Source organism: Dicentrarchus labrax, unplaced genomic scaffold (assembly GCF_905237075.1).
Source record: "Dicentrarchus labrax unplaced genomic scaffold, dlabrax2021, whole genome shotgun sequence".
NCBI classification, from domain to species: Eukaryota; Metazoa; Chordata; class Actinopteri; family Moronidae; genus Dicentrarchus; species Dicentrarchus labrax.
The window spans coordinates 22,249,385-22,315,194 of record NW_026136719.1 but is presented as its reverse complement, the minus strand read 5'-3'; the positions used below and the strand labels follow the sequence as shown (position 1 = coordinate 22,315,194).

Genomic DNA, 65,810 nt, shown 5'->3' with positions numbered 1-65,810 from the left:
GTTGTTTAGCCCATCACTAAAACACACACAGGCCATTTGAAGGGAAATTGTTATTCATTTTGACAGCCTGACAAAAAGGCAAAGACCTCAAACCCACAACATCATTAAATAATGTCATGTGTCTTAACCCACTGAGCTGTCTGAAAGAATACCAATCCTATCTAATCTCGTGGTACAAGTCAGTGTGGTTGTAGGTGTGAATTGGTGGCACTGTTGTGACTTTTCAACCCCAATTTAACAAACGATCTCAGCTCTCACCAAGGTCTCTCCCTCCCTCTTTCGTCTTTCACTTTCTTCACTTTCTCTCTGTAACCCCTTTTACTCCATCTTCCGTCTGTCTCTACACTGTTCCCAAATCTCTTTAGATTTGTCTGGAGCTACAGGATATGAAATTGACTTGTAAAGAGGAGACAAGTATTCACAGAGGGTTTTGCCATTCAAGGTTGATTTCATTTTATTCGCTATCAGGGCTGTCTGTCTGTTTGCATGTTAAAGATATGAGCTCGCTGTGCACGTGTGTGTGGATGTGTGTGTTGCTCTGCGCTTTGTGTCTCTGCCATTCAGCCAGCTGTACATATGTCACACAATCTCACTTTCTATACATGGTTATATTTGACATATGCTTAACGGGGGCCAGGGGGATCGCTTGCAGCGCTGTGTTCTTATGTTGGTGTGTCTGTGTGTGTGTGTGTGTGTGGGTCCCTGAGCAGCAGTCTGTGCTCCTGTACCAATCCAATGAAGTTGTCTGAGAATGACAGCTTCATTATCTTGTATGAAAGTGGGACAAATGGAGGCTTGTCTCTCTATCACTCTGAGTGTAAGTATGGAGAGCTGAAAAACAAAACCTTAACACACACACGTACACACACACACACTGGGACAGACAGCCATTCTTCCTTTCTCTTTCCTTCCTAACTTGTCTCAGGCTTGTGCTTCAGTCTCTCTCTCACACTCCTTTTCCTGATTACCGTGTGTGTGTGTGTGTGTGTGTGTGTGTGTGTGTGTGGCGTGTGTATGTTGGCAGCTGGGACCAGTAAGTGATGACTGTGTCTAAATGTTGATCACTGAGAGATGCTCTGTTGTTCTGAAATGAGGTGGTAGGGGAGATGTGCGTGTGTGTGTGTGTGTGTGTGTGTGTCTGCCTGTTTTGGGGGGTCGCTGGCAGATGTCAAACAGTTGAAGCCTCACACAGACGTGCTGACAACTCTCTTAGTAACTGGGCACCTTAGGGGGGCAAGACAGGTGTGTGTGTGTGTGAGAGAGAGAAAGAGAAGGAAACAGACGTGACCTACCCCCCTCCATCCCATCCCATCTGCATCCTGACATCTGACAGGGGCATCACACCAGGCCAATCCACCAATCCGTGTGTGTGTGTGTGTGTGTGTGTGTGTGTGTAGGTGTGTGTGTGCAGTGCCTCATATCCAATAGAAAGGTAATAGTATGTAAATGACCCCACATATGTCATCCATGAGAAGATGGGAATGGACACACACACTCCCCCCCCCCTCTCTATTACACCCACACTCACTTTATGCCCCCAGGGTTGGGGGGGTCTCGGCCCCTGTCTGATTTCTTTGGGTCAGTTTCTCACACTTCTGACAGGGTCACACACCTCTCCTCTCATTATTAACCTGCAGTAAAACACCACAGAGCCAAACATTGAGTGCATATATTGGTGTGTGTGAGTGATTTAGAGAGCGAGGGAGAGTGTGTGTGAAGAGAAAATGACAAACTGTTGTGTACGTGGGAAGGAGATTGAGATGGAGAGGGATGGAGAAACTGCGGTGTGTGTAGGAGTGTAAAAAGCGACACATAGAGATTCACTCTGTTATGTATGTGTGTTGTGTGTGTGTGTGTGTGTGTGTGTGTGTGTGTGTGTGTGTGTGTGTGTGTGTGTGTGTCCTCAGGGCATTACCTATCACATTAGTGATATGACAGACTGCCCAGCCTCCTCTCTCATTTCCTGTCAATCAAGCATAGTACATCACATTCAGCCAACAATACCTCACTTTAAAGAGAAAACCCACCCAATTACAGTTTTAACATGCTGCCCCTTCGCTTCAGGACAGTTTAATGTATATCTAGGAACATTCAGCACCATTTAGTAGCCTTTACCCTCCCATCTGCAGCCATCTCCCCGCAGCCATTTCCAGTCCCACGTAGGCAGCTTTCGCTTTAATTTGGTTATAATATTATGCAAAATTGCCATAACGGAGAAGAAGAATCATAAATATTTTGTAAAAAAAAAAAATAATAATGGATGCGGTGACTACATAAATCTGTCACCTGTTATCGAGGCAGTACAGATTGCAAACTGATACTGCAACAGCGAAAGAACAGACGCAAGGGGATCAAAGTAACATGAAAACAGACCGCAGAAAGGCTAGAGAAGACAAGTCTGTATATTTGTGTGTGTATGTGTATGTACGCACGTCTAGCACGTTACTTTTTGCTCCCATGATTCAGTGTGCTTTTAGATTTATAAAAAAATTAAATCCCCTCCAAATTCCATCACACTTACTGACAGGATTATAGTGTGTGTGTGAGGTGACAGGTGATGGGAGAGTCCTGCACTGTGGTCACTGCAGATACACAATAGGATTATGACCAACAGCAGAGCAGTGACCAATGGGAGAGGCCCCTGAATGATAAACAGAGACTACATCTGTCTTTTTTCCCTCTTCTTTGCTTTATCTATCTCTCAAACCATCTGGACCCCCTGCCCCACCCCACCCCACCCCAACCTATCAGCCCACAGTGCTAACACTACAATATAAACATAGTGCTAATTTGTTTAACCAAACACCTTTTGAAGGAAATGTATTTGCTTAATGAAATATGTTTAGTGGCAATGTTTTTTCCCGTGCAGAAATTTGTCACTGGAGACCAGGGTTCACATTCTCAGTCTTGACCTTGTTATGTTGATAAAAAAAAAAAATCCAGCGGTTTTATGTTTCAACTGAAATTTATTTGCTGTGGCAAATTAGCAGTACATAAACTAAGGCTGTCCCTAACTAAAGATTTTCCTAGTCGACTAGTAGTTGTTAGTTAAAGCCAATAGTCTCCTGGTTGTCAAACATTTATGCTATTAATTGTTTAATTGCTGTGTAAATCATCTGGCTTGTGATGGTGTTGGAGGCTGTGTTTGGTCCCGGTGTCGTGGTCACTGGGAGGCTGCTGAGCCTGGCTCAGTTGCCCCTGGCCCCACTCCCCAGTAGTCCAAAGCTCCTGTGCTAGTGGTGTAAACACAACCCTCTTAGTACTTTGAGCTCGCAGTCCGGGTACAGTCAGCCGATAGGACTGCTAAGTAGCTAGTGACAGCAGCTTGTACAGTTGGCACATGCAGCAGTGCTGTGTTACAAGAGAAAGGATCTGTGTTGCAACAACTGTCCCAGTGATGAGGCACAGTGTTTTTTGTTTGATGCTGTATTCTTTATTCTGCAAATATCCGACCAATGAAAAGTGCATTGACTAACAGTTTAGTCGACTATCAGGGGGCAGCCCTAGTATAAACCTAATTTCTAGGAGACAGGGTTGTAAAATGGCAGACTGTTGACTGGGAACAAATTAAGAGCCAGCAAGTTGGACAATGTGCAGCTGTACGATGGTGCATATCTCTGTCTCCCTTCATTTCCCTAATGTTCTATATTACATACGATCTAATGAAGGAAAACATGCCAACAATGAAAAAAGCCCTGTGTTAATGTATATAACACCATGTTTAGCATGAGCATGCTTTGTCTCCTTATATTGTTATGAAGACAATGTCTGCATGTGTGTGAAAGTGCAGCAATGTGTGTGTATTTGTGCGTGGATGTGTGTCTGTGGCCCCCCAGGCTCACTCCATCAACCTCCCCTCACCACCAGCTGTCTCCCCTCATTTACATACTCTCTCCTCCCACTAATGGAATTAGCCACAAGTTTCCTGAGGTGAGGCAACACACACACACACACACACACACACACACACACACACAGAGATAGACCTATAGACACAAGTGTGTGTACTATATGTGTGTGTATGTGTACAAGATAGTTTGGTGATGATGTGTCTGTGTGTGTAGTTGGGGATGGGCTGCGAAGGTCAATCAGAAGACATGCAAAGATTGCGGCTTAGTCCAAAACTACCCTGCCAAAACAATGAGCAACTAAAAAATGTGATTATCAGAGGTTTTCTCCTCAACTGATCCATGATGCCTTTCAGTTTAGAGATTTTCGAGATGAGTTAGCCAAAAAAAGCAAGCTAATGACCTCTAGGTGAGCTAATGGTTAAGTAATAGTATGCGTTAGTTACTGTACCTGTTATGTCCTGATTTTGTACTCTGACTGGCTCTGAAAAAGTGTTATATGTGCACATTTAATATGTTTATACACAAATTTCACTAAAAAAGTTTCACTGGAATACACTGGCTCTCTGTTGCAGCTTGCATCCAGTTCAAATTCAATTTGAGTGTAGAGCTTTCATGCCTCCAAGTCATGGTCAAACCATGGTTCGTACTGGAGACAATACCAACACTGAGCTTCTCTGCCTCTGGACAATTTGCAGTCCTGTCACTCCCCTGTAGTTCTCTGTTCAGACCAAGGATGCATTATGGACCGGGCCAGTGGGACCAGCGCTGCAGGGCCTCCAAGACTCAGGTAGTACGCTGTGTGTGATCCAACACTACCACAGGAAGCTGAACGCCAGGGCCCTCAGTGGTTCCCTTGGTGTTTGAAATGTGTGCTCACCATTAGGGCCCCCAGACCCCTTGGTAGGGTTGAAGAAACAGGGCCATTATTATTATTATTATTTTTAGTAACAACTGTGCTTTTAAAAGTCCAAATGTCTGCTGTGAAAAAAAAATATTATGAATTTTTCATCATATTTTTCCTTTTTTACATTTACATTTCTCATAATTTATGTTAATGTCAGATTCAGTGGAAAAATAAACATTGTGTTTCAATAGTGCTGGTATAAATATATAGACGTAGACTGAACAGATTCAGTTTCTTAGAAATGTGAATCTAAATGGCAAATGGTTCTAGAGCGTCAACATGTTCACAAGGGTGTCCTTATATTAGGTAAGCAAATCCTTCAAAGATAAGACTGTTGGACTTCTAAAGAAAATGTACTGTCATTTAGGGGGCTGAATGTGAACTCGTCCAGACCCAGGTTAAAAACTCCTCTTCCCCTCTCTCCTTACCATGACCTTAAGAAAGTTTCATAGGTCCCAGTCAGCATACTCCCCCGGCCTTTTTTCTCCTTCTCTGTGATGTCTCCTCTGCCCCTCTCCGCCACCGGTGCTCTGTTTCCTTTTGTTTTGTCCTCCATCTCTCCGTCAGCAGGTCCCATCAATACAGAACTGTCAGTCACTGGAGTGACAATTGGCAGCTGTCGATACAGTGCAGAGGGCCACCAGTCTGTATATAGGCTTCAACTCTTAAAATGCTATTAGCTGCCAATACATAAACACACACACACAAGCATGCACACGGCTTGACATGCACAGAAGCACAAAAACACACACACATACACACACCATATTCTCTTTGCATCCTCATCACACTAGATCATCGCTGACACAGGACAATTTGGTTTGGTAGCAACGAGATCAGATCAGATGAGGAAACAAAGAACCACCTTCTGACTATTCAATCTTTGGCAGCACGCACACAAAGTACACACAGTACACACACACACTCACTATCATACTGATGAAGGTCTTTGACACAGACTGGAGTCACTGACACATGGCTCCCCCTACTGGAGACCTATAAGACCTTTGGCAATGACATTCCAGTCCCTGGTTGCACTGTTGCACATTAACATTTATTAATTGGTTCAATCAATCTATTCATTTAATCACTCCTCCCTCTCTCTGTCATTTTCCCCTCACTCTATTAAACGTCCTTTTTTCATTCTTGCAGTACGTATGCATGTTTCCTCCTTTTACCCCCATCTCCTTCATTTTTCGTCTTGTTTTTCTTACATGTTATTCATGTCTTCTTTAGACATATACGTACAACATCTTATAGATATCAAGTCACATGGAGAACCAACCCTTAAAATGGATCATCATCATCATTCTATCTATTATTCTATGAATACATATTGAAAACATTCAAAATCTCCATACATTTTCATACAGGAAGGGGCTGGGGAGGTGCTCTAGGGATGCTCAGCACTGTTGTATGCAGACTGAATGAGTGCCAAATATTTATATGGACCAACTGTGAGAGGGAGGACATGGACATACATGACGTGATGGTGCATGGAACATGTGACTGTAAACTTCAGTGTCTGCCTGAAGTGCAACAAAGCTCCATTTGTCTGTTTTCCTTCTAAACATGTCTAACCCGGGGTTTTTTTTTGTTTTTTTAAAGTTGTATTTAATTTTATTTTTTATAGTTGTGAACCCTAGTTTTCCTTTATGTTGCATTCACAGACTACTGATGCCAGTTTATTTATTCCTTTCCACACCAATACCTTAAAAATTACAACAGTTCTGTTACTGCCTATTCAACCTAACCCTGTGAGGCAGCTGGACTCACAGAATCATGTGAAAATCCATTTTGCCAGGCTCAATTCATGTGCTTGTGTCTGATGGCACAATGTTTAGACCAATCAGTGTCCTTTGAGGAAGCACTGTCAACTACAGGGGGATGCTACTTTCTTTCCCAGGATGGCAAAGCCATGACGCACCATACTCTGCCGGATTGGCTTACCCTGACATTCTTACCCTAACCCTAACCAATCTCTTGCCTAAACCTAACCAACCAAACCAATGAAGGCATTGAGTATTAGCCAATCAGAGCCAGAGTAGGATGGGTCAAGACTTCGCCAACCTGGAAAAAAACAGTTTGCAGATGGGGATTGGCACATAAAGGTTAGCGTAGATGCTGCTAGCAAAATTTATATCAGAACTGGAGAGTATTTCCTGAAAAGATTTATTTCGCTCTTTTCACGACTAAAGTCAGTGGGAGTGGGAAAGACAGATGGTTCATCCAACCACCAGCCGAGTATATTTTATATAAGTACCCTTTTCTAAACAGTTTCCAACGGCGATTTTCCAGATGGTTCTGTGTAACAAACCATCAGGTGCAGCCAGGTTATAGACGACCGTGAATTCATAGAACCGAGCGCAGCAGAACCAGACAGAAAAACTGAATAGAGTGAACGAAAAGAACACACTGACAGGAATTGGGTGGGACATGCCTGTCTGTCTGCTTTCTCTCTATTACGCACATGGCGTCCATCCGTATGAGAAATGTGATTACAAATGAGAGTGTGAGTGAGAGAGCGGAGTGCCACAGCTGGCATGGCATCTGGCTTGGCATATCGTTGCCCGGCCTCGCCCGCTGCCTGTGCGCTCTAATGTGGCTGTCGACAAGCCCATTAAGAAGCCATTACTAAATGCTCTGTCTCTGCTTCTTTTCCACGCCTTATAACACAGGCCCGGGGGAATGCCAGCAACATGGAGGAGAGGGAGAGGAGAAGAGTGAAGAGATAGACAGAAAGGAAAGAAAGGAAAAAAAGATGGAGGAAAGAATGAAGACAGAGGGAAGTTCATCTAAGAGATTTAACAAGTGGATTTAGTGATATAACTTTTGCGTTCTGTGACTGTGCCAGAGACAGGAAGTGATGGAGAGGAGAGACTCTGAACTCGCTTTATACTTCACCATCAAAACAGACAACTACATGAGGAAGTTCTGCCTCAGGGCCTCATAGGAGGAGGTGTCAGTTGAAGTCTTCACTTACAGACAAAGTTCAGTGCTGGTCTAAATAATTTAGACTTCATTTTCAATGAGCTACAAGTTTTTCAAAAGGTGTCAGAATAAAGAAAGATGATACATTTGTGGAAGATATTCATAAGGTACGGTTTTTACAGCTGAAACAATTGGTTGGTTAATTACCAACAACTTTGACAATCAACCAAACATGTCTTTACCAAACATAACAAAAATCCCTGATATCAGCTGATCAAATATTATAAGAAGAAGAATACTTTACGGTTTTCTTAATATTCTTTGATTTGGGTTTTGAACCGTTGATCAGACAAATGACATTTCAAAATGTCACAATGGGCTCTGCAAGACCAAACCACCATGAAGGTAGATTAATCAGTAATGAAAATTATGTTTCACCCCTCATTATTTATGTTTGCTTTATGTCAAGGCTCAAAATACAAGAACATGAAAAACAATAAGTAGAACAGGAGCCAGAGCCTTCAGCTACCAAGCTCCTCTCCTGTGGAACCAGCTTCCAGTTGTGGTTCGGGAGGCAGACACCCTCTCCACATTCAAGAGTAGGCTTAAGACGTTCCTCTTTGATAAAGCTTATAAATTTAGTTTGGGCTGGCTCAGGTGAGTCCTGAACCATCCCTTAGTTATGCTGCTATAGGCCTAGACTGCCGGGGGACTTCCCATGATGCACTTAGCTCCTGTCTTCCTCCCTTTCTCTATCTATACACATTCATGTTCCATTAATGGATGTTCCTAACTTCACTTCTTCCCCAGAGGTTTTGTGATTTTTTAGTCTTGTAAGTTCCCATCAAGGCACCCTCCCTCCTAGAGCCGGGGTCTGTCCAAGGTTTCTGCCTCTTAAAAGGAAGTTAAACCTTGCCCCTTTCGCCAAGTGCTTGGTCATGGGGAGAATTATTGGGTCTCTGTAAAAACATTTATAAGGACTACAGTCTAGACCTGCTCTACATAAAAAGTTTCCTGAAGTTTTGTATTCAAGTCAAAGTCAAAAATTGTGTAACTCAGTTCACCATTCACAGTGATGCTACTGTAGTAGCAATATGTTAAGATAAACAGTGGCTGAATTACCAGCACCAGCATAATCTAGCATGTTGCACCAATCCTACAGGACATCATAATTTTTAGCCATGGTATGATCTCAAATCCATGTGACCTCTATAATGACACAAAAGCTGGCATCATGTATCATCATTAAAATACTAGACTCCAGATCAGAGGGGAACAAATCATTGAATTTAAATATGTTTAGAAATTATTATTATTATTTTGTTTACTGTGCTGACAATCAATTAATGGTTTTGAAATCATCAAATCTATTAACTTTTTCAAAGTGTTGGTTGTTTTATTGCTGGAAAGGACATTGGACTTATTCTATTAAAAAATATACATGTGATATTGGTGTTCTTCTCCTGACACAAATTTGGTTTCTGGTACAGAACCAACACATAATTAGAATATACGTAATACACAAAAAGCCAACAACAAACTCTATTCCAAACAATGTCATGTGGTGGGATATGCATATGTTAATATACAGTATAAAGTAGCCCTAATAATCATTTTTTAACTGTGCAGAGTTGTTGGTGAATGCATGGGAGAACAATTTTCTTTTCCATTGCTGGGACTATTACTGCCTACAGGCACACACGCTGTCTCTTGGAATGGGTCACCAGATTAGACCTGCTTGAGTTGCACATTCCCACTCACTGACTCTGATTCACACGAATTCAGGACAACACAATCAACATAGTAGGACGGAAAAAGTCTTTGAGGAAAAAGACTTCATGAGGTAAACCCTACTTGGCTGACAGAACTGAACTTAAAGAAATAAATGACACATCAGGCACTGAAGTAAAAACAACATAACAAAAATATAGTAAGCAATCTTTCTTTATTCGTACGTTCTCTTCGTGTTCTCAGAACCGGAGGAGAACACACAATGATGCCTGCCTTGGAGAACAGACGAGGAAACTTATCACAGACGTTGTAGGTGGCGAACACTGGCTTGAATGACTGGAGGGGAGGAGAGGCAAGGCAAAGAGGACACGAAGAGGAGGTATGGAGGTCATTTTTTTAAAATGAGAGAAAAAAAGGAGGGACAAAAAAAGAAGGACATTTAATAAAATTTTTGTCTTGATTATGATAAAATATCAGAGTTCAAACATGAGGAAAAAAGACCAAAAAACCAGTGGTCACACACTTAAAATAAGTCCTCTTTGAGATGAATCCTCATCCAATCACAGGCCCAATATAATAAGGGGATGATGTGCAATAAGGTCTTTTATTTACAGTTATTTACTTTTATTTTTTTCTGTGGCTGTGCGTCTCACCTGCTGGATTTGCATCTGGATTCACTGAATCATTCGAGACATCTAATAGGTCAAATTGGATAAGAGTTGTCAGGATGTGGTGTGTTGATGTGGTGTGTTTGTGATATGATGGTACTGAATGACTTTCTTATCTTACTTTGGAGAAAAAATAGCATTATCCCATTAAGATGGCTGAAGAACACTGACGCTGTCATCACGCCCTGATGGGGATGAAGGTGTACATCCATCCATTGTGATTTACAAATATACTCACCAAGACCATGTGCAACTTCCTGCTGTGTGTGTGTCTGTATGAGAGTGTGTGTGTGGAGCGGTGAATTGCTCTTTTCATGAGTGACTGTGACAGGTTTCTCATCAGGCCCTGAAGCCTCCTTGCAGTTAGAGACCATGTACAGCACAGCCCCCAAACAACAAACACACACACTCACATGAACGCATGCTGAACTGGGTGATGGTGTAAAAGAGAGAGTTTTCTGTCAAACTACCAGAGACGTAGTTGGTACCACACGTGCTTGTGTGTTTGTGTGTGTTTGTGCGCCTGCACCGGCTGCTGGAACTAAGCGGGGCTCTTAATCACGGTTGTAACGGGCAACATTACCGGCAGCGGCAGCAGGCTAATGATGAATGCCCGAGTCTCCGTGCAAACCCTGACCTCCTTTTCTGCTGCAATGCACAAAAAGCTCTAGCTCTCTCACAAAAACACACACATACACGTGCATTTGTGTACACACACAAACAGATGAACACATACACCTTGATATTAAAAAAAAATAAAAAAACACTGCTGAGGATAAATATGCACACACAAACACACTCCGCTGTTCCATAGGTGAGCCCTCTTTTATAACCAGCCTAGTTGCTCGGGGTAGGCACTGTGCACGTGAATGTGTGTGTGTAGGTGTGAAATGATAGAACCTGTTCTCCAATTTACCTTCTTCACAGATGACTTAGATTACCCAGAAAACAGTGTGATATCCCAGAAAAAACTCTAAACATATCTTAAGCTTGGCACTGGAAGAAGACAGCGAGAGAAGTAAATGAGAGAAAGCGCGCTAGAGAGAGAGAGAGACGAGGAGAGAAAGAGAAGCGGAGACATAAGAGTATTAAATGAAATGTAAATTAGAGCCAGAGAAATAGAAATAAAAGAGAGAAAGAGAGATCAGGACATGAGAGAGACAGATGGTTAAAAAAAAGAAGTGAACGAGAGAGATTTTGCAACGGAGGGAGTGACTAGTTTTAAATGAGTGTAAAGTTTTGATGAAGGACAAACTAATGTCAGGGACTGGGGCGGTTCGGGCTTCCTGCTCCCCGGCTACCACATGTGATCCCGCCTGTCACTCACACTCCATCGCCATGACAATCATCGCAATGCTGATGCCTGGGGGCGGGGACAAGCCTGTCCTTGTAACAAACAGAACCCCTCCGCGATCTGACGCCAACAACTGCCGAGAAGATCTCTCTCACACACACACACACACACACACACACACACACACACACACATGCACACCCATCACACAGTGATGCCACCCAAATAGAAACTTAAATTCCAGTTTAAATTCAGCTACATTTTTCAGTAACAATGATGTGATGTGATGTGTTACTGTCACTGCGTCCAGAGCATGCTGCATGTTTTGTCAAACACATTCATTGTGTAATATGCAGCATGTGGTTGACAGTGCATCTGGATACATGTATATGTGTGTGTGTGTGTGTGTGTGTGTGTGTGTGTGTGTGTGTGTGTGTGTGTGTGCATATACATTTATTAATTGTATGCATTCATACAGTGCATGCCAGTTTGTGATCAGGGTGTTCACATATCATATGTGTGTATGAGAGACGAGTGAGAGAGAGACAGTGTGTGTGCGTGTGTGCATGCATGTGTGTGTGTGTTTGTGTTAGCCATGGGGTAGGGAGCAGGGACTTGTCAAGCTGAGGAAGAGATGGCAAACTGGATGGTGATGCCAGTCCTGTGTGACAGCTCCTTCACACACATATGCACACACTCGCACAGACACACATACACACATGCTGTAACCCCCAAAACCTACCCCAGCCTACGCTCTAGAGCTGTGAAAGCTGGGATGCAGAAAGAAAACGAGACTGGTGGAAACTCCTTTTAACTGGAGGCTGATTTTTGTGTGTGTGTGTGTGTGTGTGTGTGTGTGTGTGTGTGTGTGTGTGTGTGTGTGTGTGGGTGTTTGTGGGAGGTGGTGGGCTGGCGGAGAGGGGAGGGAGTGAGGGGGTTCAAAGTGTCACATCAATTTGTGGCTGTGCTGTTTCTGAAAGAGGCTAACCCCAATGCCACTTAAACTTAGCACAACAGTGAACAGCATACTGGCAGACAGGACACATACATATAGTACACAAACACACACACACACACACACACACACACACACACACACACACACACACACACACACACACACACATATGCATACATGCATATAATATATTTGCAGACCTACACAGAAATACAGGCACACATACACTTGAACAATTTCGACAGCAGTCAAATTCCAAATTCTTCACAAGGTGTAAGTGTACTTTTGTCATTATTAATTGTTACTGCCATAATAAAAGATAACAACAGACAATATTTGTGGTTATTTTACATACAGAATGACATCAGTGCAGCAGGGCTTGAGAAACACAACATCACACAAACAATCGCTAAACAGGCCTTGATGCATTTGAAGACCTCAACTCCACACACACACACACACACACACACACACACACACACACACACACACACACATAGTTTGAATGTCATTTTCTGCAAATCTATCAAAGCCTGAAATTGTATTTTGGTGGGATGCTCCATTGTGCCTCTGAGCCCAGAGCGCACACAAGCCGCCACCGGAGGGGAGGTTGCTGGTTAAAAACCCCCAAGGGTGACCTGGCCAGGGCCCCAGACCACTTTAACCACTCGTCTCCATTAACAGGCTCCCAGATATCATTATGCTCCCTGGGGACCAGGCGTGCTCTAACCAACCATTTACCCTCTCTCCTCTATTTCTCTCTCTCATCTCTCCCTCTCTCTGCCATGATGTTACTCAATGAAAAAAGACAGCGGGGAGAAAAAATATGAGATTGATTTATTTGCTTCAGTGTTCTTTGGGATGGAGTCCTCTCCCTCTCTTTCTTTCCCGTTTCTCTCGCTCTCTTTCTCTGCAAACTGAAACCAATTAGCGAGCAGAGCACTTGTAGCGGGGAATGTAGGGCAAGCGAGGAGTAATAAAAAAGTATTGACTTTTCTGTGACTGTACGCGGCGTGAAAGGGGTGCCGCGGCCTTGTCCGACATGAAAGGAGCTCCATTAATTTCACTTATTTCACCCAGGCCCCTGTCAGGAGGCCCTAATGCGTCCCAGGCGCACTTCTCACATGCAGGCACTCAGACAGCGCAACGTTGCTCCAGCCTGGTTACCAAATGAGTTTACATTATATATCAACGTGCGCGGGAGAGGGGAGCGTAAGAGAAAGGAGTAATTTCTAATTCACTGGCTGAGACACAAAGCGAGGCCTTTCATACATAGCTAATTTTGCCCCAGCGTCACCTCCTCATTCTCCTTGCTTTCTCTCTCTCATTCTGCATCATGTAAAGGCCACAGTTTCAGGAAAAAGACCTACAGTTCTAAAACAGGACCACAACAGCCTGAGAATAAGATGGAAAGACACTGGCTTTAATTTCCTAGTGATCACTCAGTCTATCACCAAAAGGCAAAGTAAAGCATAAGTAGACAACATACTTGTTGGGATATATTTCAGGTGTAAAAGGACTTTTGTAAAAACAATGGTCTTTTTTAGAATCAACCTCACAACCATACAATCAAATAAGCTAGAAGTGATTTTCACATAACTGCAAAAGGTAAGCAGTAGTCATTTGGAAGTCTTATCTTGTGCTGTTTTTTTACTGCAGTGTGGTGGCACATCAGACCTTGGTGTAACTTGTAGAAACAGCCTCTTAACCATGTCAGCAATCTGCTAATTTATGGTTTATCATATGCCCAGATTTGATGTCTTAAAGGAAAACAAATCTTAGCCAACAGTTCATCAGCTGTGACTTTGTTTTCTTGTCACACTGCTGTTTTTCTGCATGTTTCCTTCTAAAGACATAGTTGCCATTTGTGCTATTTAGAACAAATCCCCCTCTGATGTAGTTTTGGGAAGTGTTCAGTTCCATCCCCATGTTTTTACCACAGTTATCCGGAATATTATGTATGGATTAAAGGTCCAGAAATGGGATATAATATTCATAGATATGTTTTCATTAGTGTATAATCATCTGAAAATAAGAATAGTTGTGTTTTTGTTTCCTTAGAAAGAGACATTTTTATCTACAGAGGGAGCAGGTCCTCTTCTACAGTCTGCCATGTTTCTACAGTTGCCCAGAACGGAAAAACCAAACACTGGCACTCGATAGGGTCTTTAACGTTTTTCACGTCCACCATACCATAGTTTGGAAGGGGAGGGTGAGCAAGTTGTTTGCAATCATCAATTAGACTGTTAGATGCCACTAAATCCTACACACTGATTTTTAAGTAAAACCAGTTAGCAATGAAAAGCTCCATGAACTTTTCTCATCAGGCTGTTGGGTTTGGCCTACTGTCACAATCTACCTGGAATTTTAGCAGCATTGTGTGTGTGTGTGTGTGTGTGTGTGTGAGTCTGTGTTTGCAAGTGCACACATGTGTACGGCAGAGATAGGCGCACTCCATGAGTGTCTGTGTGTGTGTGTGTGTGTGTGTGTGTGTGTGTGTGTGTGTGAAAAAGAGCGAAGAGTGAGAGGCTATCTGCAGACAGAAACTAATCAGTGTGTGTGAGATAAGAAAGCAGCCTTTATGGTGTATGGTAATCAGCCCCCCCTCGGCCTGCCACCGCCATGCATAATCACCACGACTTATTCACATGATTGATGAAATATGCGTCTGTGAAATCCGAGCTGCTTTTGTTATCATCCTGTTTTTCCCCTCTCCCCCCTCTCTTTCCTTTTCTCTCAATCTTTTTTGTCTTGTTCAACCTCTCTAAATATCTCTCTCCTGCTCTGCAGGGCCAAAGATGTTTGGAACCATGTACAAACAAGAAATTACACACACAGCATGGGGCCCCTCTTGAAACTAACACACACACACACACACACACACACACACACACACACACACACACACACACTCATTATACACATACTTTTCTCTCATGAGGTAGCAATATGATGCATGAGAGATGCATGAGAAAAGCAACATCGTCTGAAAAGGAATGTGAAGACATGGAGAGAGGAAAAAAAGGAAAAGATAAGGGAGTGAGTAAACGAGGAGACACATTAATTGTTCTGTCCTGCAGAGAGAAGTGTTGGCTGGATTAGAGGGGGATGAGAGAGAGAGAGAGAGAGAGAGAGAGAGAGAGAGAGAGAGAGAGAGAAAGAGAGAGAGAGAGAGAGAGAGATGGTGTGATAGATGAAATTAGATGGATAGATGCTTCAGAGAGCCCTTGTCATTGACACCAAATCGCATTAATCAGGGAACGGATGCAGAATTCACAACTAATTCAACACGAGGAAAGACAGGAACCATTTAAACATAAAGCAGCAGCAAGTCCATACGAGGACACAACTACTGAAGGAAAGAGTACAGTTCACTGTGTGTCTGTACAAAGTTACAAAAAAGTAATTACATAATACTCATAAGACAGTGTCATACATGAATCACAAATTCAGAAATGTAGTCTTCACCAGAACTGATAAACATAACTCTAAAAACATGACAAACATCTTTACTGACCTCATTGTTGTAAGCCTTGAGGTATCTCATTGGTCAAACAATTACATTTTTGTTAGGTCTTATTTCTTAGATTTAGTCTGTTTTTGTTTGGGGTGTACTTTTACTCATCCTTGAATTTCCAGGTCAGCTTTACCTCCTAGAGGGTTCTGTCAGGGTAAAGTCAAACAGAGCGCTGAAACTCATGTAGATGTTTAAGACTGTGCTGAAGAAAGTTGAGCAAGACAGCAGTGTCTGTTCATATACATGCACACCCACATTGTTGGGAGATTATTGTAACATGGCATTTTAACTGTTTACTTGGCAATCATTGCGACAAAAGACAAAATCATTGCTGCTGTAATAACCTTCCTGAGTTGAGTCTCACCGACACCTGACAGAACACACCTCAACACGGACCCTTGCGTTTTAACGCTGCGCTGCTTTCTGGGTAAAAGGGTAAAATGGCTTTGGCCCAGGACTTACAGGGCTTAGGGTAACGCGCAATGAAGGAAAGGACTAGGAGAGACACAGCTTGGGGAAGAGGGCTGGGACTAGGACTGATTTGGGTTGAGAGTAAACGCTGGGGGAAGGTGGGGGCTGAGACTGAGGGTAAGATTAAGACTGGGGCTCGGGCTGGTGAATTAAGGCCCCCAGCCTCAGGGTGCTATTACACATCTATAATGAGAAACGGAGAAGAGGGGGGCTTGTCTTTGCACCTCGGCACACCTTAGATTAAATATGCACAATTCCCATGCAAAATGGGCCAGGAACAGCCGGGACCAGCGTTGCTGTCTAATCCCCTGTGCTGGAGTTGTTTCAGCCAGGGTTAACAGGCTCATCAGTCAACACAGGCTGCTTAGCACAGGACATCAAGGCCATTTGCAGGTTTAAGTGTTTGTGATTGCTTCCCTTTCTAGATCCCACTGCCACCCCAACCCCCCACACATACTCCCTGTGCTGGCTAGTGAGCATATGAGTTTGCAATAAGACACACACAGACACATATACATCACACACGCACATATATCAACCATCTAACAGCATAGGTAAAAGGTGTGGCTTTCACATAAACATTAGGCTGCTTCCAAGCGCACAAAACAAAAGTATACAAACATTGGAAAGATTCTTACACACAGTGACACACGCTTATACGCATACACACCTTGTATCACCAAAAGACATTTCATGTGTCTGTGAGATATCAGACAGACAGACATAGATAGATAGATAGATAGATAGATAGATAGATAGATAGATAGATAGATAGATAGATAGATAGATAGATAGATAGATAGACAGACAGCACATAAAGTATCAATTAGAAATGATCAATAATTATAAAAGTAGTTTAGAGTGAAACATTTGACTAGGATTCATCAGGAGTAACAGAACTTGTAAAATGTAAGAGGAAATGGGCAAAGTAAGAGAATCAAAACACATTTTCTACCTGCTATTAGAAAATTCTTTCACTTTTTTGACAGCAAAACACACGTAAGTCTACTGTCTGCTGCATCCCCTGTGTCCGTCTACACCGTAGCTTCATCACAGTCCATTTGCATTTCACAGCTAGGGTTGACTTCTATCACCAACACACTGCTGTATGAATGGGCTGTCATGTTCCTCAAGTATGTCTGTGTGTGTGTGTGTATTGTGTACTCAGCTATTTGATAGCACACACACATCCATAACATGTAGTTTGTGAGAAAAGCGGGGAGGGGGGGCAGACAAAAAGTTGCAGATGAAGAGGATAGAGAAAAGGAGAACAAGTGTGCAAATAAACAAGACAGCAAAGGAAAAAAAGAGTGATGGCAGGAGATAGAGATAGAAATAGGCAGTGATTATACCAGACTACATACAGTATGGTTCACTGGAGCATATCTGCACAGGGACAGGCGCTCCATTAAAAGCACACACATCCTTATCCTGCTTGTCTGCCTGCTTTCTCTTACATGCATGTATACACGGAGAGGACACTATCTAAATAAACCTGAAAGCAATCTCCCATCTTGACTTTGCCTCGGAATAACCATAATAATACATTTTATACAGGAGGTATATTTTATTTCCCCTTTTTATCTGGCTGAAACTAATACAAACTAATAGAGTTAAATAAGGGTTATTGATTGATTCGAATTGAGTGAACTGCTGTGTTTCCTGAAATAATGCCTTTCCTCTAATGACCATGTACTGTATATTTGCTTACTATACAATTCATTTATGTGTGGAAAGTTTGAGAATACATGTACCTGGCTAAATGTATTTAGACACCACCACTACCGTTGCAAATTAAATGCATCATTACTGAAGTGCCATCTTTATATTTTTTCTTTATCACTCTTTATTATGTACATTTAAACTGCATTATTTCCTGCTGAATTATAGTACTTCAGTCTTATTAACCACATGCTATAATTTAAGGCTTGAAACATTTCTTTGAATGAGAGACTTTACTTGTGTAGCACCACCACTTAGCTGTATTCTATTAATGTATCTATCTGTAATCTATTAACAGAAGCACTAACACCAATTAGAGGTTACTTGAAAATTACTTAAAATAAAAGACCTTTCATGTGTGCTTTTGTTTGCTTTTTTTCACAGACTTTCTTACAGACTAAAAATTTGTTTTAGACTCGGTGTGAAAAGGCCTTGATTTATACTAGGCCCGAAGGTTACATTCAGGCCTAAAGAAACAATTCTAAACCTACTACTGAATCGTACTCAAGGCAGAAGTGCCAACAGCATTTTTATTTGTTATTTTAAAGAGAAGCTTGACACAAATTCATACGATTAAGTAAAAAGATTGGCATGAAGTGACGCAAGTTAATCTGGTCAAATTGGGTCCAGCAGTTTTGAAAATAAATAATAAAAGTCTAATGTCATTCATTCTCTTAAGTCACACCAAAATATGATTGCTAATCATTTAATTGAGACTGTCGATTTAATATCATGCTGTGTGCACTCGGCCCTCATCGTTACTCTGTATGCAGGCCTCGCAGTACAAAATGCCACCGTAATGGAAGCAGAGTGTTGGGTTAATTGATAAATCTGAGGTCCTGAGTAGGAAGGAGTGTGGCAGAGGGAATGTTTTATGGCTGTGCAAATGAAGGGGCTGCAGAGTTTTACACACGCCGTAAAATGGTTATGGAGAATTAGCGTTCTTTCTTTCTCACCGCAGTACCCTGGACACTAATGCAGCAGAGCTAGAGAGATGGATGGACAAATAGCGTTGGAAATACATACACAGACAGACACACATAAAAGGTGGACACATTTGAGTTCACGCATTTGCTGGCCCTGCCCCACCTAATTCCATTGTCTCCGCTTGTGGCCTATTTCAGTTTTTGCTAATGAATGCTGTTTCCATTAAAAACTATCCTTCATATATTCACATATTCATCATAACATCAGTTGTGTGCATCATGGTGATACATTATGGCCGAGGCCATTAAGAGTGAGCTAGAGTATATGTGCATGACACTTTTCCTGTCGCCATTGCCTGAAGCTTTTCGCCCCCAGAATACAATAATGACAATAATAAAGCTATACCACAGTAGCTGGGAGGAGACTATGGTGTGTGTGTCTCTGTGGGGGCAAGAAGGGGTGTGTGTTTGAGCGTGTGTTGTGGCGAGAGGCGGTAATGAGGACGACACTGGGGCAAAAATAAAGTGTACATGTGGTTGGGCTATCGGCAATGGTGTATATGCATATATTCATACATGTGATTGTATATGTCTCTGTGCATGTGTTCAAGGAAGCAGGGGTGCCTGTGCAAATGTGTCTCCTGTTGTCTATCAGTGTGTGCTGGTTCTGATCAGATGCTAGCTTTGGAAAGTTGTGATGGGCGTCAGTCTAATGCGAGGGGAAGGAAGGGCTTGGAGCGTAGACAGACACAGACGTGACCACTCACTGTAGTGTACTTGATTAGCACGTAGCCTCCTAATTAGCTATCTGGTTACAGGCAGTACCGCTGGTGACATGGCTAATAACACAACCACAAAATTAGCATGGACAGAGAGGGCTTTCCCATATTTGCATTTGAAATGAGTTATTGCTGGTGCATTTAGCTGGTGCAGAAGCTAAAAAACCTTTGACTATCTTATAATCTTACAATCTTAACAATGAACATTATAGTGCTGGTTGTATTAAAAAAATAAAGTTTAAGGCACTGTTCACTCACAAAACATAGCCTTTTGTGAGAGGTCTGGGATGTGAATTGAAGGATGCAGCTGCAGAAGAGGATCTGCGGCCTATGAAGCTAATCTTTAGTGGGTAACCTGGGAAGTCAAGGCAAGGGCACAAAGGAGGTGGATAAAGGGCAACCATTACACAGCTCCCTTTGGCCTAAGCTGGGGCCATTGAGTTCCTGGAGAGGTAGCCACCAGCATCTATGTGTGTGTCCTGACAGGCAGTGCTACATCTGCATTGATAGATTTTCTTACTGTGACACAGATGGCATCGGTAAATAAAGGTCCAGGAGTCAGGGGCTATTTCTAGGGCTTACTTTGGACTGGGGATGCTGTGTGCTGTACTGCCAAGAGCTGTGATGGTCAAGCCAGAGAGCTGTGGTCTGGAACTAGAAAAAAATTGGGCTATGTTAATGATGAGGCTTCAGGCTGTGTAGGGGGATGAAGCAAGACTGAGGGTGATGATTACAAGCAGGGCTAGGTAGTGTGGCAGAGGCTGGGTGAGAGGGCTGTGGCTGGGGTTTGAAAATAATTAGGAGCATGGCTGGATAACATAGCTAGATAACGTGGCTGGGGGGAGGCTGGCTGGGCACGGTATGAAGATGATGAGTACCAGGGTTGAGCTGTCCACTCCATTGGCCCTTTGAGCTGTGACAAGAAGCTCTGCTGGCTGCTGTTGTAGCTGGGGGTGATGCCAACGATAGGACTAATGCACTAATTACCACAGAGCGAGAGAAGAGAGAGAGAGTAAACAGAGGTAGAGAGAGATACAAAAAGACGGAGCTTCAGACAGAGAGACGAAAGGGGGGAAATCTGAGGTTATGAGTTCTGAGTGACAGCACGACTGGGCTGAGAGCAGGCACTGCTTTCTTCATCGTCTTCTTTAACAACATCCTTTAACAGCATCCTATGCAGCAGCAGCAGGAACAATGTTATCACAGAGAAAAGGGAGGTCAAGTTTAGCCAACGTGTATGTCTGGATGGTATTTATGTTTGTGTGTGTGGGTGTCTCCAATTACTTACTTACTAAACTACTACCACTAAATCTAACATAACTTACTGATATTGTGTTGTGCTTTTTGACCACTAGCGTTGATGTAGAGGAGTGTTTTTTCGAGTAATATTGTTTATAACTCAGACACTACCAACAACCACGTGCACACCAGCAGCGTGGAGGGATGGCATGATGACATAGAACGGTATATCAAAATATCAACTGATACAGAAATGTATAACATCTCATATCATCATAATCTCTAGCCACAAACCACACAGCTTTTTTGTTTATTATTGCAAATATGGTTTCGTGATGGCTGATGCCTTTACTTGCGGCCTGCAATGTCTTTTGGCATTAGCAGATGTCTATGTGTAGGGTTCCTAATTTGAATGGTGAGCTAAATGAACCCTTAGGACTTCACCTTTGCCAGTGAAAACCCAAATTTACCACATATGCTCAAACACAAAGACCCTACAAGCTTTCCATCAATACAGTATTTTACAAATACGGCATAGATGAACGGAGCAAAACTGATCTTACTCCCCTGGCCCCTGTTGTCAGCTGCAGGAGACCCCATTCACCCGCCCACTCACTCCCCATACTTATTTATCTCCACTTCCTGGGGCCGTGTTAGTTCATTCCCCTGTCGCTGCTCTCTCCTTCTTCCCTTGCTCCTCTCTCTCTCTTGTTTCCAGGCAATTGGGTCTGGGTGCTGGTGGTGGGGGGTAAGAGGTTGGGGTGGAGCTGCTGGGAACTTTGTGTGTGTGTGTGTGTGTGTGTGTGTGTGTGTGTGTGTGTGTGTGTGTGTGTGTGTGTGTGCTGGGAAGTGAGCTAATAAAGGACGGTGATCCATGAAAGGCCTTGAGCAAAGACACAGTCAATTACCTAATGCCTGGACCAGACCGCAGGGCCCACTCACACACATTCTGTCTCTAACAGACTCACACACACACACACACACACACCCATGCATACACCTCATTTACGTATACATGGAGAGGGGGCAGTGGAGGGCATAACTGGGAATTGTGTGCACGTGTGTGGGTGGGTGTGCATATGTGTGTGATGGAGAGCGGCGATTTATTAAATTGCTGTCACTTTTGACAAATTTGTGCAACGCAAGTTGAAAGTGTTAGGCTGCACTCCTTCTCTGTTTTTCCTCTTTTCTTTTAGAGGAGAACAATACATTTCAGACTGAAACCCAGGCAACCCCATCTGCCATCAGTTTGTATGAGTTGAGGAGTGTCATCTGACCTGGCTTCATGTCCAACCTTCAGACTTGGGTTTAATGTGAGTGACATTGATTGACTTTGATGTGAAAGCATGAACACAGGTTTCTGTAATAACTGTATGATAACTATTAAAATAAACATAATAATACAATAATAAAATTATTATAGGATTACTATGAACCTATAGCAAAGCCTACACGTTATTAGCCTTTTAACCATACATTTTGCTCTTCTCAATCTTTTGACTCTTGATTGTACAGTTTAGGTTGCTGAAATAATATAAGGTGAGCCATAAAGAAAAACACAGTCACCCACAATTTCACACAGAGTCATGTGGAATCACTAGCAAAAATATAACATAAACTCTTAAAATTAAGTGAAACACAATAACTCAGGTGAGGCATAAGTGTATACATGGTCTTGGTGAACAACGTATGTGACAGGAGTCTGAAATAAACGGCGCACATGCAGGTTTACCACATCTTCATTATCCTATGTAACACACAGCATGTACGTGAAAGTCGTTTAAGTGTGTGTTTTCCACTTTGATGGATTCTGTGTGTGTGGGGAGCAGCCAGAAAAGGGAGCATTCATCAGCTATGCATCTCTGCGCAGCACAATGGCTAGGTGGGTGTGTGGTTTCAAACGATGACTTAATTTAGGTACACAGTAGGCATACCTGATAACTAAATATATAATGATGATAATACTAACAATAATAATAGTGTTTGTAGTTTTCAACCTACCTTCTCTTTGAGTCAGTGTGTTATCTACTATCTGAAGCTCCTGGCGTAGGCTGGCTGTGCGAAAGAATCGTTGCTGTGGCTGAGATGGTGGAGCATTCGTCCTGTCCCTCTGCCTCTGGTTGGCAAATGGCAAGAAACAACAAAAAATTATACAGTATGTCATAACAGTTACAGCTGAGCTCAGGTTAGTCTTAACTAAAATATCAAACAGTGGCTAGGTTGAGCATGAATCCATAAGGCAGAAAATGTAGCAAACACAGAAACAACCCCAAACACACTCAGAAGACCCAGGGGAAAACTCATAACACAGATATGAAAGTTCCTTTCAAAATGTCTATTAAGTCATTTGATTGCAGTGCAACCAAAGAGCATAGACGGTTAGTGTGGCAAGAAAACTAGGTGGTCTTATACTGTAGTCAGTAGAGACAGATCAAACAGAGGGTTAATAACAGTACTTCACACACACACTCACACAACTGAGTAGATTAGCCTGTGAATGGTAATGGGGTTATAGTCAAGTGTTTTAGCAAAGACACATACACATACACATGCACGATTCCTAATTAAAACTAATACAAGGCTTTAAATAAAGCAGGGAGAGACTGTTTATAATAAACCCGGTCTGAAGCAGTCTTAAAATAATCTCCTGGCATACACCAATTTGTTTCCATAATAAGGATGTGTCGATTTGCTACAGTTGTTTGAGACTCTGTTGAGTGCATACAAGGTACATGTGTTCACAAGCATGTATTCTTTGGTGTGTATGAAAGGAAAACAATGACATAATTAAACAAAACATTTTACGAAACACTTTTTTCTGTGATTATATGAAAAAATGCTTTTGTATTTTGTATTTTGTGTGTGTGTATCTTTCTCACAGAGCGTCGCTGTGGAGTCTTATGGACCCGTGTTGTTGAAGCCGATTCTGGGCCTCTTCCAGGTGTGTGTAAGAGGTTTGGAGATGCAACGTCAGGTCAGGACAATGCATGCGCTGCTCCCACACTTCCCCAGGCTCTCTGAACACACCCTGGAATAGCCACAGCCACCAACAGACACAGACACACACAAACGCGCAAGAATCAGATAATGATCACTGTATCTTTCAGTTTCAGACCCCTGCCTCTTGCTTTCTCTGATCCCTCTCCCACAGGTAGTGATGGCTTACTGTTAAAACCAGAGGCCAATCCTCTTCATCTCTCCTCCTGTGACACAGAAACGATGAGAGAAGCCGAGAGAGACGGAGAGAGAGAGAGAGAGAGAGAGAGAGAGAGAGAGAGAGAGAGAGAGAGAGAGAGAGAGAGAGAGAGAGAGACACACACGAGACAAGAGAGTGAAGAAAATTGTATCAGGAGAGAGAATTAGAAGGGAGGAGTAAAACCAAGCATGCCAGAGTAAAAGTGAGGGACACAGAGAGGACAGAGAAAGAGTGAATAAGATGGAATAAAGAGAAGAAAAACATGCACACTCAGCTGCATGTCTAATGTATTGTCTGATTAACCTCAGAGACTCTTGTGATTTAATCAGGCTCTATCTTCCCCTACTCCCCATCATATCCTGTATTTTTCCACATTTAATGCTTTCTTTCCATTTATTTTTCTCTGATTCAGGTGCCCAAGCAAGCACCTCAATAAAAGAAAACAAAAGAAAATTTCATGACATCTAACTTTTTTTTTTAAAGACAACACGTGACAACAATGAAGGAATATGTCACCCACAACAGCATATCTTTTGTTTAATGTGTTTTTAACAGTTTTTGAAAAGGCGACACAGTTATATAATATATAGTTATATTATACACTTTATAAAAGTCAAGGAAAGCTGAGGATGCTGCATTTTCTAGCAATACAGACCTCCAATTTTCAAATTCATTCTTCTGATTATCTAGAGGCAAAATTAGCTTAATGGTTGATTAACATGTCATGTTACTTTACACATTATGCAAGATATATGGAAAACATTGTGTCAGTTACAAATACTAAACAAATATTCAAACTGTTATGTGTCTTGTGAAGAAGAATAAAGAGCAACCTCTAAACACGCACTGTGTTATATGCTCTTTTCTGAGTGTAGCATGTAAACTTTGTGCAGTGCAGATTAACTTAAATGCTGTTGCTTTGTTTGAGGTGACCTTCAGTTGTTGTTTGGTGTTAAAAAAAGGAGGGAGGATGAGAGGGGAGAGATAGAGGGAGGGACGGGGACCCTGTCCTTGCTCCTATCGCCACGGGATCGGTGGCCTGGCCTGACCACTTCCACAGCCAGCACCTCAACCTTATCCATCACCACTAGATAGTTATCACACCAGGGAGGGAGGGGGTGTGGGGTGAATGCAAAAGAAAGGGGGACTTCCTGCACTAATCACACGCACACGCACGCACACACACACACGCACAAAAAAAAACAGAGAAACACAGGGAGGCAGAGACAGAGAAAGACAGACGTGTATAAATATAGATAAATAATATATTCTTCTCCATGTCAGAACCAAGAGACTTTCCTGACACCATTAATGAACTCACCCTAACTACAGCCAGCTGGAGACAAGTCTGTGTGTGTGTCAAGTACAGCTAATAAAAGGAGACAGATCCACGGCTCATTTCTGCTCACTTATGTTTTACATTACTAGAAACTAATAATAGGGAAAGCACTTTGCCATAAGGAGCTACAGAGCGTAAATAACACAAATGGTGAAATGGCTCCTCATTAAATCCTCAACATACACACACATATATATGCATGCACACACTCACATAGGTACATAGACACATGCACAAAACACAGTCACAAATGCATAGGTGGACGCTATGCACCATTCATATATATTTTCGATATCAACACTCAATTATATATAAACATCTAAATTTGTCCTAGTAAGCCATGACTGTCTGACAGTGAGCCAGCATGCACAATACCTGGAACCTGAAAGTGAAGCAACTAAATGGAATACAGCCTTCATCAATTATATTATTTACACCTGTGCTTTTCCCACTGTAACATGTCAAAATGTCTTGCTTGGCTTATTTACGTCTCAGAGCCTGTCCACACAAATACGCGGCCTCAACCAATACGATGTTGTTTCGAAAAAAAGCCCCTCAGATATTTGGTTCTTTGAGGGACGTTCAACTCATTGCTTTGATTTTCCCAACAACTCATTGTTTTAAAAACAAACAAGAGAATGGCCGTATTCACCACTGATGTTTCTGAGGTCAGGACTTATGTATTTTTTCCGGGGATTTTACAATAAAAGTTGAAAAATAGTTGCCAAAAAATAACTTTACTTTAATGCTCTGATGCATGCCCTCAAATCCCACCGAGCAAGTAAAAACAAGCAAGTTTAAACAATACAATAAACCTTCAGTCCATGCTTTTATCAGCTCAAGACTGGACTACTGTAAAGCCCTTTACGTCGGCCTCAGTCAGTCCTCAATTTCTCGTCTCCAACTTGTGCAGAACGCTGCTGCCCGATTTTTAACTAGCACGTCCAGACGTGAACATATTACTCCTGTGCTGTCGTCACTCCACTGGCTTCCAGTCCGTTTTAGAATTGATTTTAAACTTTTGTTGTTTGTTTTTAACACCATTAACGGCTCGGCCCCCTCTTACTTGTCAGAGATTTTAACTTTTCGCAATTGTGGCAGAGCCTTGCGCTCTTCAGGTCAGCTTCTGTTAGAAGTCCCTAGGTCCAGACTTAAACAGTGGGGCGATCGTTCTTTTGCCGTCGCTGCTCCTAGACTGTGGAACAAACTGCCCCCTGACATTCGTACCACTACTGATCTCGGCCTTTTTAAATCGAAGCTTAAGACCCACTTTTTTAGATTAGCTTTTAATTCTGAATAGGACAGTACTGTCTCTTAGGTGTACTCTTTTTATCTGCTCCTTTCTGTGCATTTCTGGAAGGATTTTAATACCCTGCAGTGCTGCAGCACTTTAATTGTATTTGTATGTTATATATGTGTTATGTACTGTTTCATGGCTCTGTTGTAAAGCACTTTGGGTACCTTTCGGCTATTGTAAAGGGCTATACAAATAAACTTGATTTGATTTGATTTGATTCAGAACCAGAAATTCATGTTAAATATTAAAATTAGTTCTAGGTTTGGTCATATAGAAGACAAAATATGTGAATTCCACATTAAAGTAGATTCACAAATCTTAACACAGGGCTCTCCAGACTTACTTTTTGCATTGGTTGCACTGGTGCGCCTAACTTTTTTTTTTAGGTGCACCAGCACAAAATTTAGGTGCACCCAAATTTTTCACTGCGTTGCCTTTAACGCCATAAGGTCACCTTTTTATTGCTCTCCATAACTTCCATATAATGTGAATGATTTTAAAACAAGAATAAGGTGTAGAGAAATGCTTGTCTTTATCTGAAGCACAATTATATATAAAAAGAAAAATAAAGTGTTTAAAGTGCTTCACTGAGCAGAAATTGAACATTTCAAACTCAAACATTTCAAGTAAAATAATTATTAATGATAATAATAATGATTACTACTACCTGCCGCTGAAATGCAGCTGGGAGAGGGGCCACTTTCTCTACACACACTTGTCACGGCATATTGTGTGTTTTTTAGACATCTTATGTTTTTTTAAAGTTTTGATGCGAAACGTTGTTGACCCACTCACGAATGCACTATTTCTGGCCATATTCTGACCGCACACCTGACAGTACACACAGTGCATTGCGTTACGTCCTTTGTTGTACCTCAGCCAGGGAAATTGTTTCAGCCAGTCCTGTCTGAAGGAATATATTTTGGCCTTTTTAATTTGGGTCTCGGAGCCGGGCTCTATCCCAGATTCGGTTGTCTCCTCTGGTTCCGAGTCTGATGCTGTCGCCGAAGGACCGGGGTTTGGCATCTCACCAGGGACCGAGGGCTCCGTGTCTTGACGGGATGGACTCTCAGTAGTGGGGATGGATGGGATTATAGTAGTAGTAGGTTGTAGGCTTGGTTTTCTTAATGAAAAAACGTTCAATATTTCTGCCTCTCTTCATTTTCCCTCGTTTTGTCGCGTTTATTTTATTTTTCCTTTTCAGTTAATCAGCTACTCTCGCGCTCAGGTCGCGCGCAATTTTTAAACAACTTAGTGCTGTGAACAGGACCACAGCCAATCAGAGGCAAAGACCCACCCGAGCTCTGTCTCTTATTGGTTTAGAACACGATATAATCCTACCATGAATGTGTGAGTTCGGTCACCGGAGAACACAGAGAGATGGTGCGCTTGTGAAATAAACTGTGTTATGTTTTCACCCGGGCAGCGTCAGGTGCACCGGTGCGACCTAGAAAAATTATTAGTCGCACTCTTAAAAATTTTGGTCGCATGTGAGCCCTGTAACAACACAAATTATACTGGGTGGATAAGCCACAGTGAATTGGTAAGGAACACAAATGAGAGATGCACATGGAATCCAATTTTGATATACTCACACACTGTGGTACAGAAACATTTCACAGTCACACGTGTAGTAGTCACATACATAGTACTCACTAAAAAACAGACACTAAACGGCTCTGGGCAGTAGCCCCCAAGAGAGCTGTCTGCCATGTTTTAATGATGTCATTCTTCTTTAAAATGAGTTTTAAAGGATCTCCGCTTTCATCAAGAACCATCTCCAATGGGACAAGAAGGGGATGTTGGGGGGCTCTAATAATTGGTATGACACAAACTGATACTCTCACTTTTTGTGCATGCTCTATTGCTTTCTTTTTTCCTCATTCTTCCCCTTTGTAGTCTTTGTCTCTTTACATAGTCTCTTTTATATGGTTGCACTCTGTTTTTTTTGTCTCCACCTGTTTATGTCTGTCCCAGCTTTTACCATCTTACCTGCTGTTTTTTGCTACCAATGGGGGGCAGTATGGGCCTGGAGGAGCAGCGGGTTTGAGTGGTTTTGATCCATGGGGATCCAAGAGTCCCAGAGAAACTGGGGGCTGCTGGGCCAGGCATACCCAAGAGACAAGCCCTGCCCCCGGGAGCCAGTCTGGTGGGGGCCTGGTACTTGACCTGCCTCAGCAGTTGTTCCATCTCATGGGGGGCTGACCTGAATGGAGAGTTGAACACCCCTGGGCACTGAAGAGAGAGAGAGAGAGAGAGAGAGAGAGAGAGAGAGAGAGAGAGAGAGAGAGAGAGATAGAGAGAGGTGTTAACCCTATATCATAGAGAAAGTGAGAGATTGAGAGAGGCAATGTCAGTATGAGCAATAACATATGATTAGATGCATATGTGTATTTCTGACTGGCTTGAAAATATCAGGCAAAAGATAGAGAGGGTTGAGAGAATGACGTTGCAGTTGGATTGTTGTTAGTTATTATTTCACGGATAGAAGTCTTCCTGGGTGTTTTACTGCCCAAACACATTCATGTATTAAAACCCATTTGGAGTTTGGGAAACCAAAAAGTGATTTGTTTTTATCAGGGGGACAGTCAGAATGGCGACCTCCTGGGACAGCTTAAAATGAACTGTTAGTCATTTAAACTATTAAAGGCAATATTCTGAGGTAATTTGAAACATCAGTTTTGTTAACAACTTTTTGTATACAGTTTTTCAAACTTTTGCTGTTTATTTCATATTAACCTTATTAACCTAAACTTTCTGTGTCCCTGCTGACAACAGTTCTTGATCTTCACTGCCTCAAACACATACACCATGGCTCCTGGCCAACCAAAGGCTTTGCCAGGTTAAGAATTTGGCTGGGACAGTTCAGTTTATGCATTTTACACAGATAGATAGAACAAAAAAATGACTACAGGGACAACCAAGCTGCATCTGTCTCACATGGCATTACACAGAACTGAATCTCAATCTCCACTAGAACAACACACACTCAAGTACTCACATACAAAACTTTGCCTCCCCTGTTCTGAAGTGGGTTAGAGATTTTCTACAGACGGCCTCAGTAATAATTATTCAAATCACAGTGATCCTTTTGCCTGTGTGTTAATTACCAGACCAAAGCTTTGAGTTGGAGGACTCTGTATCTACTCTATATGCTAATAACACCGCTTGCTATTTAGGCCACTCTAAAAGACTGGGACAACGGAGAAAGAGGAGAGAGAAAGGGCATAAGTGGGGAATTGCTACAACTATTTCAACTCAAACCTCACTCTTTTTAAAATAATATATTAACAGACTGGTTAATTAGTAAGTGTTTCATTATTAGACTATGAGTACTTTTGATGTAAATGTCAAATGTTTCAGAATGAGCAGAGAGATATTAATTCAACTTCACTGACCCTGATTTCTGTAACCACAGGTTGTAGTAACTGGAAAACAGCATATTTTAAACTGATGGGTCCCTATCTTTGTGCGTTTTTTTTTGTGCCAGCACAGAGCTGACAGTGGGGCTAATGCAATTCTAATGTGATTAAGCCAGAATCACAACTGGTTTAGTTTAATGGGTGTTTCTTTCCAATAATGCCTTCCACTGCAACTTGCACAATGTATAAGGTAATTTCCTTACAGGTTATAAAAGAGAAGGACCTTAGCATCATACACCAGCAAGAAGAAAAAGTTATCAGTTTATGTGATCATGTAAGCGGCCAGACCATCACTGTTCAATATTTGCAGTTGCAGCATTATTGTGCACATGTATACCCAAATCTAAAATAAATATTGGCAACAGACAATAGGCATTAATAAAAACAACGAGGTACATTCTACAACAGTTAACTGCTTAATTTATTTGCCTTCTTGTCTTCTAAAATAACTTTAAACTAAGTGTTTACTCAAGCATAAATTCAACTCCAAAATTGAACATTGTATGTCCTTGAAAGAATATTTTGGGTGGTGTATATTTGTGCCTCGCCATTCTGTGCCTCAAGAGAACCATTACTGAAGCATGCACCAACTCCACATGCTGATACTGTATTCCTCCTGTGAATTTTATTACTGCACTACAGCAGGACTGCATTTGTTCCTTTGTAATCACACCCTGCTTTAAGAACTTCTAATAAAGTGTCCCAATCCAACAAAACAGCAAACAAATGTTTTTATACTAGACCATATGTACTTGACTATAATTAAGTATAACAGAGTGAGTTTACTGAAAAAAATGTGCCCCCAAAACTGTATACAACAGACTACACAGCAACATCTTCAGACATGTCTGGCACTCTAAATACAGTATAAGAAACACTAACACAAAATGCTCATTATCAGGATTTTTTGTGTATTTAATGACATTTTATTAGAGTTCAGCATCGGTCTATAAAATTCATTAGGGATGAGTGTACAGACCTAACTCAAACAGGAAGGGACAGAAGACTAGGGACATACACACCACACCAATACATTCACACACATAATCCTCGCCAATCCTAAAGACACGCACACACAAATACACACACGCGCACATGCAAGCCCAAAAGTACCAACCTAGCTATGGGAAGAGCAATGATGTTGACCCCAGAAACACACCATCTCTGTCTCTGTCATAGGGACTTGGGGCCTTTTGGTAAGCTGTGTGTGTGAGTAGGTGTGTGAGTGTGTGTGTGTATACGTGTGTGTGTGTGAGAGAGAGAAAGAGAGATAGAGAGAGAGTGAGTGTGTGTGTCTGTGTGTGTGTGTGTGTGTGTGTGTGTGTGTGTGTGTGTGGGCTGGGGTCCGAGAAGTGAGGAAGGATGAACTGTGTGGGAGAGCCATCTATTCACTGCTGACAAGGTCAGAGCTACGAGGGGAAAGAGTCCCCTGCCATATGCAGAGAAAGAGAGAGAGAGAGAGAGAGAGAGATAGAGAGAAAGAGATGGACAGAGGGCGGGGAAGAGCACACAAACTTTTCTTCTAGCTTTCTTTCCTTCTTGCTTATTCCTAAAATATCCAATATAGTTATACATAAAATGATTAAAACAATGAACATATGGGTATACAGCCAATCTAGAGCATTTGGAGAGTCAAACGCGGACATGTCTGAAAAAAAGCCAATCCTGCTGCCCTCCAGCTTACACCACCATCATAACAAAATGTTTGGAAGTTGCGATCATGTGAGTGTCTTATGCGTATGTGGGATTCCTGCAGGAAGTAGGTAGTAAGCCAGATGATGACAATGCTGGCTGCACGGGCATGAAGGAGAGAGAGAGTAAGAGAGAGAGAGGAGTGCTGGTGCTGAATCAACAGTGACCAGTGCGCTTTGTCTTCATTATGATCCCAGTGGGGAGTCACAGAGATGCATAGATGCCACACACACACACATACATACATGCTCACCTGTGCCAGGGGAAGCACTAAAATACTCCACTCAGCACATCAGAAGAGCCATGAGGACACACACTTACTCATGTGCCCACGCACACGCACACACGCACACACACACACACACACATACACACACACACACACACACACACACACACACACACACACACACACACACACACACACACACACACACACACCATCTCCATACACCCCACCTGTGTTAACGTGAATACTCTCTGTAGCATTGTTTTTGGAGTAACTCCCTATCTGTGACTCTTATCTCATTGACTGCATGGGTCCCTGCATCTTTAGCCGTGCATGCGGGTATTAGTGTGTGCGCTTACTTTCTCAGTACAAAGTTACTCATGAGTCGGTGATGTTGTCTCAGTATTCTGTAGGACATATATTTCAGACAGACACAGTGAGACCAAACAACCACCACCTCCCTGTAGGAGTAAAAGGGTTAACTGTGTTATCTCATGTGGGATTATGAAGTGAGTATGGGTTTCTAATTAGAGTCCAATATTAATACCTATAATAACAATTATTGATATTATTACTACTATATTGGAATTGTTACATAATTATCAATTATAATTAATAATATTATAACAAACTATTATAGATCTTGATGCCGAGTCTAAGAATCAAATTTAACCAACCATAAATCGTGCTCTTTTCAAACATTTCTGTCGCAGGGATACTGTACATGTAGGTTGTTGTATTAACTTTTCATATGTGATTTTTCCTGAACAGCAATGGGATTAACCAAATATTCTATAATTGCATTATTAATTTGAAGTGACGTTTTTCATAAAATTAAAATTTTTGTAAAAACAAATATATACAGTTCAAGCAGAAGAATGATGTAATTTCCACCAATGAGTTTAAAGGACTAAAGGATCAGCTGATGATGACTCCTTCATATGACAGACCACATTCACCCCATTGATATCACTACTGGTAACTGCTTTTCACTGGCAGTGGTTGCTGCCACACTGCAAGCTTTGACACTCTGTCCTACATGTGATGATGGTGCTGATTTCTGTTACAGCTTGAGGTTTGTTTTATACATGATCAATATGATACTGTTTTCTGATTGAACATAAAAGTAAATTTGAATAGAGAGATCAAGTCAAATGAGTTTAACTGATGTCAAAACTGTGAGACTGTGTGAGCGTTTGTGTTGCTGTAGACCTACCTGCTTCGTACTGAGAAGGTGGTGTAACCGGTAAGCTTGGTAGACCTTAGCTGTCTGCTCTTTCACCATCTCCAGACAGTCTCTCTCTCTCTTTTGGAGTTCCTCCAGTTCATCCAGCTCCCTCCTAAAGGGCACACACACTCAAATAGTTTAACTTTAAGAGAAATAATTGAGTTTCAATCATCATTTTACACTTTTCTTTACACATCTTGGCTGTTATTTCATGGCATCATACGTAGTCAGATCAATCTAAATCAGGTATGTTTGCTGAATGACAATGACAGACTGCATACTGATTCTACATTTTTATGTAATTTACCTCTACATCACTTGCTGTAACAATCATATGAGACTAATGTTTTAATGCTACCTTTTCCAGACTAATGAACCTGTTACATTATAATTACATATAGTTAATTATCTGGAGATTCACTTGACCTTATAGCTTAACATTATTTAAAAGTCGTGTCTTGTGACTTGTGTATGTAATGTAAACTTCATAAAACTACATTTGTGCAACTGTGTATTTGGACCACATTTGGTCTCCTGTCGTAAAAAAGCCGCCAGTTCCCTGAAGTGTCCTTCAGATGAATAAAAACCTGCCTAATGATAAGAGAGAGACTGGGACCGACATGGAAAGGCAGAGGCGCTGTGGGAGAAAAAACAAGAGAATGAGACTGCTTGGACTGAAAAAAGAAAAGTGAGAGCGCAAGAGCCTATAAGTGGGAGGATGATGGATATATTTCATCACCGCAGTCAGGACAGGTCTGTCTGTGACATCTGTTAAGCGAAGCTGGCTAAATGGGATGCATTAAAAGCCCATACACAGCAATTTCATTCCGCAATCACACAGCCTTATTGTTACAAGGAGGTAATAACTTAAAAATGGAATTGGAAACAATTACTAAAACACACATGCCATGGTAATGTGAAAATACACACACTATGAGTAAAGCCGCAGCTCATCGACAATCCTTCATTTCTTTTCTCTTTTCCTTTTCCTCTTTATTTCTCTCCTTCTTCTCTACTGCACAACTTCTGTTTTCAATTACAAGCCTCCACAGACGAATCAGAATATTCATAGTGTGTCTGTAATGTGAGGTTAACACATTCTGCAGCTACTGACATTTAAAAAGAAATCACAACACCGTCCCCGTTGCCTTTGCATTCTCATTCCTTCCTCAGCACCAGATTAAATTACAAAATAAATGAAATATGCAGAGCACTTTGTGTGTATGTGTGTGATTGTGAGTGTGTGTGTCTGTGTGGTGAGAATGAGAGCAACTTTAAATGTGTCTGTGTGTGTTTATGTAATATTAAGCACAGTAATTTAAGACGTATATGGATGTGAGGCTGGATGTCTATATGTGCTTGTGTGTATGTAAATATAGAGGTTGCTTGGCCTCTATTTATCCACCTAGCTAACGGGGATATTACATATTAATGTAAAATATAAAGTTTTGATTTATTGTGGGACCATCTGGTTCACAAACCATTTGCCACATGTGTGTGTTATGTGTGTATTTCTGTTCATTTGTGTATTAATACCGCCTTAAAAATTGACTGACAATGTTTTCAGGGTCAGGACCTGTTCTCATATGTCTGTGTGTGTCTGAGCTGCGAGTGTTTAAGTGTGACTATATCAGTGTGTGTGTGTATCAGTAATATGTATGTTCGTATCAATGTTCATACTATGTATTCACACTAGCTTGTGTGTCCATTTGTGTGTATGTGTGGGAAAGTGTGCGTGTGTGTGTATGTCAGGTTGAATGGGTGACCTTTGCTTCCCTGCCCCCAGCCCCAGTGTTATTAATTGCTGTGTAGTGGACAAAAGCCAAACAGATTTGTAACGGCTGAAGGCACCTCGATCTGTGTCGACCCAACCAGCCGCCACAACATACAACCCTCATTAGCCCTGTTCGGCACACTGCACGTGCCCTGTGTGTTTGTGTGTGTGTGTGTGCGTTTGACTGAGTGGAAGTGAAAGGCAAGAAACAGTGTGATAAAACACCAGCTTGTAATCCTGTTATACGTATTGCTGTTATATCTGGTTTATTAACCTATACACTGATGCCATAGTAGGAACCATCTTGGTTGATTTACCTTGACTTCTGCGTATGAAATAGGTCTGTCCCCTAATAGTGGACTAAACTGTTAGTCGGTGAGATGAGTCTTAGTCGACGCACTTTTCATTAGTCGTAGAGAAACTTAAAGAATGTTAAACTCAGTTTGGGAGCTGTGCCTTGTCACCAGGACCCGCTATCACAGGAGCAGAGTCGGAATGAGCACCATAGCCAGAGCAGAAAATGAATCCAGGTTCAGTAGTATCTCAGTGACCACAGCCAGGACCGAACACAGCCTCCGACACCATAATGCCAAGTGATTTTCAACAGCTCCGACCAGGACTAGGGACGGCAGGATCGGGATAATGTCATAATCCATCATATCAATTAGTCTGTGAGTATTAGTTTTAGAGAAGTTGGGAGTTATTTGTTCTATGTTTTGAACAACGAGACTTTCGTGTTTAAATAAATTAACTAAATGTTCAATCTCTTTACTGGTTGTTCTGACACATTTGGATTCATTACCACTTTTTTCTGTTATCATTTAACATTTGTTTACATTATATATATTTAAATAATTAAATTAATATCATAAATGTTCTACGACTAATCAACTATTGACTAGTCGACAAGGAAAATCTTTTTTAATATGAAAGAAATCATATAGGCACAAAAAAATTGACTCTTGATTTAGGCCATTGCAGCATTCACTTATTATGGAAAAATCTGTTCTAGCTGAACAATACACTGAAAAGGTGCTGAAAAGTGTTAAAAGATTTTATTGATAATTGTAAATGGGCAATGGTGTCCTGAGGGTTAGAGAAGCGAGCTTGTGACTGGAAGGCCACCACTGAGGTGCCCTTGAGCAAGGCCCTTAACCCCAACCGCTGTGATTGTACTGGGCAGGTATGAACGTGTAACAATGTGAATGTGATCAGAGCGTTCCTGCAAAGAGTCTGTCCGTACCTTTCCAATGGGTACACTGTACCAGGCCTTAAAGGTAAATTTTTGTCACCTGGGGTAAAAAAAAATATTTTAGACGTACAGAAGAAAGTACAAAAATGTACCATGTTCAAAGGTACAGTGCTTGTACCCTGGTAGGGTACAGCTAGAGTGACAACCCATTTGTACCCTTTTAGGTCCATTCCTGTACTTTCCACTACAACTTTTTCATTCAAGATTTTACCTGCCAGCAATTATATACAGAGAATACAGACTCAAGACAAAATGACATACTGATTGACTATATTGGTAGTAATACAGACAATGATGATTGTTCCTGAGTGAGAGGGCTGGAAAATGTAAATGTGAATCTATGTATATAATCACTGGAAACTGTTCATTGAAACTATTGTTTAAGCTCATTATTATTTTATTAGTATTACTACAAATTTGCTGTAATTGCATTATTATGTCAGTATATTCCATTATACATTCAAATGTTTTTTATACAGTTTCATTGTGCCAGAAATTTGTCATTTGATATATACATTAAAGTAATAGTTATTTTTGCACAATATATTATATAGTATTATTCCATATATACCATTATAATGATTACTGGATGCTTACAATGTGCTTAGTATGCCATATACCGCAGTGTGAGCACTGACTACAGATTACTTTTGATGGCTGCTGAACTGTTGGACAAGTTAATCAAGCACACTTGAACTACTTTCAAATACTCAAAATTCTAACTGACATTTTCACCCCGGACTGTTAACTTATTTAAATGGCTAATATAGTACAGCTAAATTTCTCACTTCTTCCTCAATTATTTACTCCTTGGTTCACAACGGGGCATCATGGGCTGACGGGATATCAGAGAGTGAGGCATTGTGGGACAGCAGGCCATACCTGCGGTCGTCCAGGCCAGCACCAGAGCAGCTAATTGGCCAGGTTCTAAATATTTAATGGAGGCTTGACCTGATTGGCTGTTTTAATTGCTCCAATTAAATGATTCAATAGTTGGCAAGGAGGGGGTAGTCGTCCAGTCAGTTTAGACACTGAAAGGCCCAATGTATTGAGCCTTCAACACCCTTATAACTCAGTGTTTCCATTTAAGTGACTGACTGATTGATTAACTAATTCACGAAAGTAGTAAAACTGATGGCACAAAAAGGTGTGTAAGGAAACAATGATTCTAGCATTGAAATAACCTCCAATCAGATCCCTAATATTCGAAAAAGAGAACTTCATAGATTTTACATAGTTTTCTCCATTGTTAAACTCTAAAAAGTTATTTCCTAAGGAGGCAAAGAGAGCACAGCACCCAGATTATCCTTCAACACGCACACACAGAATATACAAATCCAATCAGGATGAAGGAGTGAACTTGTCTCCACCCAAACTGGATCAGAAAGAAAGAGCAGCAAAAGAAAGACTGACGCATAGAAGCTGAGAGTGATCGCAGGGCAGGCGTGCAGGCAGGCCCGCACTCTCTCCACCATAGCAGCTCTCCTTTCATGAATGTCCTTGAGAGGGACACGAGAGAGGGAGGAATGAAGAAGGCAGGAATAAAGAAAGACAGGCAAAAAGTAGACAGAGGGAGAGAGACAGCATAGCACCAGAAGAGAAGAATAAAAAAAAAAACACTAGTGCTGCTCAGCCTAGCAACACCAAGTCCATAAATTCTCCCTCGTTCTCTTTCGGATAAGTTAAAAGATTATGCCATGTCGTTGCAACATCACAGGGAGAATTATTTATCTGATTATGGCAGTAATAATTACCCAGCTGTTTATTGCAGATAGAGGAATAATTCATGCAGTCAACAGGCCGTGTTGGTGGCGGCAGCGATGACACCAGCACATTTAGTAAATATGCAAAGCGGGCTTGCTCCGCTTTCCTAATTGCCCCCATCGTCCCTCTGCATGCCCTTATTAAAGCCCAGGAACTTTAAGTGTCTCCCTGACAAAGTGATAAATTGTTGGGGTATCAAGGAAAACTGTGGCAGAGTGGGGACTGCGCCGGGGTCTTGACTTCATTAGGCTATGCAGAAGGAGAGAAAGGATGAATGAGGATGGACACTGAAGCACAGTGAACCGGTGGCAGAGAGAGAGGGAGAGAAAAATATAGAGCAAAACAGATTGAGAAAGAGAAGGAGAAAGAGAGAGGAGAGAGACAGAGATTGAGGGAGGGAGGCGGAGTGAGGGCAGGGGATAGAAGAGGGTAGTGTAAGTAGCGTATATTAGCTGGATGCTGTACCTAATGAAATGACACAGATGGTTTCGTGCGGGGGAGATCTGTTATGAACGAGAAAGAGAGTCAGAGATTCAGAGAGAGAGAGAGAAACAGAGAGTCAGAGAGAGAGAGGGAAAGAGAGAGAGAGAGAGAGGAGAGAGAGGTTCGGCAGTCTATGTATTACCATGCACAGCCGATCAGCCCGCACTAAATGGGGACCATTAGTCCAACTTTGAATAATTTATGCAGCGGGTTGGATAGACAGACAGACTTACGAGAGGGAGGGAGCAGGTGGATTAAAAAGCGGACCTTTGCGGGGTGAGTGATCAGGCAGCGCGTGATCCAAGGGCTCAGTGGCTAACACAGAAAGGATATTTTAAATAAATGCAGGCACGGCGTTAATTGATCGTGACCCTGGCAGCACTAAATAAACATGTGATTAACTGGAGAGAAAGTGACCTCAGCACCCCAAATCACTGTGGAGGAGGGGCTGTGTGTGTGTGTGTGTGTGTGTGTGTGTGTGTGTGTGTGTGTGTGTGTGTGTGTGTGTGTGTAGACGGGATGTCACACAGTTGACTAAAACAATAAGACCGAACCAGTAAAATTACATCACATCTTGTGCTCCTTAAATGTATTTTTACTACTCTTTACTTCCATATTTGTACTTTATCTGATCTAGTCTAATTCTGCTCTTTAATAGTTTGTCAAATATACCACGTAACTATAAATGTTTCTGTCATGAGTTTCAATATGCAAACTGATCTGATCCAGTCAGATATGGTTTAAGCTTTTGTTGATGTTGGTGAAGTTTAGAGATCTAGATTTCATATTACAATTTATCGCAATCTGTGTAACCTTTAGTCTAATTACACAGTTGAAATATATTTTCACTATGACTTTTGTAGAACATTTTTGTCAAGTTGAATACATAATTGCAGTAAAGGCTATATATTTATACAGTGGTTAAAACTGTTTCGTGTTTTGGACAAGGCATAGTGGAAAAGATATTATAAGCATAATTTTACCAGTTGTTTCTGATCTTTCATCACTGTCAGTGTCAGAACACTTAACAAGGTTGTGTGTGTTTGTGTGTATCTGTCTTTGTGTGTTACAATACTCAAGTGGCAACTTAATGGACTTTAACAGCCTAGTTCCCCCCTACCTCTAAAAGGGGCAAGGAGTGTGGAGGAAAGGTGGAACGCTGGTGGGGAAGTCAGTGATCCAAGGAGCACTTTAACAAATTTACATTTAATTTTAGCAGAAGCCTAAAGATATTTTCCGGTAAAATATATTAGCAACATTAAAAATGTGACTATTAGCTAAACGTGATGTTTTTTTTTGTCAAAAATAAAAGATGGCGTATCTCTAGCAGTAAGCCCTGGAGCACAGGGTGTTTTATTAATGCACAAGCTGAGGTTCAAATCAGAGGCTAATTTTTAATTTCTTCACATCGTTCACTTCTCTCTCTCTCTCTCTCTCTCTCTCTCTCTTAGCCTCGAGCGCTTTGGAGGACTTCTCTCTCTCTCTCTCTCTCTCTCTCTCTCCTTTCTATCTCTTTGTTACTCTGTCCCTTTCATTCCTTCACTTTTCCTTTCCTCTTCCCCTGGCCCTGCTCTCTTCCTCTGAGGTAACAACTATTTCAAGTAAAGATCTTACCAGCACTGCTCTCGCTCGCTCTCTCTCTTTCTTTCTCTCTCTCTCTCTCTCTCTCTCTCTCTCACACACACACACACACACACACACACACACACACACACACACACACACACACACACACACACACACACACACTTTAAAGTTATGGGTACACAAGTACACCTTTCAACCAACTGCCTTTCCACTAATCAAATCAATTCATCTTGACTGACGTGTACCAACTGACTCCCTTTGCGATTCTGTAGTGGTCCCTGAGCAAAAATATGTTTTACAACAAGACATAAAAGGGTAAATGGTACAAAAACACAGCAAGACAGAAAGTGAGTGAGACGGAAGAGAGAGATGGGAAAAGACAAGAAAAGTAGTGAAATATTGTACTCAACAATTTTCTTTCCATTTCAGAACTGTAAAACACCTTTCCAAAAAGATACGCCTATGTCTTGTGGCTGATGCAGCTGCCATACTGTACAGTATGTCTCCTGAAGAGTATTGACAACTCTACTATATAAATGAAAAAATATAATAAAAGCAAGAGTGGATGGATGTTACTCCACAATGTCACTATAATATGTGAAAGTAAAGAAGAAGCAGGCATTCGTTCTATTGCATTGATGTCAAACTACACAGCACCATTTGTTTTGGTGTTTTTCTTTACCTGACAAGTTCATTTTTTCTGAAAAGTCCTTCCAGATAGCTCTTGCGTGCATAGAAATTATGAATGTACTTCCTCACAAAGAATCCTCTCCATCTCCGCTGGATCTGTGAGGGATGAAAGCATGGCAGGGTTTTTATTTCAGAAGTCTTCCAACAACATGGGGAAAAATAGGAGTTGGGAAATCTGGTACTGTGGCAGAAAACATTAGTTTCATGTAGTAATTACGACTGAATGACTAAAACTAAATAGGGAGACAACAACACCATGTCATTGTATTTACTGTCTAAATACAGTCTTGCCAATGTTTCTTCTCATTACTTAAACTTGTGGAAGGCACATTAAACACAAAACAATACCACATATAATGGTATTAACATATATGGGAGAACACTTTTGCATGCATACCGTTTTTTCCCCTATAGTGATGGAGGGACAATCCAAGGGGGTACAGACAGCTGTCACAGCTCCATACATCTAACTGTATCAGTCCACATTGATTGTGGAGGCTGCAGATTAGCTAGCACCCACACACCTACACACCCACACACACACACACACACACACCAGTGGACCATTTTAAAGCAAGGGGGCGGATGTCCTTCAGACTAATTAGGAGATTAAAACAATGGCAGGTAAAAGAATAATCACACTATGAGAGGAGGGAAGAGGAGAGAAGAGAAGAGGAGGAGTGGAGGATGGGGAAAAACAACAAAGAGCAAAATGAGAATTAGCATTGATCTGCCAGTCAATAGATAATTTTAAATAAAGTAATTGCCGCCTCCCGAGTTCTTGCTGACCTTTGTTGACTAGTGAAATCAATGCTGTTGAATCTAATACAAATCCGAGGTGCGGCATGTAAACACTGGTTTCTATTATGGCCCTAATACATTATCCTCTGTTAGCTACCACACCGTGATAAAGACAACAGGAGGGGAGAGGGAAAAAAAAGAAAAGAATCAAAATTGATTCAAAGGAAGTGTCACAAGGGGATTCTGAGATGATTGTTTCTCCCTTTGTGTCTCCATTTTTCTCTTTCCCTCTATCTCTACAGATGTCCTTCATTTGTGCACGGGACCTCTTTACCTCACTTTCATACACATGAACAAAGACTATTGCTTTACTCCATCCAAAAGGCCAAAGTACTATAGCAAGACACATAGCGAAAAAAAACATAATTTTTCAACCAGTGGAAGGTCCAGGTGCTAGAAATATTTTCTTTACTTTATTTAAAAATATTTTTATTATCAATAACAATTTTTAAACTTTTGAAGTATTAAGTTACATTTAATCAAAATGTGTCTCTGCATATGCACCATGGTAACTCTTTAGGAGCAGTGGGCAGTGTAGCGCTCAGGCACCAACTTGACTTCTGAGGCCAAAGCCTTGGTCAAGGGCAGTGGCAGGACTGTTCCTAACACTTTCATGCATGTCTTTTGTGGTGAGTGAAAACTGGAGCAGCCAGAGAAAACCGAGACAAACACACAGAATAAAATGCACTCGCTGCACAGAAAAGGCTAATTTGGCCCTTGTGGGGTTCAAACTCAGTACCTTGTTGAATTGCAAACTACTGGGCCACTTTGCTGCCCTATTCAAATATATTTAATTTTCCAATAAAATTCCTATTTCTTCCTTTAGGAAAACTGTGGTTATTTTATATGGGTAATAAATACCTCTTTTCTCTAACTTCAGAAGCTTCTGCTCTGCTCTACATGGTGACTAACCTTTCGCCCTGTGACCTAGAACGGCTGGGTCAAAAACTATTCCTGGATCTACGTCTCTCCTATTATGTGACATTTATTGAAACAACAGGGTGGTCAGCTTTATTTGTTTGGGTTTCTATTAAGTGTAAAACTTCCCCCCAATTTCCAGGCTTTTGCACCAATATGAAAATATTCCAACCATCTCTGTCCAGCTGAACAGCGACACACCCTCTTCAATAAACACTAGCGGGTTTTTTTGTTGGCCTATAAAACCCTTTAATGGTTTAGGCAGAATGAAACTGTTAGCCAAAAGAGTAGGTTATATGGAATTGTAAAAATATAAGGTTTCTGGGCAATATCCTTGTGTAAAAGTGCCAAACCATCAGTCACAGCCACAGTGTTATGATTTATGGGTTGAACAGTAGTAGCTGCTGAGGGGAACATGTGATGGGCATGAGCACTGAGGAGACATACAAAAATTAAACAAATGTTGCCAGATAGTGATATAAAGGATAAAACAGCCAGACTGTACTTTTGTTCAAAAGGCTTGTTACCAAGCACTGTGTATAAGTAAAATAAGGTTTATGATATAAAAGTGGATAATGTTGTCAGTGCACATGGACCAATATAATGTATTGAGACATAATTAAGTCATTTTTAAATGGCAAGATAGCCTCATAAGAATTTGTTGTGTAACATACCTGATTTTAATAGGCCTAAATAATGTTATTTAAATTGTACAGGAATGTTAACACAATAACACGTGTTAAAAAGCAACAAAGTGGTTAGATGAAGTGCTTACAGGCTGCTTATTCATGGGGCCTCCCATTCACAGCACACACACACAAACAGAGTGTCCCCCCACCACGACACTCCATTTGCTAAAACAAGACACTGTGGTGATATTTACCCTGACCGCCATCTCCTCGTAGAAATTCATCTTCATGATAAAATATGCCGCCTGTGAACACAAAGGGAAAGATGGCGTTACATCTTGTCTCCCAGCCCTCTGATCTGTCCACAGCAGGCGTCAAAGATAAAGAGCTCTTTATACATAATACATTGCACAGAGGCAGCACAGATAGGGCCACTGTAGTGGGGAGGGAGGAGGGAAGGGGGCAGAAAAGGAGAGAGGGCAAGCAAGAGAGACAGGAGGAACAAGAGAAAAAGGGGGGATGGAGAAAGAGAGAGAAAGAGAAAGAGAAAGAGAGAGTAGTTAACAGGACTTTGTATCAAGGGGACAGCGGTACTCTCTTAATACACCAACGCAGACAAGGGCCAAGAAAATCTATGGTAGTCAAGCAGCGAGCTAATGGAGATGTATGACGACCAAAAGCTCTCCTCTGGATTTCATAATCAATGACAGCACTGCCAGAAGTGACAAACAAAAGGCCAGAGAATATTCAGCGGCACACTCGACAAGCCGCCGCACACCAAACGTGCCGGCCGACCACTGGGGGCACATTTCAGGAGCAAACTGGAGAGTCGGCCATAAAAGGGATTCATATCTCAACACGTCTTTTTTAATAAGGATAGGGAAGAGAGGGAGGAGAGGAAGGGGAAGCAAGACAAAGACTTGAAAGGAGGTTGTAAATTCAGCTTGATGTTTTGAGATGAGGCTCGGTGAACGTCACATTACACATGATAAGGTCCGCAAGAGTGAGAGAGAAAAAAGACAGACAGTGAGAGAGAGGAGGGGAAGACGAGAATCTCTCAGGGCTAATTCAAAATAGTGCACTGTGGCAATTCTGAGTGATTCAAATTAGTGCTCGTCTGTTTCCAAATGAGACCAAACAGCCTGTTTTTAGCCCATATGTGTGTTGTGACACATCCTTCATCGTTTATTTCAACACCCCTCAATCCAACCCCCACCATCCAACCCCCCCCTTTCCATTTCTTGAACGCCTCCCAAACGGCGGCTGGCAGTTATGCTTTAGCAAACAGTCAATTTACAGGCATGATAAATAGCTTGTTGTGATACGTTTACAAAACTCAATCCAGGGGAAAATTATATGTGAGAGCGCTGGGTATTGGATCCGGTATCAACAATCTGTTCAATTAAGAAGCAGTTGGAGGCAATATGCTGAAAGTGGGGCCTTGTTTTACTAAAGCACACACATACACATATATACACACACCATGCACACAAACTCCTCTACTCTTTCCTTCTCTCTATTCCTCTCCACACTCTATATACATCCCAGGAGTTGCGATATGGATGGAATTTCTTATCATATTGCATCATATTTCCTAAGTGCTAATTTCCCAATGTGTAATGAGTGAATTATATCTCTTAAGGTCAGATGCAGGGACTTAGGAATATAGCAATTGAATTCTAATGCATGCTATCATAACATAATCAATATATCTATTGCTGTTCCAGGCACTGGCTTACCTTCACCATTTGTCTGAAACGTGCCCTTGCTGTGAAGCCCCGCCATATCTTCTGTATAATGACTGCCTTCTTGTGCAGATGGCTGTAAAAAAAGTCATTTTGAGAGAGGATTGGATGTGTATTTTGTATTAGTTGAAATGGAGGAACACTGGAAAAAGTTTTCAGATAAATTCAGATACACATGGAAGGTAGGAAATTAAATTGTGGATCATATATCATATCAAATCATATAAAAAAAAAAGAAATCTGTCAAAGATCCAGTCTATAATCTTCTGCATGCTGTCTATATCTTTGATAAATACAAACATATGACCACCTTGGATAGTACAGTATTTTTGTGTTTTTATTCTAGTGTTTGTTTGTCTTTAGTTAGTCTGTTTATGCAGAACTTAACTTATCATGTACAAAAAAAACTAAAACCTAAAAAGCAAGAAAGTTAAAACCTGCTAGAAAGATCGGGGAGCTGCAAATAAAAAAATACTAAAAGCATAAAGGTAAAAGAATTACATTCATGTAGATAATGTATTTTAATTCATTAAATCACAAAATCCCCTTAAACCACTACTGCTGTAATAAACTGTGATCTCTCTTTTTTTTAAACAATAAAAAAAACAAGTGGTTTTGTTTTCTGAATACAAATGTTAGGTTGTAAAGGACTTCAATTAAAAGGTCATGGAGACATTATGCTTACAAACACACGCTCTCACAAAGACACACACGCACGCGCACACACACACACACACACACACACACACACACACACACACAGAGAACATTTCTGCTCCTCCAGGCTTTTCGATCATGTCTGATGAGCCTTTCACCCCTTTAGTCGGCGGCACACATTTGTATTCATCTTCAAACATACTCTAAATGCAAGTCCACTGCGATGCTCTACCTCCAATGAGGCCATCAATTTCCAAAAGGCCATTCATATGCCCAGAAAATCAATGCTTATAGTGGGGATAGCACAACCCCGGAGTTGCACTTAGGCAGCTAAAATTGTTGCTAATTATCCACTTAACGCATTGATCAATTAACTAAAGTAATCTGAATTAACCTACTGTCTGGAAGTTTGTCTGCTGACCCTGCAGAATGGTGCTGGGGTCACAGTATAGGAACAAGCACAGCGATAGAGACATTCATTTCTCTATGTGTGAAAGGAGCGCAGAGTGCAAGCAACATTTATTCCTCTAGGCCATTTGCAAAGCTCTAGAAGTGGGATAATTATGAGAGTGAGCTAGCATCAGGGTTTCCCTTGAAATTAACTCTTAAGAGGCCAGCCTGAATGTTTTTCAACCCTGAAGGAAGAAGCAAACCTTAAATTGGTGTATAAAATATTAAGGCTTGTATTCTTTTTTGCCTATGGCATTAGGAAGGAGTAGCAAAAGTCTATTTTTCTGGTTTACAGATTCAAATGGGACTAACACACACTCACCACACATACACATTACCTGAAGTAAGCCCGCACCTTGCAGGCTCTGAACCAGCTCTGAATCTGGGTGGCGGCCTGGTTTTCCTTCTGTCGCTTCTCCTCAGCTTGACTAAAGCACACAGACACATAAAAATAACAATATACTGTAGCTACATTCTCTCACTGTGATGTTGCATATTAAAGTCCATTAATATCCCATATAAACAACACTAGTGTAATGTACTTTGAAGCGCACAGCCAGATGTTGCTGTGGGTCTCATGTGTTTTGAAACTTTTTATTAGTTACCTTAGTTATGGCATTATTACTCAATGCATGAAAGCTACATTACAATTTTTTGCCCAAAATACAGGCTAAAGAGCCTTCTTTGCTAAAACAAAATGACAAATGTCTCTATTGTCTGCATTTACAGTTTTTGTAGCGAGCAACGGCTGTTTGATGCAAACGTTAAGTGTAGCGTCAAAACAATAACAGATAAAGCTAAGTAACGTTACAAACATGACGAAAACATTTCCCGGCAACGTTAGCTAGCTAATATAATGGGTATAACGTTAGCTAATGGTTTGGCGTTGACTGCCAAGTCGCTTAACAACAGCCACAGTATTCTTTCAAATCCGAATAAAACGTTCTCGTATGATACATGCCTGTTTCTGTAAAAGTATTCACTTTGGAAGTCTTCAGCTTCACTTTTTATTTTCAGCAGCTCCGCCATGTCTACTCCGGTCAGAGTTTACCTGTTGTCGTGACAACAGCTTCCCAAGGTGTTGGAGATGCGTTCAATGTACCTAGAAAGTAGGAATTTTCTCCTACATAGGACTAATGCTTACTTAACTGCATTGTAACAAAACATACACTTTCCAAAATATCTGCTATCTTCTGTTGATGAAAATGTTCATATTTGATTTTCATCTAGATGTAAGATCTAGATTCATCTGTAAGTTTAAGATACCCACTTAGATTATGTAACCAGTCAGCATGGAGTGCTAACTTGCTAAATTAACATTTTTGTTTTATTAGTAATTATTTTTAAAAACTAATGTTTGCATTTTATTTAGATCAGTCGTCAGGTAGCTGTCCATTTTCTGTAAATTTTTATTTCAATTATCTGTTGCGTCCATGTGTGTAGCATAGCATTACACATTTTTGTTAACATTTATTTACAGTTTGATTATAAAGAGGCAAAACTAAGTATTTATTATTCATAAATATTTGTCTTATATACCATTTCCTAGTCTCCAGTCTCCATAATAAATTATAAACACCAAAACTGAACTTTGAACAGACTATCGGGCCTTACTAGTTCAGACAGACTTAATGAAATGCACCACATACCATCTTATTTATTTCTTCTTCTGCTTCTTTACTCCACCTTATCTTCTATACTGAAGCAAAAATACGGTGTAAATAATAAAAAGGAATGGGGAAAAAGAAAAAAAATATCCCAGAAAAGACCTTTTAAAAATGCCTGCTCTCTGGATGCAGATTGTGGATCTGGGTATTGATCTGCCAGCTGCCTCACTTCTTCCATCCATCCCTCCTTCCATTTACCTCCTTTCCTGACGTTATCACCCTTCATCATACAGTTATCAGTTTATTTCTCCCCACACTTCCTACCTCCCTTATATCCCCTCCTCATCACTCCACCTCAGCCATATTCACCTGTCAAAATGATCACCTCAGCAGGGTGTGTGTGTGTGTGTGTGTGTGTGTGTTTGTGCGTGCACTTGTGTATCTGTGTGAGAAAAGATATCTGTCTGTCCAATGGTCAGAGGAAAAGACTGTCTGTATTATAAATTACTCCTTAGAGACAGGCAAATGACAAATAGTGAAAGTGAATGAGTGTGTGTGTATCTGTCTCTATGTTCTTTCATGTCTGTGCACCGGCATTCCTGCTTCTTTGTGAGCCAAGCAGTGTGCTTGTTTAAGTGTCTTTTTCCATCTCTCTGTCTTTCTCTTGGGCCAATTTGCTGTCTGAGGGCCACCGCAGTGGTGAAGAGCAGTAGGCAGACGTCCTAGGTAGAGTTATGGCTGGAGGGGCGAACCCATGGTTGCTCAGCCCATCCATCGAGGGGCGGCAGGAGGGCGGCCACCCTGGTAATTACCGGAGAAATGTTGTTGTGACAAGATGGTATGAACAGCGTATGTGAGTGAGAGAGACAGAGAGATTTTTAGGGAAGTGTTGTTTTTGACAAGACTGTAAGGACGGCTGGAAGCCATTCGTCCTGCCACAACACTGATTAGGTGTCACCAGGAGTGTATCTGTGAGAGAACGACACAGAAAGGAGAGTGAGAGCACTTCATAAAAAGACATGCTGTTTACACACTGTCTAATGACCCATTTCTGGACCCAGCCAGACCATCATCTTCTCCACGTCCCTCTTCTCTTGTAATACACTCTTCCATCAAGTTCTTCCCCTTTCACCTCTCTGGATATCTTCTGCTTTCGTCTCTCTTCCTCTGCTCTCTCCACTTTTTGTTTTGCTTTGTCCCTTCTCAATCAAAACATTTTTGTTGATCAGTGAGGCAATAATTCCTTCTCCAGGACTACCCATGTATACCCTCTCTCTCACGCTCCTGCTCTCTCTGTCTCTCGCTCCATCTCTCCATACGGGGCATGTCATTTAACATGCCTCCAGTCACCTCTCACAGTCAGGAAGCTCATCCAACCAGTCATTCTCCATGCCCATTGTTCCTAAATGAGGGCCATATGCGCTGTGGCCAGCACTGGTCATAAAGACACACACGCCAGTGGTGATACCAGTGTGTATGGGTAAATGTGTGTGTGTGAGACTGTCACACTTTGCTCTGCACAGTTTGTGTGTATGAATCATTATTGTGTGTGTCAGTGTATGAGTGATTATGTGTGAGTGTCTGTGTATGTGGGCCTGTCTCTGTGCGTTTCTGTGTGTGTGTTCGTCTGTGCATGTGTGTTCCTACAGCCACAGTGGGGTGCGGCGGATGGAATGTCTGTTTCTCGGCAGGACCAGTTCGGCCATTATTATTAAACATCTGTCCGCAGCACATTAATTCCCCCACTCTGACGCATCCCTCTCTGCCCAGGGATCACTTAATTGAAATCCATAATGACTCTTTCTTCTCTTCTCTCCCACACTGAGCAAAGTGAGGCTGGAAAAAATATCTTAGACAAAAGAGGTTGGTTTCTCTAAGCTATTATCAAATCATTGCCTCTTGTCTACAGAAAATCCAGATTTGGTTTAAAACAAGAAAGTTATAGTGACTGTATTTCCTTAAACATTTCACTGTATGTGCTTTCTTGTCATCATTCAATAATTTTTCATCCACTGGCTTTCATTTTAATGTCAATACTGTGTTTTATGCCACTTCAAATTTCTATCCCAATATCTAAGTGTATACCTTTTGCTGGGGCTGTAGATCATCATTTTTAAATATGAATTTAAAAAAGTATCTCCCTTGATTCACAAACTCTCAATAGGATTTTGGCCCACACAAGTTTAAGGCAAAATGTGTGAATCATAACTACAAATATGTTCAGAATAGATGTAAACAATTTTGAATTTTTATTTTAAAAGAGGGAAGTTTGTTTCTCTAAAATGAGCTTAATAAACTACTGACACTATTTTCAACAAATTTTATTATTTAATCTTCTTTATATAGAATTTGGGGTATATTCACCCAAGGCCTTACTTTCCCAGTTCTTGTCATTAAAACAATAACAATTCTCCATTAGACACACAGGACAAACTCCAAAAAGTGATTAAAGCACTTCTAGTTTCAGTTGATGTCATTTTTTTGACAATAAAATGTTAATGAAAATATGTAGGGGGGCCCTCAAATCAAAAGCTCACCTAGGGCCCGAAAGGCCCGAGGCTGGCCCTGGTCCTCTTCGCAAAACTATGCAAATTGCTCCTTCATACTCTCTACCTGGGGATGCTGTTACTTTTTACAGTGGAAATGCTTTTAAACCAATTTGAAGCCATCTCTTTTTCCCTCTCCAACCCATCCCCTCCCTCCCACCTTTCCTTCGTTCTCCATCCTAATATCCTACTAATGGATAAAAACTATGATTGTGCCGGTAGAGGAGAAATATCATACCTTTATTAGCTCACCTATACCCGCAGAGAGAGAGAGAGAGAGAGAGAGAGAGAGAGAGAGAGACAGACAGAGAGACAGAGAGAGAGAGAGAGAGAGAGAGGGAAATAAAGAGAGGGAGAGAGAGAGAGTAATGAATTGAGCATTGTGTAAAATAGTTTAATGCAGGGGTGGTTCATCATTATTTGTGGCGGATTGCGTGCAGACAGGGGTGATCCATTAGTATGGTCGTTTCCATCTGTGTATGCGCGTCTCAGTGTGTGTGTGTGTGTGTGTGTGTGTGTGTGTGTGTGTGTGTGTGTGTGTCCCACCCAGAAGGACATTCGCTGCTGCCGGCCCCACTGTCACAATGAGAGATTCATCACCACACACACACACACACACACACACACACACACACACCTATACACACACACAAACACAGACACACACACACACACACACACACACACACACACACACACACACACACACACACACACACACACACACACACACACACAGTACACATGTGGCATTATTGTTCCATCATTACTCCTCTCATTCTTCTTTTCAACAATTTGTCATTTTTTCTGTCTGTGTTGACGTACACACGCACGCACACACAGATTCTTTTCGTACCATGTTTTCTGTGTAGACGTTCCCTGTGTAAACATTAAATTGAATTTTAAAAAATCGAAATCCAGGGATGCCAAAACATTCCAAAACGTCTCCTGTAGTTTGGTTGAAACTAAGCTCTGATTGAGTAAATTATTCAAATGTCTGCTATCCTTCTCATACAATTCTTATGATATAGTTGGATTAACAAGGTGAGTTGGGCTTAAAAAATTAGAATGACTTAGAAAAGGTTTTTAAGAGAAGAATATAGTAGTCCAGTAAATCTCAAATATAAGTTTAATTGTTTGTTGTTATAAAATGGTCAGATATTCCCTTTCACTCTGCTTCTTGCATAATTTTCCAAATCTCCTACCTCCCCTCGCAAATATCGTGACCCTTATCCAATACAATTCACTGTTTGTCACGCTTATGATATGTTCTCCTGTTTTTGCACTCTCAAATGTATATGCAAAATTAACAAAAGTGCACATCAGGCCTAAAAAGAGTAAATTTCAGATGGTAGACAGACTGCGATTCTAGGCTGGTAAGCAAGTTTGCTAAATCACATGACTACAGCCCCAGTATGCCTCAGAAACAAAGGCTTGGTGAATGTGGCTGCAAGAGTTTCTCATGAGTTTCTCTTATTTGGTAGCAATTAATTTTTTTTATTATGTCTGTGCATTCATTAGACTTTCTATAGAAAGGAGGGGAAAATAGAACAGCAATCAAAGAGGAGACGAAGAGAGAAAAGATAAGGAGAGACATTTTGAGTTGCATGATTGCCACATCTGATGGCTATTCCTTTACCCCCACACATCCACACCCACAATCACATTCGCCTTTCAAAATAAAACCCTCAGTAGTTTAATGGAATGTAGATTTTTTTTTCCAGGGTCTCGATATTGGAGCGGCAAAATAAATCATCCAGTGCATACTCTGATCATGGCAGGGTGTAGGCATGCATCTGAGGATTCTCCATCTTCTCCCCCTCTGTGGCACTTCACCACTTACACTTCAGTTGTTCTTTTCATCTGCCCCTACCCATCCACTATTACACTCATCTCTTGCTCTCTTGTTCTGCTCCATGTCTGTCTTTTGCTTGCTCTGTCTGGTTTGCATTACTTACCAGCTTTATCGTTGTCTGCCTGGGCTTTTTAACTTCGTGCACATGACTCTCTCCCTTTGTCTCTCTCTCTCTCACTCCCTCGGTTTCTTTGACATTAACCTCATACTCAGGTTTTCTCTCTCTCACTCCCTCCTGCATCTCACTCTTAATCTCTTTCTTTAATGGACATGCTGCACACATCTGTCACTTAAAGCACAAATGACACAAAACATACCATGTTAATGGTTATGGCAACAACCTCTGTGACTAGACTTGTAGGATGCTCTATACACCAGAGGAATTACATTTGGGAACTGTAGGATCACCCAGCTTTCCAGATACCCTGACAATGAAAAACAAAAGCCACTGAAATCAACAGTGTCAATGTCTTTTTTCTGTTATTCCTGGATTGCAACTTGTTCTTTTTTGCTACAATAATAACATTCTGCACCCACACTGTTGCTTCTGTGTAAAAGTATAATAAACCTTTATCATGCCTGTGTGTGTGTGTGCGTCCTGTCACCACAGGAGCTAGTCTATTTCTCTTTGCTCCCAGCTAATTGGTTGGACCGTGAGAGAGACAGGCTGGAGAAGTGGCCAGACCTGACAGTGAGTGTGCATGTGTGTGTGGGTGCGTATGTGTGTGTGTCAGATGTCCTCTGGCATGCCTCAGAGAGCTAATCATAACCACACTGCAGAGATTAATGAAGTCAAGTGCAATCAGCCCTGACACACAAACAGGGACACACACATGCACACACACTCACATACATGCACACACACAGGGATGTATAGTAGTTCTGGCTCAGATACATTGGACCTTGTTTAGCTGAGGCAGTGACATGTGGAGTGACTTAATGATTAATTGAATCTCTTCTTGTGTGAACATCTGTACCTACATATGTTGCTATTGTCAAAGTTCCTTTTTCCATGCTTGCTTAACTTGTGCTCAGCCCCTCTGGAGATTTTTTATTATTCCTCTGAAATTAATGCATATTACATTTTATGGGCAAATGCAGAGGATTTCTATCATGGCTACAATATACAGTATAATGCTGGACAGCTGCAGGGTTGAGGAACTTCTGATGCAATATAAAAGTAGGACAGATTGACATCTTGCTATCATTATACATCTAATCTAAAGGTGCCTTCCCTTGTGTGTGATACCTATATGGAACTTTGTAGAGGGCTGTGTTACCTTCAAAGCCATGTTGAAGCCTATGTGTAATTCTTTTTGAAGTAAGCTTGAGCAAGCAATTGAGTGGTTGATTCGCCAATAATTTGGGGAGCTACAACCTCAGTGCAGACATGAGTGCTAATTACTACACTACTACTACTACTGCCTCCTGTCCCAGACTAATACCAAAACCACTCTCAACATTAAGGCCATCATCCCATTTGTTATTGTTTCCTATGAGTGAGTGGGATAAAAAGGCTCCCATTCCTCTGCCTGTCACATGTGCACAGACATAACAGGAGAGAGAAGTTCACAGTGGTTCACCGGTGGGACTCTTTAACCTTCTTAAATACCTGCTGGCACTACTTTGTATACTGAGCTGGATCTCCCATCCAAGCAACATCAGTCTGGGGACTGGTCAACACCAAAAAGTTGAGAATGAAGTACCAACAACCAGAAGCTATGCCAGCCATGTTAACCACCTCACATCATTTTTAAGTCTGGGCCTTAGGCAGGTGGTAATGGCAATGGACTTATCTAGCTGGGGGCGCACCTGCCTTTGGGCCAGGAGGTTCCCCAGACACTGAATCTCCCCCGCCCAATTACACACTTTTTAGGAGTTGGCTATGAGCCCTTCCTTGGGGACTCCAGGACCACAGCCACCATCTGCAGACCCTGCTCCTAGTTGTCTACCACAATGATGACATCATCTGCGTAGGTTGCAGAAAACACCTTGCGGTAGGCTCCCACTGTCCATGCAGAGGTCCATGCAGGCATCTTCTTCAGTATCCTCTGCCCCCAACCGGGCACCACTACAACTGGGTTCACTTTCTTTTGGGGTTTACAGTAACACAAAGGGAGTTGCGCACCCCAAATGGATTATTAAACACTGACATGAGTGGTCAGATGAAAACAGACCACCAGCCTCTCAGTGAGACAGATGAATAGATATGAGCACTAATTACCAACTGATGGCAGCTGTGACTGTAACGCCATGCCAGCCACTGCCTCAAATCCCAGACTGATATCAAAACGACACCTCACTGCCACAACAGCCATTATCCCTGTGGCTGGATAGAGCTTTTCTCTTCCTGAATTATCTTGGAATTGCTTGGCTCATTTCTGACCAGAGAGAGAGAGAGAGAGAGAGAGAGAGAGAGAGAGAGAGAGAGAGAGAGAGAGAGAGAGAGAGAGAAAATTAGCACCATATTTAACCGAAATAAAACACCCTATAAAAAGACAAACCCTAACCAGAGATAGACTCAGTGACCACAAACTTGCAATTGAAACTGGGCGCCATAAAAAAGAATGGCTAGAAAGAACAAAACAAATTTGTACCCAGTGTGAAACAGGAGAAGTTGAAACAGAAATTCATTTTCTCACAAGTTGTCCAAAATACAAAGAAATAAGAGAAAACTTCTTCCTCAAATTCAAACAAACAATCCCAGACTTTTTTACCCTCCCAAAATAGCCACTGATTCAAACCCTGATTGAAAAAGACAACGCAACAGTAAAACTGGCAGGAGAATATATAACTGCATGTTACACATCAAGACTGATTTCAATGTAAGGTTGTTTTTGTTTCGTTTTGTTTTGTTTTGATTTCTCTTCTCTTTTCTATGTTTTCTTATCTTTAATTTCATTGTATTAATAGTATTTGTATTTTTGTATTGTACAGTATTCATATTTGCTTTGGCAACATGTTTGATTCAAAACGTCATGCCAATAAAGTCAATTAAATTGAAATTGAAAATTGAAATTGAAATTGAAATTGAAATTGAAAATTGGGAGAGAGAGACAAAGAAACTAAACAGAAAAGGGGGGGGGGGTATCAGAGCAAAGGGCTTTCAGTTCCTCATAAAGACCTTGACCGTTGGCCCCTATGGGCCTCTGTGCATGATTCACAGCCTACAGAGGCCCCTGATCCCATGTACCTGTTTCTAGTGTGTGTGGGCGGTGTGTGCACATGTGGAAGTGGACATTATATGTTTGCTCTCTTAAGTGCGCATCTAATGTTAGTATATGTGTGTCTGTGTCCATGCTCAGGTAGAGCCAGTTTCACTTTTGCAATGCGTGATAGTGCTTCACATGGCCACGACCAAAAAAACTTGCCCAGTGTTCAGCACACAAAGCTTATAGTTGCTAACTTTACGAGACAAAGACATCAAAAACATTTATAATCCATGATTAAGGAAAACCCTGAAGAGCAACAAAAATTTTGTAATCCTTGAATGTTGGATGTATGTGAATGTTCCTGGTAACTGCTCAATCTTGGCATTCCAGATTCTTCTCATTGTCTTTATCATATGAGACAGTGTATGATGAATTTGGTGGTTACATGATGTTTGCTTTAACACAGTCTATACTTGACTCTGGCCATGCATTGAATGTAAAGTACCTACTGGTTGACAGTGACCACAATATAACACACTTGTCACCACACATTTGTGGTTCACTGTGTGTGTCCAAAGAACTGCACTAGGTTTGGCCTTTGGCCATTTTCCACACTGATAGATTTGTTTATCCACTCCCATTTGCCGCTAACTTATTGCCATGATTAGACTATTACTTTAACATGTTTTCATATGTATGTTTTTTCAGTTTTTCAGGTTATGAAATATAAACCCCACACAACATTTGCTTTCATTCATTAGCTTCATAATACCAGTACTCCAACTATTAACTTCCTTTCCCTATATTTTCGTTTAAGTATAGAAAACAGAAAAGATTGAAGATAATGTAATCAGATTACCGTATATAGTCCATTACACTCTCGCTCTGCCCACTCACATACAAAAGCTTCATTCATCACAGAACCAATCTAACTTTCAAATCAACAGAAATCAGCCCTGGCCACAGGTGACTGGCCTGGCCAAATAGCCTTTCATTATATGTGTGTGTGTGTGTGTGTGTGTGTGTGTGTGTGTGTGTGTGTGTGTGTGTGTGTGTGTGTGTGTTGGCCTGCATCTGTTGTGGTGGATTAGAGAATTTAGATAGAGGGCAGGGGTGTCCAACACTGAAGGTCCCATGCCTGCAAGTAGCCTACATTTCGTACTTCTGGTCATGTTTATTTCTAAAATATGTTGTATTTATTATAATGTATTTTATGTCAAAAGTAAAAACAAGTCTAGATTTACAGAGGACCCTAAAACATAAACACTAAACACTAGGTCAAGGACAACTTTATTTTTATTGGGGTTTTTTTATTGTGTGCCCACAACTTCCTGGAAAGTAGTGTTGCTGAGGGATTGTAAATGGTCAGAAATGTGACTCAAACAAAGTTCACAGTTAGGTACAAAAAGTGAAAAATGGGATGCACATCAACCCATGGAAAAGACAGACAGAATGAAAGAGGATGATGTAGCTTTAAATAAATACTGAGAGTTAAATAGACAAAAACAGCAAAAACTAAAACACCTCTAGAGACCAGGACAAAGACAGCTAAACCATGAGCTAGACAGAGCAGAAACCAAGCAGTTGGTACTAAGGCAAACAGTACATCATTTACAGGCATTACCATACCAAGTGATAGCAGAGTGAATGTGTAAACCTGATGATGATGGGCTTGTCTCTTCACATGTCAGAGGCAGCAGCAAAGGTCACTGAGCACTGAGAAAGTATGAGGCTTTTAGGGAGGAGGAAAACACTAAATACTCCTAATCCCCCGTTTATTTGCTGCATGGATGGTTAAAAGCTACTCTCAGCCTCATAAAATTAAAACCAAGAGTGCACCGAACTGTGGAGAAGAGGCATGGATATGGAAAGATAGCAAGAAAGGAAGGGAAGAGAAAAAAAGACTTAGAAATGATTAGGCGAGAAAGATAGTGAGATGGAAAGAGAAAGAGAGAGAGGGAGGTGGAGAAAGTGTGAAGAAGAAAGGGGAATTGAGAAGCGGTGATGTGCAGCTCCAAAACATTCTTTAGCAGAATGAGCTGTCACCTGTACCTCCTTTTCCTGGCGATCTATGGTTCACACCGGCTGCCTTTGATTAATACATCCTACCTAAATCATCGAAAGTTCCCCTTTCCCTCTTACCCATAAAATGCAATACACAACACAAATCAGCCCCTTAAACAGTGAAGCCGGATAACAATCGGAAAATAATGCATCTTACCTGGGCCATCCCGATAAATTGTTCCTTATAACACCCTCCCTTTAACCAAAATCAATTCATCCGCCTCCAATTTTTATTAAAATCCCCAGTAATAAATCTTCCCCCAATGTTTGTTCATCTGTTTTTTGATACATTTATATCACTTTCAGTTCTGCTCCAGTGTTTCCCCTGCCTCTACAGCGTAAAATGGGAAAATCTATTTGGGGCCAATAGAATAGTTAAAGGGGTGTTATGGGTGCCTGTTCTTGTGGTGAAAATGGGTGTCAATTTGTGTGTGTGTGTGTGTGTGTGTGTGTGTGTGTGTGTGTGTGTGTGTGTGTGTGTGTGTGTGTGCGTGTGTGTAAATGGAATCGATAAACGTGGCAGTGTGGTGAGTAGAAAGCACCCTTCCCCTTGCCTTTCTGATTAACCCACACCACTGAAAACCTGACAGCAATATAACAATATTAGGTGTGTGTGTGTGTGTGTGTGTGTGTGTGTGTGTGTGTGTGTGTGTGTGTGTGTGTGTGTGTGAATGTGTGGATGTAAAGGTGTTTGTAGGCATGTGTGTGCATGTGTCCCAAGTCCATTTGAAACTGCTATTGTCTTTTTAGAAAACCTTCATTGCTGTGTGTGTCTGAGAGCAGAGCATGGTTATGTGGCTGTGTGTGTGTATGTTTGTGTTAGTAGGCTACTCACCATCTTAAGTAGCAGCACTTTTTCAGCAGTATTTTTGTTCCTCTATATGGTTTTGTGATGAAGAGAAATTACAAGTTCCCAAACTCAATTTTAATCAGATAATGACTGAAGAAGGATACTTTGATGCTTCAGTGTTAAAAAAAAAGAAAAATAAAAGACACAAGTGATACATTTGTAGTAGCTCTTGTAGAGTTTGTAGCAATTCCACACAGAATCAGCAATTTGCCTTACTTTGCCTTATATTTGACCTGTCACTCACCCAAAATGCATCAATCTATTTTGCCTTATATTAGGTTGCACCTTCAAATAACATTCCTTTCTGTTTATTAACTATGCCCATACACTTACACTTACATTGCTGAGTTACAGTAATTACGGTCTGTCCATAAAGTGTGAAATGTACAGTTTGCACATTAGGGGGCTTTTCATATTGAATTGTTTTCTTGCTAATGTCATTGTTTTACCCTTGTTTCCATTAAAATACACAATCAAAAGCTGACAGTTATTTTACCTTTGAATACAAAAATTGACCTGCTGTAGCAAATTATCCCAAAATTCAGTATGATTTCAACTTGACAAAAAAACTTCACTGGCCGTGGCCCTGCTTTCATTGTTAGAAGCTCAGACACAACACAACTAACAACTCATATCACCTCCATACGCCAAACTCAAATTAGCTGAAATTAATGAGAAACAAAGGTCTAATGTGTAATATTTAGGAGGATTTTTTCACTAGTATATTACCGGAACTTATCTATGCTTATCTACAGAGTGAGTGGGTCCTCTTCTACAGAGTCCACTATGTTGAACTGCCATATTTCTACATTAGCCCAGAGCAGACAAACCAAACACTGGCTCTATAGGGCCTTTGATGATGATTTACTCAAGATTTACGGCCACCGTATTTTCTCCTGCACACGAGGAAGGTTGAGCTGTATTCAAATGGTTGCAATCTGCAAATTCGTTGCAAGTCCAAGTCCTTCAGCCAAAAAGGGCAATGTGTAGCTTTTTCAGATTCAGAGCAGTGTGATAGAATTACAGTGCAATAGGCTTCATTTCCCCGCATGTTGTTTAAACTGAACAATTTTATTATTAAATCAATTAACAAGAGCAGAGAGGAACTAAGGGCTAACTTATCTCACTTTTGGTGACACTATTGTATCACATTGCTGAGCCTTGGCTTACTATCTGTCAAAGATAAATGGATTTTAAAAGAGGAACGCAGGACTTTATAATTGTTGACCTCTTGTTGAAAGAAGTACTCAGGTCTTTTACTTAGTTCAAAGAACCAGTACATCAATGTGAAAATACTTTATTGCAAGTACAATTCCTTCCTTTAAAGTCCCAAGTAAGGGATAAAGTATCAAAAAGAGTAAGAATACTTGTTCTGCAGAAAACTGACATTTACTGTAATTACTTACATTTTCTTTCTTTCTTCTTATAGTTAGGTCATTAAGTCCAGTATGTACCCAGCCTATATGAGTCAGTCCCCTTCCAAAGGGTCACAAGATCACATTAATGGGAAATGACAGGAGAAAAAACATTTTTTGAACTTTTTTCTATCTTTGCTTGTTTTTGTGAAATGTAGAAAAATGTTGGTGTCTAACAGTTATTTAAATAAAACCATCTGCAAAGTTTAGAGGGGAAACGTTTCTTGAATGTCTCTGGTTGAACTGCTATCACAACTCATAATGATAACTCATCTGAAACGTTAAGTAAGCTAAGTAAGTAAGCTTTCTTATTAGGGGTCCCAAACATAATACTTTTTATTATGTATAAGCTTAGTCTGATAATAGAAATATAGTGAAGTAGAAGCATAATAAAATGGAATTACTCAAGTAAGGTACAAGTTCCTCAAAATTGTACTTCAGTACAGTTGAGTATATGTACTAAGTTACTTCCCACCACTGTCTGGTACAGGCCTTCCTGTTGTTCTAGAGGTAAATCTAAAGTTGGTGAAGCTGCTTTAGTTTTTACAGTCTTGGCTGCTGGAATGAATTTAGTTTGATGCGTCACACTGTCATCATTGAGAATATTCAGATTTATTTCCTGTTTGATTTGCTTTCTTCTTATTTAATTAATTTGATTGTTAACACATTTCTATTGTTTTAATGTCCTTTGCTTTTCTCTGAAGCGTTGTATTTCCTTGTTGTGAGAAATGCTGAATAGGTAAAGTTTGCCCTGCTAGCTGTCTGGCAATTTATACATTTATCTATATTTATTTTACCAGGTTCTAATCACAATTTATCTGTTTGTGGCAGGGTAATGATGGACGATGTAAGAATTCAGACAGCAGAATACAATAGGAATACAATACAATAAGCCTCATCGCCCTGCATTGTCTAATTTGGTGGGTGATCAATGAATGCTTTGCAGAGTGCTGGATCAGTCAGTACTGAGAAATGGGGAGATGTGCCGTGATTTATTCTAGGTGTTAAAAAATAATTTGTTTGGATTGATTAACTTTAATTAATTATGCTAATTGAGCAGGATGAAAACAGATGTCGAAAGTGCCCTTCCATTCATCCCTCGGTAAAACTGGTCCTTTAATTACAGATGCTATTGGTTTATCTAAAAATAACTCATAACACATGCAAGTGTTTGCTCACAGTACACACATGGACACAGACAGACACGAGCACATGCACTTTCACCTGCATGCATGCTTACGTGTTCACACTGGCCCAGGACACACGGTCAAAGCACCATGTCAACTGCAGCAATTTTCACTGGATTATCTTACTGTCCTACAAACAAAAACCCATGCTGTCATAATAACTTAACATTTTATGATCAGTTATTTCAGCCTCTTTACACCCAAAGTAACCCTGTCAGGATAATTGTATGTGCAAAAGAATAATTCTGTTTGGTTTTTTTTTCTTGATGTTTTGTGTAACTTTTTACAATTTTTAGGCTCACATTGTAGTCATGTATGTCACCACCTAATTTGTGGGAAATATCGGATACTTTTGCATTTCCAGTAGACAGCATTAAGATAATCTCGTATAGCTAAAGTTGGGCACAAATTTAGATATGTTGCTGTGCGTATTGAGCTGAGGGGTTACAGAAATGGGACGTTCTCACTGTCTTGTAAACTTCTAAACGTGTGTGTGTGTGTGTGTGTGTGTGTGTGTGTTTGTGCTGTGATCAAGTAGATTGAGTCGCTATCTGTCTTAACCAAACCCTTTGTGGGTGTGTGTGTATGTGTGTGTGCGTGCACATGTATGTGTAAGAGTATGTGCAAGTATCTGTGAGCTCAGATGGGGCAGGAGGCTGCGCTGAGCCGCATGGATTTGCTGCTAAAGTTTGAACAGTTTTAAATTAAAATGTATTGCCCATTCTCAATGTATTGATCTTAGGCCCAGCTGTGTCAATACGCCGCCCCGGCTATTTTTCCAATAACTTATAAAGATCTGCCAGCCAGGCATAAATTCATTACATAGCTCTGAGTTTATATTCTCTCTCTTTTTTCTCCCTTTCTCCCCCATCTCCTTTTCCCCCTTCCCTTCTCTCTCTTTTTTCACCATTGCTGTCTTCCTCCTTTTACATTTTCTTCACTGTCTTCCTCTCTTTTTCTCGTTATCTCAGTCCTTATTCCTCGGTTTAAGTGTTAACTCAGGAGGCTGTTTTTGCTGCTGTTTCAGGTGTGATGGTTATCGACCACCAGCACTCCCTGTTGGGATTATGTTGTTGCAAAAAACCAAGACCCAAATGACTCCACCCAACACTTGATGAAACCCAAGGTGAAAACAAACAGTGATCATTGCTGTTTGAGCTAATTTTACAGGATCGAGTGCCCCATCGTTCTTTAGCACTAGATTCACATTGATTTGCTGCTTATCATTTACAAGGTGGTTTAGTTTTGTGTAACTAAGTAAATTTTTTTTTTTTTTTTTGTAGCATGTAAAGAAATAATTAAATGAGAAGAGAGTTTTGCTAAGCCAAAGCTTTTTTCATTTTAAGAATAAGATTAAACCATTATGTTGTCTCGATATAAAAGTGAGACTTGGTAAAAAAAAAAAAATAATAATTTCCATCAGTACCGTTCACTGTACATATATAATAAATATAATCTGCACCGCAATCACTTCCCTAATTTTATCTCAACTCTTCTTTGCTCTTGCCACTCTCTCTCATCCAGCTCTCCTCTTCCTTTCCTTCAGTCATTATCTATTCTCTTGCACTCTTTTCTCCCTTTTCCTGCCATTCTTCTGCTCCACTCTTCTGTCTCTCCCATTCCTTTTTTCTACTCATCTTCTCTCATCTCTTCCCACCTTCTCCTCTCCTCCCTCCTCCTTTCTTGACTCTTTCCATCCCTCTCCCTAATCTCCCTCCACCTCCTCTCATTGTCAATACCTATCTAATTCCACTTTAGCACCAGTAATTGGCTGATGGATAGAAGCTATGGATTGGCCTCTTCCTGATGACTGCATGACATTTTTCCCCCTCCCCTACAGCTGGTAATACTAATAGAATTCCAAATCCGCGGCACTGGGATCCTGTCATGAGTAGGTCAACCGCTGTGTCAAGGTCCTATTGGAAAGCCGGCATCCAACATCTTAATTTAGACTTAGCCTTTTTTCTCTGTATCTCTCCCTGCCTTGCTGGATGATCACTGTGTATTCCTATGTCTCTGTTTCAGTAGTTGTTGCCTACTATGCACTTCTGTTTGTATGTCTTTGTATGTCTCATCAGCTATGTCATGCAACTATGTTTTGCAAATTGCTCATTTTTGGACAATTTGCTTCAGCTAGCTGGTGAAGATTGTGTTTGTGTTTATTTTTATTTTTGATATTTGTAACACTGAAAAAGTTAACATAAAGTTTGATTGACAGCAGGATAGAAATATAACATCTGTTTGTAAGTCTGTCATAACTATTATGCATAATATTCAGTACTTATTTTGCTGCTCTCATTCAGTCCAGTGGGCAAACTTAACTTTAATCCATTTGCCGTTATGTCAGGCAGGTTTCTAAATTCAGTCACTCACCAGCTCATCACACATACCAGCCAGTTTTGAATTTGAGGGTAAAGGCTAGTCTATGTATGGTGCGTAATCTGCCTAAATTACTCATACATCTCGCCTTGTTTGTTACATTGACACTTCACTGACATTCACTACAATACTGTAGCTTTTTGGCTCTGATGTCTCTTTTAGCTGCAAAACAGCACATATTTTATTATTTCTGTTTTCTGATCAACATGCCACCATATTTGTCTTTCAGTTTGACAGTCATAGGCTGTGTCACAAACCTAATACTAATTCTGTAGGTCTACAGTATGTATTGTACAACATACTAAACATCATAGTATAATGTTTTAGCAGTTTGCTATTTTATACTAACAAGAAATTGCGTGTACATAACATTGTGTAAATATTGCAGGATTTGGGATTTTCTCAAGTCTATCTTAAAGATATCCTGTTTTCAAATCTGAATGGTTTTAATCGCTGGTGGTCCTCTTTGTGTTATCACACTTGCTCCACAGCACTAGTAGTTGTCAAAAAGTTGTTTTATACAATACCTGTAATACAATACTTACCTGCCATGTTAAACCTTCTTAATGCAAGTATAATATAAGAAATGGGGGATCAAATGTATAGTGCTCATTCTGTGTAAAAATAGAAAGACAGAATGTTTATTCATCCCCAGGGGAAATTAAGGCTTTTACGGCAGTATATATCTGAAGATATCACAGCAACCATAACTATATCACAGCACAAAGACGGTGACAAAATCAGAAAGTAACAACAAGAAAATAAGGTGACAAGCTTACCGTGACTGAGCCCCTTACAGAGCTGGCGAATTTTACAAACTTTCATAGAGAGGGTACTTATTTATCAAGGGCACGCCAAACTCCCCCCGACCTGACACTAAGGTTGCAGGGTGTGCTCTATGGCTTGACTCTGTCCAGGGCACACCAAGCTCTCCTTCACCTGACGCCGATGCTGTGGGGTGCACTCCACGGGGCAGGGCACATATCTGCATATTTATTTATTATTTTTACATCAGAAAATAAATAACTAATAAATGAATTAATGTTTTTTTTTATTCTCATCATAATAGTTGTTGAAGGGCAAGGGTGGGAAAGTATACCCCACAGTATACCCCCACATACTTTCTGAAACAGCCTGAAGAGTGTTGCAACAAGAATGCTGTTTAAAAAACACCTACACCACCAAAGCAGAAGCACTCCTCCACAAAGCAGATAACAAGCATTTCTCCAGTGAAATCAGACTAAAAATAAGAAAGTGGACCCCAAACTACAGTGTGACTTGCATTGTTGATTTTTTTCTTGTAAATTGTAATTTTGAAAAGCTGAAAGTCAAGAAGGTAAAAAGTATATGCACTTAACGTTCTGGAGATTGATATCTCAACCTAGCAGGGCCGAGCTGTGGACTGTGTGTGTGTATGTGTATGTGTTTGGCATTGAAAGTATTTGACTGAAGTTTTTTATTTGATATTTTGTCGTCTTTTCTGAGTCGTATCCTGCTGGTGTCTTTGTTCAGACATATACAGGCATACCTTTGTGAGTGTGTACGGGCTTCTGTGTGTTTGTACATGTACGTGTACACAAGTAGCAGCTGCCAACAGACACAGAAAGTTTATTGTAATAAATATCTCTGGGCATGAGGTACATCTGTCGTTCTGTCTATCTATCCTACAATTCTAGATCCAGTTACAATTACCTTTGTGCACTATAGCAACCTATGTGTGCTTGTGTGTGCATGTGTGTGTGCATGTGTTATAGTGATGAATTGGGGAAAAGAGGTTGGCTAAATCGGGTTGTCATGCTAATTCAGTCAGCTGACTGCATAATGCAAAGCATCAGGGAGACAGACTGAACTTGACCCTGTTAAACCTGACCTTGGCCTCCCTCTTTCTCTTTCCTCTCTCTCACACATATGTGGGTGCAGGGGGCGGCAAATTAAGCCAATAAATCTGTTTTGTGTGTGTGTGTAACAGAGTGACTTTTACGGTATAAAAAAGGTATAAAAACATCTTCCACAGACACTGATTATTTAATGCAAAGTGTTCTTCATTAAGTTGTATAGTATATAGTGTTTCTTTTTCATTTTGTTTCCACAAGTTGAACAACATTTTATACATACAGCGAGTAAATGGGTTTGGTTTGATGATTGGCTTACTGATTTTGTTGACTTGGCATTTTGTTTTGCATGTCTTTAGCTGCTCCTTTGGCTGACATGTTAAATGAAGCATGTCAATGGACTGCCATTTAGTCATCAGTAATGTCAGTATTTGCCGTGCAGGAATTGATTCTGTTAACTCACTGAAAAAAAGAACACAATTTGGTGTTTTATGTAGTGGAAGATCTCTTACAAAGCTTTACTGCAGGTTCAAAAGGTGCCAGAAGTGTCTGCTGAAATGTATGAGACGATTTCTTCTTTTTTTTTTTTTCTTATTTGGAAGTATATGGTTGCAATATACATTTTATTTTATTGCTTCACATGTAATTATAATGTAATACCACATATTATATACACAAGATCACTCTGTGGTTCTTACAGTTAATTCGGAGAAGTTAATATTAGTCCATCCAGCTCATTACAGTAATTAAACTTTACTTGTCTTAATACAAATGAGCCC

At 40.9% G+C, this 65,810-nt stretch overlaps 1 protein-coding gene across 5 annotated transcripts; it reads right to left on the bottom strand.

Moving 5' to 3' along the window:
* Positions 1 to 5,257: 5,257 nt before the first annotated feature.
* Positions 5,258 to 47,200, bottom strand: spata17 (spermatogenesis associated 17). 5 transcript variants are annotated; one of them, XM_051379598.1, is made up of 10 exons: positions 47,106 to 47,200; positions 46,483 to 46,572; positions 45,032 to 45,113; positions 43,547 to 43,597; positions 40,937 to 41,040; positions 33,383 to 33,506; positions 28,816 to 29,058; positions 23,871 to 24,019; positions 22,993 to 23,107; positions 9,615 to 9,753 (listed from the first exon to the last, which is right to left on the bottom strand). In XM_051379598.1, exons 1-9 carry the CDS (start codon positions 47,171 to 47,173, stop codon positions 23,020 to 23,022), a joined length of 999 nt encoding a protein of 332 aa, XP_051235558.1. In that variant the 5' UTR covers positions 47,174 to 47,200; the 3' UTR covers positions 9,615 to 9,753; positions 22,993 to 23,019. The 5 variants fall into 5 exon arrangements, with proteins under 5 accessions (XP_051235560.1, XP_051235558.1, XP_051235559.1 ...); XM_051379600.1 differs by lacking the exons at positions 9,615 to 9,753; positions 23,871 to 24,019 and adding an exon at positions 5,258 to 5,371; XM_051379599.1 differs by lacking the exon at positions 23,871 to 24,019.
* Between the last annotated feature and the right edge of the window lie 18,610 nt (positions 47,201 to 65,810).

Excerpts from the sequence above, each read along its gene's own strand:
- spata17 (XM_051379598.1), bottom strand. The coding sequence starts at position 47,173 with ATGGCGGAGCTGCTGAAAATAAAAAGTGAAGCTGAAGACTTCCAAAGT. Across the intron at positions 41,041-43,546 it reads ACGAGGAGATGGCGGTCAGG|ATCCAGCGGAGATGGAGAGG; the intron begins GTAAATATCACC and ends CATCCCTCACAG. Across the intron at positions 33,507-40,936 it reads AGAAAAAATGAACTTGTCAG|GAGGGAGCTGGATGAACTGG; the intron begins GTAAAGAAAAAC and ends TGTGCCCTTTAG.